Consider the following 66407-nt stretch of genomic DNA (forward strand, 5'->3'; position numbering starts at 1 on the left):
CTCGAGAGTAACCGCCAATTCAAACAAGCGATCGCTAATGTCAAAAGTACAAACTGACAACTCATCAAGTGACGTTTGTATTCGCTGTCAGCTCGGACAGCTTGTCAAAATCTTACAAGTGTTTCATACTGCTTGCAATTCTGCATGGACAGAAAACGTGTTAACTGATGGTAAAAATTATGGAAAATCGTTTTACAATTTCCGATTTGCGAAAACATGTAAGTACAATTTTTATGTTATAGCAAAACAAAAAAATGAAACGGAAAACTGTAATGAATGGGTGAAGAATTGCAAGTCGACTGAATTTGTTCAGGCCGCTTCGAAGCGCAGAACTAATTACGTATTTTATTTCAGACGGATTCAGCATCGAAACATCTCAAATCCCTTCAACGTCATCCGAACTATATTAGAGGGTTACTTATGTGTCCATGTCCGCCGGTCCGGCAGAACAAAGGGATGAAATCAGAGATCTCCACTGCTGACGGTTACCCGCCATGGCTTTTACCTGTCGCCAGGACAGGTTCTCGTCTACAGCCCGGATGTCGTTGGCTAAGCTCCGTCTCCATGAGCCTCTGGGTCTGCCTCTTCTACGCTGTCCTTGTGGATTCCAGTCGAGTGCTGCTCTGCAAACCTCGTTCGCTCCTTTCCTCAAGGTGTGTCCGATCCACTTCCACCTACGCTCACGAATTTCTGTGGCTATCGGCCGTTGATGACACCGACGATGGAGTTCCTCATTGGATATCCAATTATCAGGCCACCAGGCACGAATAATATATCGCAGGCACCGGTTAATGAATACCTGCAGTTTTTGCGTTGTCTCCGCTGAGACGCACCACGTTTCGCAGGCATACAGCAGTACGGATTTAACGTTTGAATTAAGATTCGGGTTTTCGTACGTAGAGTGATCTGGTTTGAGCACCATACGTTTCGCAGACCTGCAAAGGCACCCCTGGCCTTCCTGATCCGTGTGGCTATATCAGTCTTGGTACCACCATCGGGCGTTGTTTGGCTACCAAGATATTGAAAGACGGCTACCTGCTCAACTTGTTGTCCCGCTACTGTAAAGTTGGTGGAATTGTCAGTGTTCACTACCATAGACTTAGTTTTCGCTACATTGACTGTGAGACCTGCTGCCTGGGAGCTCTCGGAGAGGTCGTCTAACTTGCTCTGCATATCGTTTCGGCGTTGTGCGAGCAAGACAATGTCGTCGGCTAGGTCGAGGTCATTTAGCTGCGCCATCGTTAGAGGATTCCAAGGCAATCCTCGATTTGGTCTACTGTCAATTGCTCCAACTAATATCTCATCCATAACGATGAGAAACAGAAGCGGTGATAAAATGCAGCCCTGTCTCACGCCAGCAGTAACCCTTATGGGGTCGGACAAGACGCCGTCGTGCAAAACCTTGCACGAGAACGCCTCGTACTGAGCCTCGATGAGATGGACTAGCTTATCTGGAACTCCTCTACGCCTAAGTGCGCCCCAGATGTTTTCGTGATTGAGTCGGTCGAACGCCTTTTCGAAGAGGGTTTAGAGGGTTACTGAGCAACAAAAATGTGGTCATAGTAGAGTGGTAGAAGCTACAGGACCATGATCATGAAGCTGAATTATTATGCACGAATAGTTTATTTCAGGAGATACGTTCATCGTCGCTGCGGTTTAATTTAATTTTTGTAAAATCAAAGAAAAATATTCGAAGTGCTCTTACTATTCCTAATAGCAAACTGTACACCATTCCAATTATATGCTATGCATTGCTAAAAAAAAACATTTCTGTAACAAAATAAACCTGAAGTGGTATGAAAGGCTACATTAAAGACTATTTTGCCAATTCCGGTCGCAAGAAATGTTTCGAGGGGATCAAAGATAAAATATTTAATACACACATTCAAGGGTTTATCAAACGAACAAAAGCAATAAATTCCGAAATTTTCAAATCTGAAAGACATTTGTAACGTAACCGTAAAGCTGCACGGATGTGCCTGCTTCAACAATTGTATAACATCGATCAACTCTATTAAATATATAAATACTATATATCTTAGCATCATATTTCACTTAATTTTGCCAAAAAAATACCATTTGATCGTTTTAGTTATTCACTCATGCAATCGGGATTGATCAAGTTAATCTTTTTCGGTCAGATTATTACCGACCACTTGTGGCATTTCTTAAGATTCTTCTAAAATTTTAGATGAAAATAAGTTAATGTATTTAATATATTGACACACAAAATGTAACAAACGAACAACTTTCATATTCAATAACATCTATAACAGTTTGAATTTTGCAGACCTCGCATACCGCCATTCGATGTGCAAAAAGAAACACCGGAGGATAGTTGACTTAACCGGGCACTTTTTTGTCCACTGCACATTTCATTGCTCCTGTATCACCACTTCGTGTCGGCTAGCGAATCCTCTTGGCCTAAGTTAATAAAACTGGTAATGATCAGCTGAACGATACTATGCCCATGCCAGGGCTACAGCAGATAATCCGGGTTGGAACTGGATGAATTTTTTGTGTTCATTAAATATTGCCAATTGCAAAGAAAATTGTACCATCCAAAGTGCGATATCGCTCATAAAAGTGCTATTTTGCATTAAATCGTTTCGGTCTCTTCGGCGCACTTATTGCTTGGAATATAACGAAAAAGAATTATTCGCTATGAGTGTATGCTCGTCTATCCCCAGAGCAGTCTCTAATACCGACAACGACAGCGGTGTCGGATTTGGAACAAACGCTTCGTGTTATTTTTTATACCACATCCATAAAAAAAAGTCCAGCGAGCGAGCGAAGTAAAGTCGGGTCCCGAGTGTGTGTGATGTGCGATTTGTGCCGTGTTCTTTTTCCGTACAAATTTTTGCTCAAATTGCTATCCGAAAAGGCAAAAGTATAGTGCAAAGTGTCGTTAAGACTTTTATTCATCTTAGTTCAGTGTAATTCTGTTGAAAATCGGCTAGATTTTATGGTATATTCGATCGTTTAATTTTTTTTTCGATGACATACTGACTGCTGTAATTGGTTGTTTTCTCTTTCTGACTGCCGTGTATTGTTTGTGCTTTGGAGAAAACGACGAAAGGAAAGCCTATAGTTTGTGCAAGTGTGAAAGAGAAGGTTAATCGGTGGAGGAGCGGAAGCTTCAATGACGGCCAGTCTCCTATCGTAATGATTATGACGGTGATCATGATTGTGATCTAGCTGCAAATATAGCAACAGTTTTTTGATGAAGTAATGGACGAAGCTTCGTGATCACTTTGCTGCGGTGTGATAATTGTGTTAGTGGAGTTTTCTCGCTCTCGTCGGTGATTGTTAATTGCTGTTCAAAGCTGTTGGAAAAATAGCGAAAAAAAACTACAATCTGAATACAATAAGCGCATAGCGGAGGGTTCGTTTTTATTCACTGGCACTGATAAGAACCTGATCACGGTTGGTAATTGTGCTTGTATTGTTTGTCTCGAGAAAACACCGCAAGGCTAGTGGCGTAAAATGAACGAGATTGAAGCTTTAAGAGCTGAGGCAGAACAGCTGAAAAATGCTATTCGTGATGCTCGGAAGGCCGCCTGCGACACGTCCATCCTGCAGGCTACTAGCCAGCTTGAGGCTGTCGGTCGCATTCAACTTCGAACCCGGCGAACCCTTCGGGGGCATTTGGCTAAAATCTATGCTATGCACTGGGGCAGTGATTCGCGGTATTTGGTGTCTGCCTCGCAGGACGGAAAACTTATCGTGTGGGATTCACATACAACCAACAAAGTTCACGCTATTCCGTTGCGATCTTCCTGGGTAATGACCTGTGCATATGCTCCATCCGGGAATTACGTTGCTTGCGGAGGGTTGGACAACATATGCTCGATATACAATTTGAAAACGCGTGAAGGAAACGTCAGAATCGCACGGGAATTGGGTGGCCATACAGGGTACCTATCTTGTTGCAGATTTTTGGATGATAATCAGATTGTTACCAGCTCCGGAGATATGTCCTGTGCGTTGTGGGATATTGAAACCGGTCAACAGGCGACTTCATTCCAGGGCCACTCGGGAGACGTAATGGCCCTATCGCTAGCACCCCAAAGCAAAACTTTCGTTTCGGGAGCATGTGACGCAACTGCCAAATTGTGGGATATTCGTGAGGGCCAATGCAAGCAAACATTCCCGGGTCACGAAAGCGATATCAATGCGGTTGCTTTCTTCCCTAGTGGGCAGGCCTTCGCGACCGGTTCGGATGATGCCACCTGCCGGTTGTTCGACATCCGTGCCGATCAAGAGCTGGCCATGTATTCGCACGATAACATCATCTGCGGTATCACCTCGGTAGCGTTTTCGAAATCCGGCCGTTTGCTGCTGGCTGGTTATGATGACTTCAACTGCAACGTGTGGGACACCATGAAGGCGGAACGGGCCGGCATACTGGCCGGACATGACAACCGAGTCTCCTGTTTAGGTGTTACGGATAATGGAATGGCCGTTGCGACCGGATCCTGGGATTCGTTCCTGCGTGTTTGGAATTAGGTATTTATCCAATCGTTTGTCATGCTAATTATGTTGTTTGCAGCACTTAGCAAGTGAGGTGACTGGCACAGTTGCCGTGCTGTGTTATGCAATGTGGTGTTAAGTGTGTTTGTATGTGATTATTGCGACGAATTTCGAATATATTTTTTACATTATTAGGTATTACAATACATTTATAAGAATTGATTTTACAATATCTATTCGAGAAATAATTATTCAGAACATTTAGCCAGAAAGTAAATATTTTAATGCATGTCAGTTCGGTTGGGCGGTATTACAAGGTAGCTGTATTATACAAGGTGAGTCATGGTTTACAAAACCTACAAAACATCAACAGCATTATCAACGCAAATTTTCCGCCGCGAGCTGAAAAATCTTGTTTACACTGCGTCGCCTGGAAACGGGCGAATGGTGTGTATTGTTCGAGGTTAGATTCAAAGTAAGGACTATTTTTGTTCGATCCTCCGTAATCTGCTAGAATTTTGCACTATTGATTGAAAAGAGACTAATTTGATCAAATATGACTGCATTGTCTGCATTATTTATTTCATATCTTCTGGTTGTCATATTATACTCGCAGAAGGTCTAATAAAATCAAATCTGAACTGTACTAATGTGACCGAAGAAGTTGATGTTTGCTCTACCTTTTGCTATAACAATACCCAATTAGCAATGCGCTGCAGTCCAAACAATTTGAAATAAAAATAGTCAATCGATTTTAAAGGTTTGACTTTCTCATCAACCACATTAACATATCGCACGAAATAAAACGTGCTAGAGGCTAGGCTAGAGGCATTTCTGCATAAACAAAAATCTTATACCTACTGTTTGCCAAATATTAATTTCCTTACCATTCTACTACGAATTAACTCGATTCCCTTTAAGTTATAGAAAAAAATTGTATGAGAGTATTTGTAGTTATCGGACTTTTTAATGAAAGCAATATAAACATTATGGGAACGTGACAAGATGGGACCCTCTAAATTTTACAACATAGCTTGCAAAGATAAAAATATCCTTTAAATTTTATTAATTCTAATGTCATAAACGTATTTTTGGACAAAAATTTGATTATGGTATCTCGAAATACTTCAACAGGCGTCGAATACCAGTGGAATGATAAATGGCCAGATAAAGCTTGTATTCAGCCAGAAACAAGAGCCAGGGATAATCCATCATATTTTTGAAATTTAAAATGCTTGTATTCAATGACCCCTTGGGTATGAAATGGGGTAGGCAAACGAGAAAGCGTCCAACATAGCTTTCGCCAGCCCTAGCTCCTAACCTACCTAGCGGCTCTACGCGACCATACCTGATAATACTCTATTGAGTAGCTGAGATTTTAGGCAGACGGCTGAGCCGCACGGTCTTGTTATCGGGTAAGCTTAATATGTTATTTTATTTCAATTATTTGTTTCGTTTTAGTTCAACAAGCACCTATACAGTAAAAGTTTGGTCGTACTAAGTTTAAATAATGCACATGGAAAGAAGAAAAAAATAATTATTTATTGGCTATTAGACGCACTGATGGAAACTCAAATGACACGATAAGTAAGAAAATGTTATACTGACTCAATCAGCAATTTGGTAAGATCGATTCAAGTCGAATTTTTTCACATGTTACCATATGCGCCATGCGGCTCTTTTGGTAATAACATACCAAGCGAGTTAAAAGTCCGAATGTAATAGTGAAATCCATATGATTCTAGTATTACTTTCTGGCGGGGCTTGCTGACTAGAAAATGATTCCGGAATGCGCTGCAAGTACTCAGTCATTCTTCATGGGTCTTTGGATAGTCTGTAGAACTAACACCATCTATAATCCGAAACTAACATAATTGCATGGACTAACCATCACTGCAGTTACCTTTTTTCATAATATCACTGCCGGATAGTGGGAGATAGATAGGATATACACACAGACACACACATTGTATGCAATGACCCCTTGGAGCTTTGGCATTCAAGCTGTCAATATACAGCAGATTAATCTAAAAAATGGTTCACTGTTTCACTGTTTCAAGCATTACATTTCGCTAATCCCGGTAAAGATCCTAGAGTCAGTTCGTTGAGTGCGCGCAAGATTGAAACGCCTCTGCCTGCGGGCATGGGCGTGTCGGTTATGTTTGGTGTTCTGCCTGTGTTTTAGTGACTAATTGGCTGTCTCGTCAGGTAGAACTGGAGTCTAAGTTTCATTCGCTACCTACTAAGCGACCAGCTGGGATAATCAAAAAAAGGAAAAGGAAATTTCTCGACGGCGTTTTTTAATGTTTCTAACAAGGTGGGGAGGGGGAGGTCACCACTCAGAGGGGAACGTCAAAATAAGTAGAAAAGGTGGCATTTCTCTTGCATTTGGACCGATAGCAGTTGCGCAAGTGGCTGGATAACAAAAGGAGGCCGCAACAAAAACGAGAATCATCGGACCCTTGATCTGTGCTTCGTTAGTGACGAGCTGTGCGTAGACTGTACGGTTACAGAAGCTCCGGTACCACTCGTAAAGATCTGCAGGCATCATCCTCCTTTACTAACGCAATTAAAAATCAGGCCACAGCAACGCTAGCAACTTCCGAAAGCCTCTCATAGTCTCATATGAGTTTAGTAAAACCAATTTCAACGGTATGAAGGATTTTCTGGGCCACGTTGATTAGGAGGAGGTTCTCCGCGATTATGATGCTAGTCTCGCTGCATCGATCATTTCTAACATACTTGCATATGCTATCGACCAGTCCGTGCCCGTCAAGTCTAAGCGCGTACCGCCTAAACCAGCCTGGACGAACGCTGATCTCAAGTGCCTTAAAACGATTAAACGTATAGCTCTTAGACGACACAGCAAGTATCGCACTGATGCCACGAGAATAAGATACGTAGAAATAAATACTACCTATAAACAACTCAATGATCGCCTGTGTAACGCCCATCAGAACAATCTGCAACGCCGTCTCAAGGCAAACCCAAACAGTTGTTGGCGCTGCGTGGATGAGCAACGTAAAGAATGGGGATTACCCTCTACGATGTCGAATGGTCTGTTCGAAGCCGACTCCACCGCTGACATTGCCGACTTGTTCGTTCTCATTTCAATAACGTTTTCACCAATGAACATCTCGAACCGCAGGATGTAGCCGTCGCCATCGAAAATGTTCCACGACTTTCTGTACCTTTGTCGCAGTTTGCTATCTCCATTGACATGGTTACGTCAGCTGGAAAAAGACTAAAATCCTCAACGGGATAGGGCCCTGACGGTATCCCGTCAATCATTCTGAAACGCTGTATAGAGACGCTAGCGACGCCGCTTGCTGCGGTATTCAACCTATCTTTGGCTACAGGCATTTTTCCAAACCGCTGGAAACAGTCCTATATTTTTCCTGTCTTTAAAAAAGGTTGTAAACGAGTAGTCTCGAACTACCGGGGTATAGCTACATTAGGTGCCGCTTCTAAACTGTTTGAGTTGATTATTCTCCAGGAGCTTGCCCAGAGATATAAACACTACATCTCGTCGGATCAGCACGGATTTATGCCTAAACGATCTACAACAACCAACTTGACTTCCTTCACTTCGTTTGTAACACGCCAAATTGAGGATGGTCATCAAGTGGACGCGATATACACAGACTTATCTGCAGCATTTGATAAAATGAATCATCAAATTGCAATTGCCAAATTTGATCGATTTGGCATGAACGAACATTTGCTACTCTGGCTTCAACCTTACCTATGTGGTCGTAGGCATGTCTGTGAAAAATGGTGATCACATTTCTTCGCCATTTCCTGTTTGCTCTGGTGTTTCACAAGGAAGCCACCTAGGACCGTTTTTATTTCTGTTGTATATGAACGACGTTAATTCCATTTTGAAATACGTTACGCTGACGATCTAAAGCTATACAATACGATAACGCAACCACAGGATATGAGTTTTCTGCAGGAGCAGTTGGAAAACTTCGCTAAATGGTGTCAAATTAACCGATTGTCGCTGAATGTGTCCAAGTACTTGGTAATCTCATTTGGACGAAAACATTCCCTATTCCCCTATGACTATGCCTTGGCAGGCGTACGTTTACTGCGCGAATCCACAGTTAAGGATTTGGGAGTTTTATTCGATGCATAATTACGTCCAAGGATCACATTTCATACGTGGTGGCAAAAGCTTCTTCACAGTTGAGCTTTTTATTTCGTTTCGCGAAAAAATTTAAAGACAACTTCTGCCTGAAAACACTCTATTGTTCAATTGTGCGATCTGTACTGGAATACGCGTCTCCCGTCTGGTCTCCTTATTACCAGAACGAAATTCAACGCATCGAAGCTATTCAGCGAAAGTTCATCCGCTTCGCTTTACGTCATCTCAGATGGACGGATCTTCTGAACTTACCCAGCTATAAAAGCCGTTGCATGCTGATCGGCCTGGAATTACTAGAGGAAAGACGCAATGTGACAAAAGTATGCTTTATCGGCGATCTTCTGCAAGGTAACGTTGATTATTCAATACTCCTCAGCATGCTGGATATCAATATACGACGCCGCAATCTACGATATCACTCGTTTCTCAGTATTACTCCAGCTAGGACGAATTTTGGTCTACATGAACCAGTGCGCAGTATGTCTCGTCTATTCAATCAATGTTACCATGTATTTGACTCCAATGTGTCTCGAGAAACAAACAAGTGCAATTTTAGTCGTGTTTTATGTTAATAATCTAAACAGATGAGAATTGTAAATACGTTAGTTTGTTATTTCTGTCATTGGGGTGATATTTTACCTGTTGACGTTAATAAAAAATAAATAAAATGAACTCCAAAACAGCTTGACCGTTCTCCACCAAACTTGGCATACATACTCCTTAACATAAGGAAATCAAAATAGGTTGGTTGATAAAAAGGGAGGGGGTTACTAACATAAAGAGAATGTCTAAATACGAAAAAGGGCTTTGTTTGTCTTATATTATGTGAATTGCCGGATAGACAATAGATGTACAAATGACTGAGAGACAAGAGGTGGATCTAAAAAGAATCTAAAAGAGGTATTGTCTCTTTATAGGGGTGATCTAAAAGAAGAGAGATTTACAATTAGTGGAGGGACGACGGGGAGTAGCGGCATCCAAATGAAGAAAAAGGGTTTTGTTTCTTGCACTGAGAATTTTCATTAATATAACTGATGTACAAGTGGCCGAGAAGCAAAGGAAGCCGAGTAAGACCGGGCACTCAGCTAGTATTTTATATGAAAATGTAAGTAATTTTTTCTAAACAAAAGTGGGAAACATGACGTGAGGAATCTTACTTTCATTTTCATAAAAAAAAATGTTCTGTGTGTATATAAGCGACATCGTAAATAAGGGTACTAGCACTTCTGGTTCCATTGATTTTTGGTCAATTTTCATATAAACATTTTCTTAAAAGAACTTCATTAGATGTTCTTTAATGTAGAAATACAGTAGACTCTCGGAAAAGTTAACTCTCTGAAAAGTTAATTGTTCCGAAAAGTTAAGCGAAAATTAGCTTTCATGCAACGCTCTAAAAAGTTAATTTTTGGCCTAACTTTTCTGAGAGTTTAAATTTATTGGTTGTCCAAAGCGTTCATTCATACAGGTGTGTTTTCCTTCTACCTTTGTTTTTCGTTTTTCGGTTTATTATCGCCTTTCCACAATTTCATACAGAGTATCATCATAGCTGGGATTAAATTAAACTCTTGTACCGCACAGTTGTAGTAATAGTTCAATACGGGCACATAGTTGCTTCAGGATTTTCGAAAACAAACTGGAAAAGCGCGCACTCAGATTGAATTGCAAATGCAAAAGAAGGAACAGTAGGGAACAAAAAATAAGCGCGAACATTGTCAAAACGTTGTCGTAGACTACGAAAAATCAAAAGTAAACTAGAATAACCAACTATTTTAAATTTATTGAAAGGAAAGCAAGTATCATTTCAGCAGGATCTTGCTACATATTTCTTTACATTACAACTTCCAGATTACTAAAAATATGTATCCTGTATCCGGGAATATATTTTTCGCTTTTGTATTTATCATTTTCCATGACTCTTAGGACTACTCAGAAAAGTTAATATTTCGGAAAAGTTAATCGAACCATTCCCCAATCGATTAACTTTTCCGAGAGTCCACTGTATATGTATTGAATATGCGTGGACAGTACTCTGCCGGTATGTCAAGGAATGTATCATTATTTTTTTTTACAGAAGCATAGCAAATTGGGTATTAAATGACTGGATTCTCCAAAATTATCTTGATTGGATATTTAGACACATTTTGTGTCAATCTGGATACTCCTGAACATCCTTCATCGGTGCTATGAGTGAGTAAGTGACTGAGTTTTTTTGCGGTAAGGAGAAAAAAACCTTCAAAAGGCTGGCCCGTAATGGGTTGACGCTGCGTGAGATTCGCGATTTGTACTTTGTTCCTGACCACTAAAATAACTCCTTGCATTCTTCGTCCACTTCTCCACTCTCCCGGGACTTCCGGCCAATATCACCTCAGGAAAAGGGTGTGCCTTTGCACTTCATCGTTTGCTATCAAGACGTGAACTGATCCAGAAATGGCGACCAACATAACATCCATCCTTCTACGGCCACCCTCGCAGGGTTTCTGTCCAAGCCTGGTGCTGCTCCGTTATACTTGTCGCTCCGTTTCCGATGCGCTGTCGAGACGTGCTAACCAGCGTTGGTAGTTCATTGGTCATTGCTACATTTTTGTTGCAGCTGCAATATAATCTATGCTAAAACGCTATTTACGGCATCTCTGGTGCTCTCCTCTCGACACATTTCATCCGCTATGTTGTCCACACTCAGGGGTGTCATATCGCTCCGTATCGCGGTAAATCTTATCCAATCGAAGATCATGTGCTGTGGTGTATCTACGTCCCTCTGCATTCCAATATAACTAATTCTGGCTGCCGCAATGATAGCTTTCGTCGCCTTACAGGTGTGAGCGCGAGTGAGTGAGTAAGTCATTCATTCATTCAGTCAGTCAGTCAGTCAGTCAGTCAGTCAGTCAGTCAGTCAGTCAGTCAGTCAGTCAGTCAGTCAGTCAGTCAGTCAGTCAGTCAGTCAGTCAGTCAGTCAGTCAGTCAGTCAGTCAGTCAGTCAGTCAGTCAGTCAGTCAGTCAGTCAGTCAGTCAGTCAGTCAGTCAGTCAGTCAGTCAGTCAGTCAGTCAGTCAGTCAGTCAGTCAGTCAGTCAGTCAGTCAGTCAGTCAGTCAGTCAGTCAGTCAGTCAGTCAGTCAGTCAGTCAGTCAGTCAGTCAGTCAGTCAGTCAGTCAGTCAGTCAGTCAGTCAGTCAGTCAGTCAGTCAGTCAGTCAGTCAGTCAGTCAGTCAGTCAGTCAGTCAGTCAGTCAGTCAGTCAGTCAGTCAGTCAGTCAGTCAGTCAGTCAGTCAGTCAGTCAGTCAGTCAGTCAGTCAGTCAGTCAGTCAGTCAGTCAGTCAGTCAGTCAGTCAGTCAGTCAGTCAGTCAGTCAGTCAGTCAGTCAGTCAGTCAGTCAGTCAGTCAGTCAGTCAGTCAGTCAGTCAGTCAGTCAGTCAGTCAGTCAGTCAGTCAGTCAGTCAGTCAGTCAGTCAGTCAGTCAGTCAGTCAGTCAGTCAGTCAGTCAGTCAGTCAGTCAGTCAGTCAGTCAGTCAGTCAGTCAGTCAGTCAGTCAGTCAGTCAGTCAGTCAGTCAGTCAGTCAGTCAGTCAGTCAGTCAGTCAGTCAGTCAGTCAGTCAGTCAGTCAGTCAGTCAGTCAGTCAGTCAGTCAGTCAGTCAGTCAGTCAGTCAGTCAGTCAGTCAGTCAGTCAGTCAGTCAGTCAGTCAGTCAGTCAGTCAGTCAGTCAGTCAGTCAGTCAGTCAGTCAGTCAGTCAGTCAGTCAGTCAGTCAGTCAGTCAGTCAGTCAGTCAGTCAGTCAGTCAGTCAGTCAGTCAGTCAGTCAGTCAGTCAGTCAGTCAGTCAGTCAGTCAGTCAGTCAGTCAGTCAGTCAGTCAGTCAGTCAGTCAGTCAGTCAGTCAGTCAGTCAGTCAGTCAGTCAGTCAGTCAGTCAGTCAGTCAGTCAGTCAGTCAGTCAGTCAGTCAGTCAGTCAGTCAGTCAGTCAGTCAGTCAGTCAGTCAGTCAGTCAGTCAGTCAGTCAGTCAGTCAGTCAGTCAGTCAGTCAGTCAGTCAGTCAGTCAGTCAGTCAGTCAGTCAGTCAGTCAGTCAGTCAGTCAGTCAGTCAGTCAGTCAGTCAGTCAGTCAGTCAGTCAGTCAGTCAGTCAGTCAGTCAGTCAGTCAGTCAGTCAGTCAGTCAGTCAGTCAGTCAGTCAGTCAGTCAGTCAGTCAGTCAGTCAGTCAGTCAGTCAGTCAGTCAGTCAGTCAGTCAGTCAGTCAGTCAGTCAGTCAGTCAGTCAGTCAGTCAGTCAGTCAGTCAGTCAGTCAGTCAGTCAGTCAGTCAGTCAGTCAGTCAGTCAGTCAGTCAGTCAGTCAGTCAGTCAGTCAGTCAGACTTCCTACTGACGTCTTGAAACAACACGCCTTGGTAGAACTTTTCTGACGGATTTTGCATTTTATGTATCTTTTGCGATCATTCAACATTACCTGAGAAGCGAAATATAGTCCGCAAGTGGCACAAACTCTGTCCTCTTCCAAACTCTGTGCTTTAGATTATACGAAATAACCTTAAAATTAGCCTTGGACTTCGGTATGATTTTATGTTCCTCGATTAAATTCAGCACGAATATCGAAAGGAAACATTACCCTTGGTCTGCAATAGCTTCTCAGGACGCCCTTGCCCTGTTCGAGCGGAAAGCGTTGCAAACGATATTTGGCGAAGTACAAACGGAAAGCACATAAATCACGAGCTACAGGCACTGGTTACAGATTCCCACCGTAATGTGACGAAAGTTGGTAGTCTACCAGGAACAGACGGCTGTATCGTGCGAGATGGCTCATGGGCTTTGATCGTTCTTTGGGCTGGTCTTAATTATTTGCGGAAATACGGATAGTTAAACTGTGCAAAAGAATTAAATACGTAATTGTACCGCTAGTAAAAATTGTCGTTGTCGATGAAAAACCTATCGCATTTAAGCATAAGAAGTTAAACACTGTTAAACTGTTTTTGCTTAGCGTCTAATATTTGCTGCCTATTTTGTATTTTATTCTAGAAAACCACCCGATTCTCGACCAGCGACGATCGAGCACAACGAAATCGAAAGTCCCACATCGTCTAAAGAAATAAAACCAAGATGCAGTAGGAGGAGCGGTAACGGCAAGGCATCGAGCCGATGATGCACTTTTCTACGATTCCGCCAGCCAGCCAGTTCGATTCGGTACGTGGTACGAGCAAAAGTAAAACCGCATGTGCCTCCTTAGTTGCACGTACGATCGAGAGTAGAGGTAAGATCACTTGTGGGCAGCTTAAAAGCACAGCAAGCAGCTCGAACAAGCCAAACGTAACAGTAAGAAAAGTGCCTTTTCTACAGAAAATTGTTATAAAAATGCACTAGGTTTATGTGCACCAAAATACCCCAATTCCAGTCGTACAGTATCAGTACTATCAATATTCGATTACAACGAAAAACACAAAAAAGCACAAAAAATAAACGCTGCAATTGAACAGATAACTAACTAGTTTGTAAACGTACATATTTTTCATCTTGCTTATGTTTGTCATTTTACGTATACTATTATTGCTGGAGAAAAGTCTAAACTAAAGCGAACAAGGCACAAAAAGGAAATTTTATACAACTTTCACTACTACTCTAGATAGTATCTATTTCAAATAAAAAAGCATAGATTATATACAAGTCTTTAAAAGTATCCGCTGCAAAAGGATCTTCGTATTTTTATTATATAGTAAGTAATCTGTAAACAAGATGGCCTTACAGTGAACAATCAGGCTGGTAAACTCAAAATTTAAAACCTTATTTATTTTCTGTGCTTCTAAAGGATAGTAGTTTAGTAACAGATTTCGGCAGCAGATGTCTTCTGTTTAATTCCAAACGGTTGTTGATTCGACGGAACTTTAGAAGGTATGATGCATCCATTCTTGTAACCTACAATTTATAGGGCCAATTATCCAGTTTATCCCGAATAAGTAGAGCGAAGCAACAAAAAAAAATGGGAAAAAATGTTTTAATTATTTGATAAATATACATTTCTAGGATCGACGGAAGGTGCAGATTCTTAATAGAACAATAAGAAAGTGTCCATTTTCGTTCGATGTAGCTGTGAATTGGTTGGGATAAACGCTTGACAACGGTATGGAGAATCTCCGGTTTTTCCCCTAGCGCTCTTGTCTGTATTCCATGTTAAGGAGCGGCGAAAAACAGCGTCGGATTCAGAGCACGCGGCTGAATTAAGAAATATGTTTTCTCCTCGAATGCTGAGACCAGGATGGAAGCTCTATCACGAGACCAGGTAGCGTGGCTCTACGTATCAAGGTATCCGGAAAAGAGCCCGAAACTTTGCGACAGACAATACGGCAATATATGCAAGCCTAATACCGATAAGAATCGTTAAAGCGGTAAGGTTATTTTAATTTGTTTATTTCCAGATTTGCTGATGATGTGAATTAAAAAAGATGCGCTTCTGCCGTTTAAAACATCCAAATTATAATATACGGGGCAGTGTGGGATACCGGTCATTGATATCATAGTAGTCAATGAGTTTGTTGGATGACCCACGATACCGACGCCAATAAAGCAACAACGACGTTAATGCACACAGCACGACTACGACGCTAACAACACGACACATGACTATTATAGTCGACGACAACAAAGGTACCGCAGGTTGGCTTGGAAAATTGGAGCATTCAACCTCGAACAGCGAAACAGTCGACAAGCAATTTTACCAGCAGGATTGTGCGAAGACTGAAGAAGAACTGATCTTAATACAGGCAGGAACAGATTTCACAGTCAGGTTTATTTCAGACGTCAAAGCTGGCGATATAATTTTTCTGTTCGATCTCGGCCATAAACGTCTAAATATTTTGCTTCGATCAAAGCTGTTGTGAAAACCTCTTTTCTGTTATTCGCTCTAAGCAATAATGGCCGTACACCGCACCGATTCAAAAGTTAGCCGGCTTTTGAAAAAACATTTGCTTTTCCCAATCCTTTATAGCTGTACCGAATGCATCATACAACGGTGATGATCAGCAACACTTGTTAGGTTTGATTGATGTATTGAGTATTTGAAACATACAGCGAACTCGAAAAGGAAAATTGATACAGATCTTGATATAAATGAACACTTCGACAGAGCAATAGACGGATATATCATAAGAAAGCTTAACTCACGCCAAATAATTTGTTCATTTTGTATTGAGATGTATCTTTCCAAGGAATGCCCCGATATTAATTTCATCCGACCCTTTTTATATATCTTTGGGTCGAAGGATCTCACCAGAAATTAATGTAATTCTCACACGGACATAGTTAAGGGACTTACGAATGGAAACAATATTCAAAGTTAGAAGCGGTAGCCAGTCAAATCGTTCAAAACTTTGCAAACTGTGTTATATTAAATTAAGAAATAATTTCACTTTATCCACTAACCATTGTCATGAACGAACTATGCACGAATGCAAATATACGCAAACTTAGATTTCAACGATGTTATCACGGAAAAGATGGAAGCATGACAAGTGGAACATCTGAGGATGCAGTAAGTGAGTCATTGGAGTCTAAAAGCGAATTCTTTCCGCGTGCAGAAACAGGTACAGGGGCAAGTTCCGAAGAGCCAGTTGACGATGTGACAAATATGGCGCTCCCGTTGCCTTCATATCCTCACCAGAGTTACAGGTGTTAACGCGCAGTGATAGGGAGCGCGTGTTTCCAGGTAAGTACCGTGATTTTATTTTATCAGAGTTCTCAGCTTCCATGTTTTCCAGATGAATTATTGTCAGATGTAGTGTTCATGAGTCACAAAGAATTATTTATAAGGATTAATAGTTAGCAGACAAAGCAATAATCAAGATTCATCAATTATCAATTCTGGGTGATAGTCATTGGAGGACATTGGCGTCAGACCCTTCCAGTCGCTTCGAAAGATGACCGCATAGATATTGAAATATGCATGTTGAAATATGTCTTAAATTCAGTCTGTTATGGCCCAGTTTCGCGACTCTTTCTTTGGTATCAAACATGCACTGAGAAGACAATGCTGATTTCAATCAATGGCTTTTGGACATTGGCAATGTACCACAAATTGAAGATATCCCATAAGCTACGGTACAGATTCCAACAAGTAGGGTCGATCGAGGAAACTTGATTGAAACCATATAACCAGCCCTTAGAGAAGTCTTTGTAATAAAACTGGTAATTAAAACCTTACACAAGTCATTCATCAAATGTAAGATAATATCCGAATCACACAGAGGTGATGTAGTGTGCATCCCAAGAATCACCTTTTCACCGAGCGATTCTAATTATCCATTCATCCTCAAGAGTCGTCAATATCCGGTAATTCCAGCCTTCGCAATGACCATTAACAAGGCACACGGACAAACTTTTCAGCGTGCGAGGGTTTTCTTAAACAGTCCGGTGTTTTCTCAAAGGCAATAGTATGTTGCACTTTCACGGTAAAAAAAGCCAGAATTCATAAAAAATTTCATTGAGAAAACTGTAAGGCTGTAGGCTGTAATAATGTTTGGTTTACGCGAAACTTTTTGTATCATGATGTTGTTGCTAGCTAGATTTATGTATGCGAATACCTATCTTTCAATCTATTTGATATTTAATTTTTGTTTCATAAAGTCAAGACTAGTATTAATAATTACAGGCCATTTGTTTTTCCAAGAAACCCTGAAGGAAATTTTTCAATTCCCTCGATATTATTTCGAAAGCCTATGAAACACAGGCAAATTTTAGAAAAGAAATTCAAAATTTTCCACGGCTGTGGAACAACCTTGTTTGATAATTTTTGAAATATGAGTTTTTGGAGTAATATTTCAGCCATAACTCAGGAATGTTTGGAAACTTTTGAAATTCTGGGACCTTTCAGCCCAAACCAATATGATAATTTTGAAAAATACCCAGATAACGATGATTTTAATTTTGATACCTTCGCTACTCTTCATTTAGGCACTCCATTTCCATCTGTCGTCGTCAAGCATATAAGGCGTGCCAGCATTGTCATTTTTTAGTTTAAATTGGGCATTATTTACGAATGTACTCAACTGGTGTATTTTACATATTACAAAAGTTACAAATTATTGTTGATTTATTAGTTATCAGCCGATGAAATCAATTCTATTATATTAAATTTAGATATTCGTCACCAATTTTTGTTTCCGTGATAATCTCCGGCAACACTTTCGCATGCGTTCTGTTTCGTTTTTTAGAGCCAGTGGTAAAATTGATAAAAGATTTCGGCGGAGCGGATAGATCCGATTTTCCGGTGAATAATGAACGTTGATTAACAATTATCGGTGGGAAAAGCGTACAGGAAGTAGCCGGCAGTAAGCATAGGTTGCTTTCCACCAACAAGAGTACCCACCAGTGCAGTTAGGCTCGATTTTCGAAACGCCTTCCTGATTGAGAATCACTTATTTCGTGGAAAAAAAAGTGCAAAAGTCATTCGCCAATCGACCCGTCGCTGCTCTATGTGGGAAAAATAGAGGAGAGTGCGACTGCGGAGAATCGGCCAGCCAGCGTGAGAGTGTGTAGCAAGCAGCGAAAGTACATCATCAAAGGCATTTCAGAGTGCAGAGCACCTAACAGCATCGTCAGAATTGTGTGTCAAAAAAAATCGCTTCCGCTCCACCTAGGGGATAGAAAGATTTTCCTCCTATGGTGAGAGAAACGGAGAGAATAAGAGCATTTGTCGATGATTTAGTGAGCGAAAAGAGCGAGAGTGCAAAATCCGAACAGTTCAGAAGGTGGATATTGGATTTTTATATGTAAAGTAATATGGAGGATCTGAAAGATGGTGATACGTTTTAGTGAAATGCTGGGTTTATTTTAAGGGAAAAGTGCACGGAATCTGCAAATTGAATCGGAAGAAAACTGCTTGGACTAAGCGACTGAAGTTAGGACATTCGGAACAGGTGGAAGTCGCTGCGAAGAGATTGAATGGCATTGGTTTGAACTAGTGTGGATAGTGCGAAAGTCCCAACAATTGAAAACTGCAGATAATCGATAAATTGGTGTTGAATTTTTTTCCTCTCTCATGGCGATAGCGTTAAAGATCGAAAAAGTCTAAGGCGAACAAATTTGTTCAAATCAACCGGAGTGCGGGAAGTGTAATTGAAGAGGAGAGAAAATCAGCACCTTAATTTGGTCCGCTTGGTCGAGATATTTTGGCGAGCAATTCAACAAAAAGCTTTGAAAAAACCCATATTTTGTTGTAGTTAGCACGGAAGAAAAAACCGAGTGTCCAGTAGGTGCTAGAGTTTATTCTAGTTTGCTGGTGCAATAATGAATGAGCTGGAAGCACTTCGGCAGGAAGCGGAAACGCTGAAGAATGCAATCCGTGATGCTCGAAAAGCAGCCTGTGACACCTCGCTGGTTCAGGCCACGAATAATTTGGAACCCATCGGTAGGATACAAATGCGTACCAGACGTACGCTACGGGGTCATTTAGCCAAGATCTACGCTATGCACTGGGGTAGTGACTCCAGGAATCTAGTGTCTGCCTCCCAGGATGGTAAGCTGATCGTGTGGGACTCGCATACAACGAACAAAGTTCATGCGATTCCGTTGCGTTCCTCTTGGGTGATGACGTGTGCTTACGCACCATCCGGAAACTTTGTTGCCTGTGGTGGATTAGACAACATTTGCTCCATCTACAACTTGAAGACACGAGAGGGCAATGTAAGAGTATCACGTGAGCTTCCAGGCCACACTGGTTACCTGTCTTGTTGCCGCTTCTTGGACGATAATCAAATAGTGACCAGTTCCGGCGATATGTCCTGTGGATTGTGGGACATTGAAACAGGCCAGCAGTGCACATCGTTCCTTGGACACACCGGAGATGTGATGGCACTGTCTCTTTCACCTCAGTGCCGTGTTTTCGTTTCGGGAGCATGTGACGCTTCGGCTAAACTGTGGGACATACGCGAAGGACAATGCAAGCAAACTTTCCCTGGACACGAGAGTGACATCAATGCCGTAACGTTCTTCCCGAATGGACACGCATTCGCTACCGGTTCGGATGATGCTACCTGTCGTCTGTTCGACATCCGTGCCGATCAGGAATTGGCGATGTACTCGCACGACAACATCATCTGTGGTATCACCTCGGTAGCGTTCTCCAAGTCCGGCCGTCTGCTGCTGGCCGGCTACGACGACTTTAACTGCAATGTATGGGATACGATGAAGGCGGAACGAGCCGGTATTCTAGCAGGCCACGACAACCGTGTATCGTGCTTAGGGGTTACCGAGAATGGTATGGCCGTGGCGACCGGTTCCTGGGACTCGTTCCTGCGCGTCTGGAACTAGGAAGCCATACCGGTGAAGCAACGTTATCAGCAGCAACGTCTTTCCGCACTCAAACAAACGCCCGTAGCATAGAAGCAAAGAACAGCTGCACAACTAGTAGAAACAGGATATGTGCAAAGGCGCGCACATATGCTCCGCAGCAAAGTGACAATGTGTACCGCATTGAGAACACAGCAGGAGAGACAGCAAAAAACCAGTATAGTTCATTTTAATTTTGCTAATTCAGATGGATAGTGCATTTGCCAGAAAGTTTCTTGTTCGTGGTTATCGATTATTTTAAGTTAACCGGATCTGATTTTCAACTTTCGTCACAGAATGCGTTAGAAATCTCGTTGTGATAACCATGATTTTGGCACAAAAAAGTTTTATTTTACCACACATTCTTTGACCCATTTTAGTTCACTTTTTGAAAGCCAAAAATTTTAAAACTGATACACTATTTAAATTGTGCCGTAATAAATTTATTTATTTTGTGTATGTAAATTTTAGACTGTTTTAGTAGCTTTTCTAATATTAAGTTTGAACTCTCCTCTCTAGTTTATTTTCGTATTAATTTTTGCCGGCGACAAAAAAAAGAGGATGAGACCGCGCACAAGAAAAAGTCATTAAATAGACGTTTGTATTTATTTATTTTCATATGTATTACAACATTCGAATATTTGTTTAAAAAGCTGCTTTTCAGCTGTATTAGATTTTCTATTAGAAACAAAAGTGTTATTCCTCTATTTGTACACAAACATATACATATATTTACGAATATCTATTTATACACGTCTTTGTATTTATTTATTTAGTCTGTACAATCGAAGAGAATTAACAAACAAAAAAACTATGAAGCACAATAATCACTCCACTGTGCATGAGCTCTCAAGGGGTGATATCTTAATGGAAATTTTGGAAAAACAATTCATTTCACAAAACCCGTTTACAGTTCTGCAAACAAAAGGTTTCCTTAGGGTAACGAGCTTGTGCATCTGGAGCGATTTCCAGTAGGTATGCGTTAGTTTTTTGGTCCGCCGCTAGTCGGCGGCAGCTTTCATTGCATTTTTTCGGTACCAAAGGCTCTCCTCCTCATTAAAAGCCATATTAGATTACCTACTTATGATTAGATTGCTTTTAAGAATGCTGAATCGAAAATACGCAAAAGGTTCCATCTAAGCACACCCCCCAAAAATAGTTACCTAATTCGCATGGATTTAATCTTTTTTTTGTGCTAGTCGGTAGCAGATAACAAAAGTGCTCCTGTTTCGCAACGTACAATAGGCACTTGTGTTTTTGTTCTGTAGCGTAAAACGGTCAACAGGAAAATAGTCACAAGCATAAATTCAGCATGGTCATATCTCAAGAATTGTATGAAAAAAAAAGAAATAGAAATGCCTATAAACTAAAATTTAAAAATTTATACATGTAAGATCATTTAAAAAACCCTAAATAAAAAATCGCATTCATAAGAAAAAGAGACGCATTATACACTGTTTCAGTTACACTTATAAAGAAAAAAATCATTAAAACACATAGAGGTGATAAGTGTGTACAAGTTATAGTAATACAAGAACAAATGAGCAGTTACGCCAGCGTTACGAAAGTAAACACAATGCATCACAAATCAGGGTCGGTCGTGCATCGTTTTGCTTCGGAAAATATTCTGTTAAACCAAGGTACGCACATGGCGCAGTATCACCACCACACACTTGCCAGCTAGCTGTCGGGAAATAGGGCTACCGGACACAGGAAAAGACACCACTGCGTGTCGTTTCTTGCTAGCTAGTGTGTCGTATGTGCTGTGGATGCACTAGAGTGATTGGCCTGTACGAGCCTACGATCGAGCGACAGTGGCCGAAATTGCATAAACTAAACGCATTTTTCATTCCGCATAAATATCACCGTCAACCTAGTAATATCAAAAATTCACAGTATCGAATTATTCACAAAAATTTCGCCCAGTGTTGATCGATCAGGGATATTCCTGAACCAAAACCGGAATCAGACACAGATGATGCGCGTGTATACCAATAGCAACGTTTGTTGCCGAATACTGCAATGAAAGAAATTATCGTTAGCGCCACCCACTGCCTAGTCTCTTCAAAACACAAATTCTGAGAAAGATTTATGCGAAGAAAATAAGAAAACTAACAAAAGCGAATAGAGTTAGAAGCGAACAATTGAACACAATGAACAATAAAACACAGTCGTAAAGTAATTGGAAGTGACACGGAAAACATAGCAAATCACATGAAAAAGAAATACTTCTATCATTGTGTGCGTGCGCTAATGAATTATTTGAACACAGAGAAAAGAGTGCAACTGAAATTCGACAAAATCTAGAGTTAAAAAAAACTTTACGAGTTCTCTACGTTCGGAGTGCATTACCAGGAAAGTAAAATTTTTTCGCATGTTTTAGTAATTGAGCAATTCTAGCGAGCTTCGATAATTAAACTAGCACAAAAGAATGGCGAAGCTTCTATCATGGCTCGAGGTTTAAAGCTGATACAATTCCTCTATTGTCATACAGTCAGATAACACCGAATGTTGCAGTCCACAGGTTAGCTTCAGATCATTTTTTACCAAAACAAAGCTGATTGTAAAACATAAACTTGTTCTGTTTTAGCGTAAGCAAAATGGACATGAAAGCTCGAACTGATATGATTTAAATTAAAGTGCATTTGAAACGGACAGTCGTCCAATCTTCTAAAGTAAAATAGAGGAATTTCTGAGTTACGCGTAATTTACGTGTAATTTAAAAAAAAACAGCATATTTTTTGTTGCTTTCAGTATTCATAGAAGTTTAAACCTAGCTGTGCTCTACTGTTAAAAAATCTGCATTTGTAAGAAATATTGAAGAGAAGAACGAACAGAGCATAAAATAAAACTGACCAAACAAGCCAACAACCACTCGAGAAACACTCACATTGCTTAATCTTTTAATTACATATACAGATCAACAAACAAAAACACATTGATGTTTTCCTTTTTTACGGTTTTTGAGTGTTTAATTTCATACGGAAAATAACATTATAGAAAACAGAAAACCATCATCACCGTTCCATTGCAGTTGATCATACAAGTATCACTCTTTTCCTAAGACCAGTTTTTATGAACACACCCTTTTCAAATGGCAATTAAGTGCGCAGAGCCAGAACTTGCATTGAACATCTATCTATCGAAACAAGTTCAGAAAAAAAAGTGTGAACGTTTGTAATTAAATAAAAACAAAACCAATCAAACACGACAGAACTCGTGTCACGCGATGTACGAATACGAACACGTTGGATGATACCAGATATAATAGCAACAAAAAAAAGTAGAAGAATGAAAGAAACATCGCCGTAGTAGAGTAACATTCGGAACCAAACGATAATGAGCTGTACTTGAAATACATGTCTTGAATAGAGAAGGGGTCAAATTGAAAGAATAAAAAAATCAACTCTTTAAATCGATACGCCCGTCAAAAAATAAAGTCGAAATTTAATGCCGAGACGAGAGACGCTAACTGTTCGTTCGAATCGATAATATCCCATTGAGATTCTAGCCAACAGCCAACACAGCGCGGGGAATCCGATCATGTAGAGCTATCGAAGTAAGCAGATAAAAAAAAGTATGAGAAGAAAACAAGTAATCACCATTTTTACACATTTTGAGGTATCGAAAAATATTAAGAAATGAAAAAGCTTAGTTTTAAGGTAACAAAATAATAAAAGTATAGAATACAATTAACTTATTATGAAAAATAAAATAAATTAATAAGAACAAAAACAAGGTCTTCATTTTTTCACCTAAATGTAAAAGGCATGGATATGTTTTTGTTAAAATTCATTCTTAGTCACTGGTGAACATATTGCATTATTGAAATTGCATATGATCTTACTTATGTGTTCATCTCCGCCAGTTCGGGAGAACAAAGGGATGAAGTCAGGTTTCTCCACCGTGGACGGTCCCCTCTGTCATGGCCTTAACCTTAACTTGCCGCCACCAGCAGTGTGAATTTCACTGACTACTGTCTTACCCCTGAGTCTGACACATAACGAATATACATTGTATTCGCGTGAACTCGAAGTCGGTGAAACATCGTTATTAGCGATGGTTTCTCGCTCGATTATGACCGCTGAAACTAATGTAGGGTACGCGAGGGTATTCCCAGCACGCTGCTAAATTCGGCCTACCTTACCTTTTTTTTGCTGCGCTTTTCCAAATAAAAACTTTGCCGCTATATAACAATACTGAAATGAATGTAGCACTCAGGCTTTAATGTGTTATAACTATTTTCATAAAAATGTAAGTAATTTGCTAAATTTTATTCAATAAACATCAAAACCGCTGTTTTTCCAATACCACGTAATCAGGCTGAAAAAACCAGCAGCAATCGCTTACGCGTATCCGCTCATACTAAACAGCTGTGAATATGGTGTCACAGAACAATTCTACTTCTTTTTATCACGGAAGAACACAAAAATTCCCTTCTGATATGAAAATATGAATCAATTTTCATTCACTAGCACTTGCAGCATTTTGTTTTTAATTTCAGCATATGATGCTCTATTTACACTACTACCAATGTGTGAGGCAGTTACTCCTTAAACTCTTCTATCGTATTGACATAGCTAGTATTTGAGTAACAACCACTTGCTTCTGGTGCTAGTGTACATGTACGATTCAATGATACACTAGCGCCAGCAGCAAGCTGTTGTCCATCGGTCTCTCTTTTGATCTGTTTTTGAAAAGCATTTAATCTCTGTGCTGGCTATTTCGGCCGGTCGGATTTAAAAAACACAGATAATTTAGCAATTTAGCGACTTGTAATGTTGGATTTAATGCTCTCCTGAGTTACATTTTCACCTCGTATGGTAGAGTAGGGGCAGGGCAAGACTTGTCTGGATGATGTCCTATGTTTGGCAGTGTTCATTTAATTTCAGGGTCAGTATGTTCCATCTTCCGATTCGTGTCAATGTTTTCATGCTCATGATCGTTGCCAATAGTCTAGATCGATTTCAGTTTTTATCCGGTTCAGTACGTGAGGTATGCATAATTATCGCGGTGAATACTTCAAGTCACGTTACGAAATTTTGACGGAAACCTGGCAGTGCCAGTTAGCGAAAGCCGTTCTTTATAACTAGCATCGTATTGAAATTTGTACATTTTTATGAATGAACATAATGCTTTATTACAATGAATTGATTGAACAACATGATTTCCGAGGTATTGTCCAATGTCCATCGTTAGTGATTATTTTTTTCATATTGCCGACAGAAAGTGCACATCAAAGTCATGAATTAGGGTAACAAACCTATTTTGGACCCCATCAGCAGTTGTACATAATTTGGACACTTCCATTTGATTTTGCTGAGGTGTCCAAATTATGTACAGCTGCTGATGGGGTCCAAAATACGTTGGCTGCCCTATTTGTAGAAAAAACATCGTTTTCTAAGGTCAAAAACAACATCAAGTCGATATTTTATGTTTTGGATTTGTTTAGGTAATTTTCTGCGAACGATTTGTATCGATCGAAATAAAGGATGGTTGAATGGCACCTAGGCTGGTGAATATGGCGGGTGACTAAAATTTCCCAGCCGATATTTTTTCAAATCTTTTTTAACCAGTACATACTTTTACCAGCAGAGAGCCGAGGTGGCTCTTGCCGTATCAAAAATTTCTCTCCACTGTAATTGGTCCTGGCCTACACGTAGCGTCGCCAATTCGTTGAGCGTCCTTGGTGCCGGAGAGGTTCCTGAAGAGAACGATTTCACTGCGCAGTCGTCCGGCATCCTTGCGACGTGGCCAGCCGACTGTAGATTTCCAGCTTTCACCAGGGGTACGATAGGAATCTCTTCAAGTAGTGCCTGTAGCTCGTGATTCATACGCCTCCGCCACTCCGCTTGCTGTTTGTGCTCCGCCAAAAATAGTCCGCAGCACCTTTCGTTCAAATACAACGAGTGTACGTATGTCTTCCGTAAGCAACGTTATTGTCTTAAGTCCGTAGAGGACACATGTCTGATTAGCGTTTCATGATCTAACCGTTTTGCGGAGGGAAAAGTAGATTCGACTTCCAGCTTTAATGCGTCATTGGATCTCCTTACTCGTATTATTGTCGGCGGTGACCAGAGATCCCGAATATACGAACTCATCAACCACTTCCAGTTCATTGCCGTCAATAGTAACTATCCGTGGAAGGCATACGTTGTCTTCTCTGGAGCCGCCTCCTTCCATATATTGGGTTTTCGACGCATTGATTTGTAACCCAATCCTCATAGCTATTTGAAAGGACTCGAGAGTGTCTCCAAAACATGCACGTAACACGTCACTGGCTCCAGGATAGCTTTGATCAGCCGCGTCAGTCTGAAAACCGTACTCGTGCGTTATCTGGCACTCGACTGTATCGTATGCTGCCCTGAAATCCGATGCGTGAGCACGTTGTACTCCCGACGTTTCTGGAGGATTTATCGGAGAGTAAAAATTTGATCCGTAGTAGCACGATCCCCCGCAAAGCCCGTCTGGTACTGCCCTATGAATTCTCTTGTTATTGGGGATAGACGACGTAACAAAATCTGGGAGAGCACCTTCTAGATGGTATTGACCAGCGGTAATTACAGCAACTAACCGATTGCCCTTTTTGTAGATGGGACAAACCACACCTTCCATCCTCTCCTCCGGTACTTTCTTTTACTCCAGGTTCTTTAAAACTGACCAGTGATGTGTCCTGGCCAGCACTTCTTGGCTATTTTTTGTAATTCTGCCGGGAGTCGGTCCTTTCCGGTGGCTCTATTGCTCTTCAGCTGCCCGATTTCTCGCCGGATCTCTTCGAGAGCGGGAGCTGGCATGCTGTTGTCGTTTGTAGGCATTCCGATGTTAACTTTCATTGCGTCTCCTTCTGTTATATCACCATTAAGATGCTCATCGAAGAACTACTTCCATCTGTCGACCACCTCGCGCTCGTTGGTGTTAGATCCCCTCCCTCGTCCCTACACATGTCAGGGTCCGATGTGAGCCCTCACGAATTTGATTCACATTCTCGTGAAACTTGCGAGTGTCGTTAGCCCGGTATAGTTGTTCCAGCTCCTCACGAATGCTGTCCTCCTTCTGGCGCTTTTTCCTGCTCAGGATCGTGGTCAACTCATTCCGCGCTCGACGATACTTGGCTAAATTCTGTCTCGTTGATCACTCTCCAGTCCATTACGCGGTCCTGCGTTTTGCCCATCACTACGAAGCCTGTTCCCAGCTCGTTGGTCTCTCCGCTGCTCTTGTCAAATTGGGCTTTGCCGACTCCGATCATCCACACCTTCTGGTTTTTTGCGACAGACGCAAAGGAAAGCTTATGCTTAAAGATTAGCCAGCTTATAACGCCGGTTATCATTTCATGCAAAAAAGATGCATTCAAGAGTATTTGCATCATCGTGATAAACGTAAGAGCGGAGACACGAAGAAAATCTCTCATTTGTAGTTCAGTACTTGTGACTTGGGCAGCACGTTCTCCTAATTAATAACAAAAACATTCCATCAAGAAGATTGGCATCTCTTCCTCGTGCCCATACGAATGACAATTAACAGAAGCAACAGCGCACCCCTTCAGACAAAAGTTTAAGCTGTGTGTATATGTATTGGTGGGAAAAGATGTGTGCGAGCGTGGCAATGCATTGCATACGTGTTTGTACATCCATATTCTAATATACACTCACTAGTATGTGATAGTTCAAGTTTAACTCGGCAGATAGCATTGCTGCTTGACTTTAGCGTTCGAAGCAATATGTTTTTTTTTTTTTGATTCAGCTGCTCGCTCCGGGTCAGATGCTATCGTGCGTCGCTCCTGACATGGAATGCAGACGCTCAATAAACTGAGGATACGATGGCGTTGGGCGGAACTTATTAAAATGGGCCCGGACCAGTGGTCATCTGCTTGCATCAACTGATTGTCAAGATTTGGGATACGGAACGACTACCGGAGGAGTGGAAAGACGCGGTTATTTGCCCTAGCCACAAAAAGGCGATAAGCTGAATTGAGAGAACTACTGAGCGATCACTATCCTGAATGCCGCCTACAAAGTGCTGCCCCAAGTCATCATTCATCGACTATCGCCAATAGCCAATAGATTTGTGAGAAGTTACCAGGCCGGCTTTATGGAGGGTCGGTTCACCCTGCGGCAGATCCTCTAGAAGTGCCGCGAATTCCGAATCCCCACGCATCACCTATTCATCGGTTTCAAATCCGCATATGATAGCGTAAGGCGACAAGAGCTATGGAAAATTTTGAACGAAAACGGCTTTCCGGGTAAGCTAACCAGAATTATCATGGATACGATGGATGGGATCCAGTGCTGTGTGAGAATCTCGGGTGGATTGTCGAACCCATTCGAATCTCTCAGGGGACTTCGACAAGGAGATGGTCTTTTCTGCCTGCTATTCAACATTGCGTTTGAAGGTGTTATAAGACGAGCGGCGATCGAAATGCGGGGCACGATTTTTAATAAATCCAGTCAATTTATCTGCTTTGCTGACGACTTTTCTGGAAGCTGTCGGCAGAACATTTGAGGCGGAGGAGTACACCAGACTAAAACGCGGAGCAGAGAAGATTGAAGGTAAATACGTCTAAAACGAAGTATATGCTGGCGGGCGGGACCGAGCGCGACAGGGCCCGCTTGGGCAGTACCGTGGTAATCGACGGGGATGAGTTCGAAGTAGTCGACGAGTTCGTATACCTTGGCTCACTGGCAACAGAGGACAACAATACCAGCCGTGAGATTAAAAGGCATATTATCAGCGGAAGTCGGACTCACTACGGACTCCACAAACACTTGCGGTCGAACAATCTGAGTCCCCGTACAAAGTGCACATTGTATAAAACGCTAATTAGACCGGTTGTCCTCTACGGGCATGAAACGTGGTCACTGCTAGAAGCGGACCTACGAGCACTCGGAGTTTTTGAACGGCGGGTGCTAAGAACCATCTTTGGCGGAGTGCAAGAGAACGGTGTATGGAGGCGGAGAATGAACCACGAGCCCGCGCGTCTCTACGGCGAACCAAGTATTCAGAAAGTGGTTAAAGCTGGACGGATACGTTGGGCAGGACATGTTGCTAGAATGCCAGGCAACTATCCTGCAAAAATGGTTTTCGCATCGAATCCGGTAGGAACAAGACGAAGAGGGGCACAGCGAGCGAGGTGGCAAGGGGCCCTATTCGCACAGTCACTTCACCTCACCTTACTTCTCTCACGCGCCCTATTCTCACAGTCACCTCATCTCACCTAACGGCCCCCGTTTGATTGGTACAGTGCTCGATTTTTGCTATTATGTAAGTCACATGCGACACGGTTTTGTCAACTCGACTGAGTCGATCGCTACAAAGCTAGTGACTCAACTGTCAGCAAGTAACGCCTGAGCTTGTCTTGTTTTGGTTGTTCACCGAGCCGCTATAATGCCCCTTCTCCTCACATTCACCAGTGATTAAGTCGAGTCGAGTTGCTCGACGTGAGTTCCAGAATAGGGTTCTATTAATACCAAAAGTAGACCAGTCGAGCAAAGTGACACTCAACGAGACTTACAGAATGGGGTCTAGATATATTTATAGCCTTATTCTGTATTTCCGGCGGATCAGTTTGTCGAACGAAATTGGATGGTATTCTCCATTCCACCAGCAAAATCAAATGGGCGAAAAAACAAGTTCGAAATAAGTCGACTAAAATTAAAGATTTCATAAAAAAATAATTTTAGTCTAGTTCTTCTTCGCGGGGAAATGTATTTTAATTTTTTGCGATTCACGAAACTTGCATAAAACGCTGACTCAAAGCTGAAAAAAACTTGAAGATCTTTACAAGATGGGAAAGCAAGTAAAATGCATTTTTCAAACAGACAATAAATTTAACATTTTTGCCTTGTTTTAGAGATCATCAGTTTCCTTGTTGAGCCTTGTTTTAGAGACCAGTTACGCAAATACGTAAAATATAGACATTTTTCTTAAATAGAACAAGGCAAATATTTAACTTTTACGGGCGAGTTATAAACCTATATTGCTTACTAAATTTGATTCTCTCCAAGAACGGAGAAAACAAACTTCGATTGTAGGTACAAGAAAATTAATTTAACACAGGCAATTTCCACTTCACGTTAACGGAAAATTCAAGCAAATTGCACTGCGAGAAACCCGTTACCACAGGCCGTGCCCCAGACAGCTCGTTTGCACTGGGACACGGCAGACTACTCGCTCGTGGCCCGCCGGCAGCGCATGCTCGCTGCGGACAGTTTTTCCAAAAGGGTAGCGAAAAACGCTGACTCTCCCTGTGTGTTCGGAAAAATCTCGCGCTCTCATCATCCTGCTTCGCTCATACGGGCGAATGTTCTGCCTGCCGAAGGAAAGACGTGAAAATTGTTGTACCACTCGTTGGGAGGTTTTTCATCTGCGGATTGCGTTAGAAATTTTCCAATATTTGCAGCCTCTGTTGCTGGTGAAAATCGCTGGAAAGTGCTTCCGGATGTAGGGACAGTTGGCAGTGAACCGAGTAGTAGGCTCTGCGCGTTATGCAAGGTTGGTAAAGGCGTCCAAATGACCGGCGGTCCCGACACACGGGTTCACTGGAAAAATCATTGTAGTTCTGTAGTTCGTGAAGGGGGGCGGGGGGCCTATCGCCCAGACTGTGAGACGTGCGGGAGTGATTTTTGCAGATATGTGCCTCTTATGCGTCCTTCATTTGGGGTGGAGAAACTAAATTTGGATATTGCTTTTCCTTTTTTTCTGATCTTTTTTCTGTCATACTTTGCAAACTGATCCTGATCCGATTCCGATATGGTCGCCATGGATTGAACGGTGGCTCGGATGCGTATACGTATGCGTGTGTGTGCGTGCTCTAAAACAGGTGCAGAAAATTCCGAAAAGCTGAGGATCGTCACCGCCGCATCGTACGTAGAGTGGCGCTGCTGCTGAGAGGAAAACTCGTGATAGCCAGTACCAGCTAGCGTAAAACGAAACGCACGGAAGCGAGACAGCAACAGCAGGACGTCGCTTGCTGTTCCATTCAGGGTGTGGTGGTAAGGTTTTGACGCCCCTATGATGTAGAAATGCAATTTCATTTTCCGAAAATTTTAATTTGAGGAAAAATTGAGTTCCCCCCGATTATATGACGGATGCTATATTTTTTAAGATTCGTTTTTTTTCTACTCAACTATTGATTGTCTTTAGATTACAGCACAGTAAATTTATTCACAGCTTTCCCTGCTTGGTCTTGTGGAGAGGACGTGTGAGACATACATATTGGTGAAACGTAAGCAGCGATTGCGTAGCGGTGTCGCGCGCCAGGAAGAAGCGGGCCAACGTAGACGACGAGGCAAGAGAAAATCGAAATCTTAAAACGTTAGTGGTAGTGCTGATAATATAAACAGCAATCCTGCTGCAGATCTAATTGTTTGCCAAGTGCTTTTAATACTGTAAGGGCTGTGTATCGGAACGCAAAAAAAAGTGTTCATTATTTCTAACCAAAAAATTGCACTTGAGTCACACCAACCGCAGTTGATAAGAAGAGTTTAGGGTAGTTCTGTAACAGAAGGAAACACCATGAACGAGCTCGAAGCACTCAGACAGGAAGCGGAAACGCTAAAAAATGCAATACGTGATGCGCGCAAAGTAGCCTGTGATACATCGCTAGTACAGGCTACGAATAACCTGGAACCTATCGGTCGAATACAGATGCGCACAAGACGCACCCTGCGGGGTCATTTAGCGAAGATCTATGCTATGCATTGGGGCAGTGATTCACGAAATCTTGTGTCCGCTTCCCAGGACGGAAAACTGATTGTATGGGACTCCCACACGACGAACAAGGTGCACGCTATTCCGTTGCGTTCGTCTTGGGTAATGACTTGTGCGTATGCTCCATCCGGGAATTTTGTGGCCTGCGGTGGCTTGGATAATATTTGTTCCATTTATAACCTAAAAACAAGGGAAGGTAACGTCCGAGTGTCGCGTGAACTACCCGGCCACACGGGGTACCTCTCGTGCTGCCGATTTCTAGATGATAACCAAATTGTGACCAGCTCTGGTGACATGTCTTGCGGACTGTGGGATATCGAGACCGGTCAGCAGTGTACATCGTTTCTCGGACATACCGGTGACGTGATGGCATTGTCCGTTTCGCCTCAGTTCCGCGTGTTCGTTTCGGGAGCTTGCGATGCTTCCGCTAAGCTATGGGACATTCGAGAGGGTCAGTGCAAGCAAACTTTCCCGGGACACGAGAGCGATATAAACGCCGTCACATTCTTCCCGAATGGGCACGCGTTTGCGACCGGCTCCGATGACGCCACCTGTCGGCTCTTTGACATCCGAGCCGACCAGGAGCTGGCCATGTACTCTCACGATAATATCATCTGCGGCATTACCTCGGTAGCGTTTTCAAAGTCTGGCCGATTGCTCCTGGCGGGCTACGACGACTTCAACTGTAACGTTTGGGACACACTCAAAGCGGAACGGGCCGGCATTCTGGCCGGTCACGATAACCGCGTGTCCTGTTTAGGCGTCACGGAAAACGGTATGGCCGTCGCCACCGGATCGTGGGATTCTTTCCTACGAGTATGGAACTAAGCTAGTCGTGTGGGTGAGCGTTTTTAATTACCGAATATTCTACGATGTAAGAATCACATTTTTATAACAAAAAAAACACACACACACAAGCTGTAAGAAAAGGAACCACAAACTACACACACAAACAAATATTGAAAAGTTTAGAAAATTAATAACAAATTATTATTATATAAATCAAAATCTCATTATTATGAAATTGTAAAATAATACTGTAGCATTTTACTTTTCTATACTTTAAAAATATTCTGCGCTATTTCGAAGACTGGGTTGGGTGCAAATGTTACAGATTTTCGTTCGAAGCAAGTTCATACACGCGAAATATCTAGTCATTTTAGTAACATTTATCTACCTATTACATAATATAGCGAATGCTAAGAACACGTAACCAGAGAATAGGATCGAACGGAACAAAAACGGAAAGAGGCATCCTACAAAATGCACACTAAGTAGGCTGTCCCGCAACAACACTTTGTTAGGAAACCTTGTCGGAACTTGTGCTTTTCCTAATAACTCAATTAAATACAATTTTATTAGCAACTCTCGTTTTGAATTGACGGTCAACAACAAACAATCGTAAAACAAATTGTAGCTCTCAAATGTCAAATGGTTATACTCACATTTTGGTTCCACCAAGGTTCAGCAGAATTCTGTCTAGTCTCAATAGTCAAAAGAATCACAAGAGTGGTGTCGTGGGAATTTACTCCATTTCATCATAATCACAAGAATGGCCTTCTTCACCACCCAGGTTCCGTGAACAAAGAGTTATTTTGGGACAACCTAATGGCACACTCTTCCAAAAACACACCAAATTTGATTGAAACACTTCTGAAAAACGAAAAACTGTTGATTTTGCCCAGCATATGTATGACTTAGCACCGGTATAAACAATGTAGTGTATCAACTCGCGCATACTGCTACATATAGATGATTTGTGTATCATGGATTCATAAATTTATCAAATTAAGTGAGTGCATAATGCTATTGCGAAGACAAGAATACGAAGAGAGCGTAGCGAATCCTTCAAACACACACACACGCAGAAATCTAGAATTGTCTTCATTCAGTTAGGTTAGCTTACTACAATGCGTATTTTCAACTATCGATTAAGAAAAAAAAAACAAATAAGTATGTAAGTATTTGAGCGCGAAAGCCCATTAATATTTTATCTTATATATGTTCGTAGTGTATTTACCTTGAGTGCTCTAGTCAGAGAAGGTTTTGGGATTTCGGCTTGACTATGTAACGTTTGAGGGCGCACGACTGTTTGTGGCGCAATCGGTTCGTAATGTGGTGATAAATTTGTCCCTCAAATCGACTGAAAACCGGACTTTAAACGGTCCGCCGTTCAGAATCAGACGTTTTCTGTGACTGTTTTCTTGAATTTTGATAAGCGCAAAGTCGAGGAATAATAAGTTCGGATTGAGATGGCATTAAAATAGTACATGAATTAAACACAACTCATTGCATCCCATAAATTATTGGTTTCCTTCATTGAGTGCGTTATTTTCGAACTCACTCCTCTAGCTAATATTTTTCAACATGTACTCTTCCAATTTTGAACGGAACAACTTTCTATCTATCCAAACCTTAAGCCAACTGTCATAGGTTTCAAGCAAATCTATTATAATTTGTTTTCAAGCCGCGAAGCAATACAATGAAAAAATGAATCTATGAACATTCATGCTAAATATCTCGCTTCGAGGCTGGTCCTCCTTCCATTGAAGTACCATCTACTTGCGACGAAACAACTGTATCCAGTTTAAATTTTCTTAGTAGTAATCATGATAGGCATAATGAGCATGCTTTCGGTTTCTTCCCCCGTCCCACGGGCACTACTTTCAGTTTCCACAGTCCACAGAATTTCCAATCTCGGATCCCAAGCTACGTTTTTGACCAAGATATTATAACGTTATCTAAATCACTAATCTATAGGGGATAACAAAGAGAAAAACAAAATGTCCGAACAGTTTTAGACAACACGGAACAAAATTACTGTTATCGATCATTATCTATAGTCGTAAAAATGTGATGAGTGTGTAAAAACATTAGCAAGAGTAAAAATCAACAAAAAATTAAGAAAAAAAAAACCAGATGAAAAAATTGCTAATACATTAAACATAAGACAACTAAATTAGCAGGAAAAAAATTATAGCCATTAGCACAACCCAATATGTAAAACTCTAATAATTACCAACAATAAGGAAAGTAATTCGCCGGCTAGGGAAAAAACGTCAAGAAGCAGTATGAAAATAAGCACACAACTAGTAAAACGCTACATGTAATTGCCAAAGGGAATCTTACTACGAGAGCAAATAAAATTCGCATAAAATTACTAAAAATTATCACACCCGTTGTCGAAGTTGTAATGGTTCAAATTGATGATGACGACCATCGCACACAGGAACCGGCATCCTTACTTTCGCTTCATTATCACCCAATACTTCTCTATTGGACTGGGCGAATCTGCGGACAATTTGGTGGACTCAACTCTTTTGCGATGAACTGTATTTCAATGTCGTTGTACCATTGTAGCTGTAATGGCAGCTGGCTAGATCTGCCCAAAACGTAAATGGACTATCGTGGGACTTAATAAAGGGTAAAATTCTTTTATTGGGCTATTCACTTTTGCATACATCCGAATTTATAATCTTGTCCGTCAAAAACACTGGTTTTCTTTCCACAGGAACAAATCACTTGTCAAATCAAGACTTTTTTCGTACACTTATCCGCGCCAACAAACTTGAATCTGCTTTGCACGAGCAGAAGGGTGCAGAATTTGACCCCCGGGATTTGGTTCTCATAGGTTTCATCGTCGAGCAAGACCCATCCATTACATTTCGTCATCACCTGCTCGTACAGCTGGCAAGCTTTGTTTCTGGCCACTATTTTATGTTTGAGGCTTCGGTTGGGTTCTATACTTGCTCAATTTCATCAGTTTCTCATCAAGGCATAACTGATGGTGATATTAGGATTAGCATTGACTTCCCGAATGACCTTCAACCGCAGTTGAGGATCAAGGGTTCCACTCCAGCAGCGCTTGGTTTGCACTTTGTGGGCATGGTACCAGCAGAGACGCATTTGGGCAAGAAATCGTGCTTACTTCAGATTTCGGAAGACGTTCCAGTAAAACAAAAATTCGACGCACCACGAAGTTGACCAACTACAAAACATTGGTAAGACTGGTAGTTCTCTACGGCCCCAAGACAAGGGGTTCGCTCGCCGAGGTCCTTCGAATGAAGAACGAAAACGCACAATGAATAAGGCGAACAAAGCATGAATTGTAATCAGCTGCTTGGAGAACTTGGTCACGATGCAGGAACTTTGGGGGGCAGCCCAGTGAAAGTGATTCTTGACAAGCACCCGACAGAAACGTGGCGAAGAGGTGCCCGGCAGATGAATCGACCAAAAGGAGCACGCATTGACTACATAGCCTACTAAGCTGGCATCAAACAACGGCATATTTTTCAATGACTAAGGAGGCTCCTAGTATAGTCGTGATTTCTCAAGCATGTTGTGAAAATAAATGTTTTCCGGTAGAGAAGCTGTGGTGATTCCTGGTGTATGACGGCTGAGAACACGTATTTTACGTTTTATTATGAGCAAGAATAGTCTGAAGTTATAGCGGCCCACGTCTTTCATAGGGAAATCTGATTTGGCCCGTACCATGCCTACACCTGGACACCACAGGTCTAGAGGGTCTAGGACGTTTAACGTCACCTGTGTTTATATGACTACTCTGGAAATTTTGCGGAAAATTGTTACTACAAAATAACTATTCCTCTTAGAACGTATTTAACTATTGTAATACGAAGTGTAACTATTCAGCTAACATTGCCCAACTTTTACCCATTGTAGGTTGCATGAACGATTCTAGGTAGAATTTTTAGTAAAAGCTTTCACCTACAAAATTGTGTGGGATTAAACCGGAGTGCTCGTGCTGTTTCAAGCAGTCGTATGCATTCAACTCAGTCTTGGACCATCCGGCACCGGTTTCCCAGCCTTCCCAGAAATCACCCTCGAACGTTTTTCACCGCACTGTTTTACGGCATCATTATGACGTGTCTGGCCCATCATAGCTTACCAACTGTCAGCTAACGGGTGACAACTAAAATTGTGGAATTTATTTCCCAAGCTGTCAAAAAAAAAGACAAAGATATTTGAAGAAGATCTGATTTACTGAAATCAAAGATACATTGTCCATTGTAGAATAAAAATTAGTGAACATTTGAAAACCGTAATCCGTAATCGGCTGTTCGGTGAAGCTTCCGTTTGATGTCGGAACAGGAGCGTTGTACGCCCGTCATGTCAACTTCGCAAATGCATCTCTTGATTCTATGAACCATGTGTTTGCAATTCGTGACTCTCCAGTTATTATTGTATACCAAGGAGTCCAAAATCTCGAAGAAATCTTCGATTGGGCGACACCGAAGTAGATTTGTCGGGTTGTGGTTTTTGGACACAAATGGGATCGAATGGGAATTCAGGAACGATTGTGTTTCTTTTTGCAATAATGCCACGATGCTTTATCCGACCAAAACACGTATTGTCCATCTGCATGATGTTTTTGTAGAAACGGGATCAAAATTTTCTGCAAACATTCGTTCTGGTACACATCTTGATTGATAGCCAAACCAGAGGGCTTGAACCATGGCTTAGAAATACCTCCCTCGGAAATGGTAATGTACAGCATCACTTTCTGTTCAAACTTATGTTTAAACGTATATTTTATGTTCGGACATCCTTAGAACTGTCCATAGAATAGTAATAAAACATTTTCCAGAATAATTTGTCATCCACCAACGGCATTGGGATTTCAGCGTCGAAATCTATCCCTCAGTGTATTCTGGACTTCTGGTTTTTTTCGGTACTGTATTTAGATTCTTTCAATGTTTGGTAGATGTACTGGCGACTGCGAGAACAGTTGAACTTTTTTGCGGCATCTTGTTGACTCACGGAATCCTTGTTGTTCAAGGCACAAGAAAGAGAACGAAGTCCTTCTGCGTCCATAATTTTGGCTGGTCTTCCACTACCTTGCTTGCGAGTAGTTGTTGGGGATCTTAGGATATGGTAAATGATTGAATCCGCAACATTTTCGCTTTTAAAATGTTGTATCGTATACTTTTTGCCGAGATATTTATACAATACCTAGAAATGTAAAACGCGCTCGCGGAATGCTTCTCGTTTGGACGCCATTTTAAACAAAACTTAGCAGGCATAAACAAAACAAAAAATACTGGCGGAAAGAGGAGAGAAAGAGCTAACACATACACACATAAGGGCCTCGAAAAAATTCCAAAATTTTACTTGCCACCCGTTAGTTGTCACTTGGTCACGTTGTATTCATTTAATGACATTTCTGTAAAATGTGTTAGAAGGTAACCATTTGTCCATATGGTCGGTGTTAAGATTAGTTTCCGTTCTGTCTCCATCCATTATCTCGTGTTTATCTACGTCGGAGAAGTCCTTCTGGGTATCAACCTTTCCATTACGGCCAGCTTTTGACCGGTCATTTATCACTAGCGTTATCACAGACTTAAGCAAATGGTGGAACAGTGAAGTGTTGAAGGTGGTGAAGTTGTTTTTTGGGCTAGTAGTTTACATATCGCAATATCACAGTCAAATGTTAAAGAGGGCGAGCTGGACGAAGCCCCAGTCGAGGACTATTGGAATACCATCAAAACAGCCATTAGCAGTGTAGCGGAGAGCTCCATCGGGCATGTGGCATGGAATTAGCGAAACGATTGGTTTTACGATGAATATATGAGGGTGATGGTTGAGGAAAGCGCTGAGCGGGCGGTCAAGGTAGTGCCACACGTCAGAACGTGGAAAAACACAAACAGAACAAGATGCCGCGAAACCAAATTTTCCGGGAGAAAAAGCGCTACTTGGAAGAGCAGGAAAATGTAGAGTTGGAGCGGCTGCATCGTTCTTAGGAAACGCGAAAGTTCTACCAGAAACTGATCGAATCCCGCAAAGCCTTGTGCCGCGAGCCGAAATGTGTCGGGATAAGAATGGAAGTATTTTGGTAGAATGGTGACCGATAGGTGGAAGCAGCACTTCGATGCACACCTGAATGGCGCCCAGGCGGATAACCATGGCAGCGGGGAAAGTGACGGTGTAACAAACGGGTAAGAGAGTTGCCAGCCCCAACGATAGGTGAAGTTAAGGAGGCCATCACGCAGCTAAAGAACAATAAATCAGCAGGGAATTATGGCATTGGATCGGAGCTTATTAAAATAAGACCAGAAAAGCTTGCCGTTCGTATGTACCGGCTAATTGTTAGAATTTGGGGTACGGAACAGATACCGGAGGATGGGAAAGATGGGATTATCTGTCCGATCTACAAAAAGAGCGACAAGTTGGACTGTGAGAACTATCGAGCGATCACCGTTCTCAATGCCGCCTACAAAGTGCTCTCCCAAATAATTTTTCACCAACTATCACCAATTGCGACCAGATTTTTGAGAACTTATCAAGCCGGCTTCGTCGAAGCACGGTCTACAACAGATCAAATATTTACACTGCGGAAGATTCTCCAAAAGAACTGTGATACAGAGTTCCCACCCACCATTTATTCGTTGACTTCAAAGCCGCATATGATACTATCGATCGGAAAGAGCTATGGAACATCATGGACGAGACCGGCTCGTCAAACTGATTCAATCTACGATGGATGGTACACTGTGTTGTGTTCGGATTTCGAATGGATTGTCGACTTCATTCGAATCACACAGGGAGGGCTTCGTCAAGGTGATGGTCTCTCATGTCTGCCGTTCAACATAGCGCTACAAGATGTTATGAACCGAGCGGATATTATCGGCAGAACAACTGAGGCGGTGGCTAAAAAGACGGCTGCCGCAACGTTGTAAAAGCCGTATGCATTGTGTCTGCGCCTTAATGCTCGACGGCGATGAGTTTGGGGTAGCCAACGAATATATCTAGCTTGGTTTCCTGGTAACGGCGGACAATGATACCATCCATGAGATTCGGAGATGTATGATCAGCGGAAATCGTGCTTACTGTGGGCTTCACAAGCAATTGCGGGCGAGCAGACTAAGCCTCGTACAAAGTGTATCCTGTACAAGACGCGCATTATACCGGTTGTTCTCTCCGGACATGAAACATGGGCAATGCTCGAGGAAGACCTGCGAGTGCTCGGAGTTTTCGAAAGACGAGTGCTAAGAACGATCTTTGGTGGCGAACAGGAGAACGGAGTATAGAGGTGGGGGAAGAACCATGCACTCGCTCAGCTCTATGGTGAACCCAGCAGCCCAAAGTTGGGCGGATACGATGGGCAGGGCATGTTGCAAGAATGCCGGACAACTACCCTGCAAAGCGAGCAACATGGATAAACCAGATGGAGCGAGATCTGGTGGAAAGTACCGGACACCGGAGCAATTAGAGAGCGGTAGCCCACAACCGAGCAAATTGGAGAAACTTTGTTCAATAGACTTTGTCTTAGGACGGAAATGAAATTGATCATAAAATTTATCTTGAATTCTGAGCTAAAATTCAATTTAAAGTTGGAATCAAATTAGACTTAAATTGGAGTTGAAAATGGGTATAAAATTGGACACGAAGCCGGACAATCGGAGGTGAAATCGGGCATAAAGTTATACTTTAAATCGGAAGTGAAATTGAAATAGTTTTGTTTTCAGATTAGAATCAAATTAACCCCTCTAAGGTCTACATCATTTTTAGCGCCGCAAAATTCACTAAAATGGCCATAACTTTTTTATCTTTTAATATTTTTTCACCAAATTTGGGAATTTTGCCGAAAATATTTTCTATTTTCATAATATCTATAGATAATGGTCATATGTCATATGGTCCCGGAGTTATTCCGGAGTTCCTTGGGGGACCGAGATATGGCTTTTTTAGATAAAGTTGCCTAATATCTAAAATTTGTTTGAAATCTGTTGATTTTTGTAAACATATCATCGACTGTGGACATATCAGTTACTTTGCCGCAGTTATGAGCCATGGTGCGCGCCATCCGGATCCAGGGCGGCACTATGAATCCGGAACCGGTTCCCGTAACAGGACATTTCAGCATCAGTAAAGCATGTCGTGTCGCATTTCAAAAAACATCAGCATTCGATAAAATAGCGATTGACAATCATCTCATGTCTTTCAGAGGCCATATGGCCGATTCCAGGTCCCGGGCAAGTTCCTTCAAAATCCGTTCCGTGCTTGAATCAGAAAAGAAACCCTCCCCGGACCCGGAACCGGTCATACGGCCTCTGAGAGACATGAGATGATCACCAATCGCTAGTTTGTCGAATGCTGATGTTTTTTGATACGCGACACGACATGCTTTACTGATGCTGAAATGTCCTGTTACGGGAACCGGTTCTGGATTCATAGTGTCCCCCCAGATCCGGATGGCGCGCACCATGGCTCATAACTGCGGCAAAGTAACTGATATGTCCACAGTCGATGATATGTTTACAAAAATCAACAGATTTCAAACAAATTTTAGATATTAGGCAACTTTATCTAAAAAAGTCATATCTCGGTCCCCCAAGAAACTCCGGAATACCTCCGGGACCATATGACATATGGCCATTATCTATAGATATTATGAAAATAGAAAATATTTTCGGCAAATTTCCCAAATTTGGTGAAAAAATATTAAAAGATAAAAAAGTTATGGCCATTTTAGTGAATTTTGCGGTGCTAAAAATGATGAAGACCTTAGAGGGGTTAAATTCAAATTGGTCTTGAAATTGGACATGGAATCGATCATAAAATTTGAATTTGAATGAAATCTGAGTTAAAATCGCGGTTGAAATGGTCTTCAATTTCTTGAAATTAGAATGAAACAAGTCTTTAGATTGGACTAAACAGGAAATTGGGCATGAGATTGCCGCCCAGTTAGCTTCGAGGTACGATGCTGGACTATAACAAACCAGTCGTCGTTTTGCAAATATACTAGCCGAATTCAAATAATTTAAATTCACCCCGTTTCCGGGGTTCAACTTGAGCAATTATTTTGTTTAATATTAAATCTTTCTGTAATTTTGCTCTTACAAGCTCGGTACAACGTGTCATAAAACCTTTCACGAAAATATAGCTTTGTGGTTTCTCCCTATCTATGTCCTCCGGTTAGCGCTTTATCCCTTCCAAGATGATGGTAAACTCGTTTTGTGCCCAACGATATTTACGCAAAAACCATATTTATTTTTTCTGTATCGTCCAGTTGAAGCTTGGAATACGAAAAATCACCCCCGTTTTCCCCGTATTTTTATAACATCTAAAATAGTTTCGTGGTACGCTTAAATATTGCTGAATTAGTTAACAAAAATGGTTTATCGACTGGAATAAAAGAGGTCGATCACAAAAAAACTATTTTCATCAAAAACGATGAACGACTTTTAAGCTTTCGATTTTGCTATTTTTTACTGTGGAGTGAGCCAACACAGTATGCCATGCGAGAGACACGTCGTTCGGTTTTGTCATAATGATCTAAAAGATTTTTCCCGTTGCCAAAGGTAAGACAACCAGTTAGTTAATTAGTCCTTTGAACATCTAATTCCTCCTTAGCACCTTTTTCGTCAGCGGATACTCGTTTGTACTGCCTAATATGCTTGGATGTACTCAACGATCGTTGTTACTCGCCAGGCAGCATTCACTTTTCACCATAAGCACCACGAGGTCAAGATTGTTGTGGCCGGTGTACTGCATTCCGTACCAACTCTGGTCGCAGATGTCCCAGAAGACCCTCACTTCCGGAGCACAAAAATCTTCCAAAACACCATCTAAGGAGAGCTTAGAGCACCAACCAAGCCAATCTGCCACCGACGACGTCGTCAGCAAGAAACTGTTTGTGGTCACACCAGGACCGTCAAATTCGCTTTCCAGTTTGGATAAACCTTCCGTTGCGGAGACATGTTCAAACGTTACGCTTCCTCCGAAACCAATTCAGGAAAACCATAATTGCCGAAAAGATACAGAGGCTGGACAAGGAAACTTGACGAAATACTTTTACATGTTAAAAACCAAGTTGATGGGTTGGTATTGTTCACTGACGACTCGAAACTGGAAAGAGATGTTACCATCAAGATCGCTTACCGCAGGTAACATATTGTCGACGGAAAACATCAATTTGCTGCGCCAGGGAGCCGTCGCTGCCTGGAACATAACAGTTAGTACGGTGCAAAACGTTATCTATTGGATTGGCGTTTTTCGGGAGTCGCGCGAATACTTTTACTTGCGGTACTATTCGTTGCTGTTTTTGGAAAGCGTTGTTCACTATACGCGCCGTGGTTTGTTGTTGACGGTTCGAGCCATTAAGGACAAGATGAAGAAGTAAACTAATGGCAAGCGGCAAATCGACTCACCTTGTTGGAACTAATTTCAATCATTAGAGAAATATTATGAAAAATAAAAAAAAAACATGAGTAACTAAATTTCTCTTAATTAAAACCAGAAGTCTCACGTTTTCAAATATCTATATTTTTTTACATTTCATACCTTTAACGTGGGCAATCTGCTTTTTTCAAGAAAATTGCTTGCAAAGGTTTTCTTTTATTTCATTGTGTAAGTAGTGTTGTAGATGTATTTCATAGTCTAGACTTTTCCGACGCTTATATGCTAGAACAAGAATGCTTGAAAAATAATATTTATTCTAATATTTAAGGTTCTACCTCGGCACAATCTATTTTCTTCCCGAATAAATAGAAGATAATTATGTCACGACGCGCACTTAGAGAAAACTGTATCTCACTTGTAGTGATTGGTTGTTTTTCTTTCTGTTTTCTCAAATTGTTTTAGCAACCTGTGTGTTTCCTTCTACTGTAATCAAATTATTTCCAAGTCTCCTGTTACTGCTAGCCGGTTTTCCACTGCGAGCTGGGTTTCGATTTCATCTACTAAGTTATCACAACGGGTAGCGTTAGGGATGTCACTAGGTTCCAGTAAAGATTTGCATTTTCATTTGCTTCGATCTGTTACTTGGCGCAAATCTAAATGATATGAGATTTGTCACATCGTGAATTCCTTGTACCGATTTGTTTTTTTTTTTGTATTTTTGTATGCTTTGAATTTAAATACTATGATTTACTGGTTTAAACACATTTTTCAAGAAATTAAAATAATTAGAAAATAATTGTATGACTGTTTTAAAATTCTCCTCTAATTTTGAAAAGAGCAACACAAAGAAACGACTGTCCTATTTTATGAAAATTAAAAGAAAACAGCTCACAAGGTTATCATCCGAAAAGGAGAATAGAAATTGTTGTTTAATTTTTTGCCATCACACGCTTGATGCTGGCAGTCGATCCTGCTTCCGATTAATATTGACCAATAGCAGCCCACCCACACTAGACTCACTCACTCACCCCCCGCGGCTGCTGCTACGCGATTCGTTGCTAGTTATGCAATCCATTTTCGGAAAACAACAAATCCTTCGGCTTATTACTGCTGCTGTTGCTGTTGTTGCTCATCTTCGTTGGAACCGATAGCAACATTCGCGGTGCCGCTGGCCGGTGCGCCCTTCACTGCAGCCGCATAGCTGCCACCGCCCCCCGCTGGTGAGTTGGTCGGTACACCAATCGGGAGTGATTCTGAGGGTAAATTTGTAGAAAAAAACTTATTTCAACGCTTGTATTCTGGTCCCTCAAAATAAACAGGGAGGTATTTAAATATTATGAATTATTTTTGTGCGTCTTAGTAAAATTCCCGAATTTTAAAGCGACAAACTACAAAAAAGATTGGTACCCAAGCAAGTTTTGTCAACAGTGAGAGCGATGAAGGTGTTGTAAGCAGTTAAATAAGCAAAATAAGTGTACATGCAGTTATTATTTTAAATATGTTTTAATTTTTAATTAAAATATGCAGTGCGCAGAATTAGGAGCCAGGAGCCATTTTAATTGCAATGACTTTACTGCATGCAACAATATTTTTAAGGTTCGGGTTAACTTATTATAGCCTGAGACCAGGGAAGGCTCGACCACTTTGATTGAATTTTGATTCAATTTATTTGACAGTGTGCCGTTCTCAGCCAAGCAAAACTTCAAAAAGTTATATTTGGAATATTTGTAGAACTAGTAATTATCTACAATTTTGCTGAATAAAACTAGACTGTATCTTTCGTATTTACAATGCTATACGGATGCTACCCAGTTGGTAACTAAATAAACATTCACTTGATTACCGACGGAGTAGCAGCATTGTAGTACCGCGTAAACATAAAAGATACAGCAAAAATGGTAGATATTTGCTAGTTTTGCAAATGCCCTATATATAACTTTCTTAAATTTGGTTTGACTGAGACGGTACTGTCAAATGAATCAAAATGGCATCCAAGTGATCGAGCCTGAGTTTATTTTCGTTTTTTTTGCTCACTAGATCAGGGTGACAACTCAATTTGTGATTTCAAATTTTCGGTTTTTCCCGGTTTTCCTGGCCGATATTCCTGGTTTTAAAATATAACGAACGTTTTTTTTGTGTTGAATATTATGCTGGAAACTTTGTCGGGTTGTCTATTCTTTTTTTATTAATTTGCTAAATATGACAAAGTAGAGATACAAATTTACATTTTCTATACTGATAAGGCTTGAAATCACACGTATCATTTATAAGTTACCTTAACCTGTACGATTAACTCAATTAAAGAGAAATTTCTGATTATTTCATAGACCTTTGCCCAGCAAGGCTGGTTGCCAAATTTTAGCCAGTTGGCTCGATTGACAAGAGAAACTAGCCGCCTGTAGCTTCAAATACTGACACTAATCGAGGTCCAAGGGGCTCAAACTCGATGAGACTGGACTGGATGAACAATAAAAACGATGGTTGCCTGGTTCCAAGCAGGCCATAACCAGGATTGAGCGTGACTAAGACAGCAGCCTACCAACGATACTCCAAGCTGAAGAGGGTTTGTACGAAGTCGTGTAAACGGGCCAAGACAGCCAGTTGAGGAGGAAGTAATGCATACCCACTTATAGTAGAAATTTTTACCGCCTTAGTGATGTTAATGCCAGTGCGAGGATGTCGCTCAAGACAAAGCTGTTCAATTACTGATCGACTATTCAGACAAGCTTAACCGTTGAACTGACCGTTCAAACAATTCTTCAGAGCCTCAAATATAGCAGACCAACAAAATCAATAGCGTCCGACGCCCACAGTACATTGCATCGACCCTGTCAACTCCGAAGCACCGTCGTTAGTTAAAATTGAAGCATGCTCAAAAATATGAAATCTTGCAGAAAACCAGGAATAGTCTGCATTTCAGCCAAGATGCTGAAAGCCTACTTAGTATTGTCACCGCAAATGCTGCATCAGCTCGTCAGCAATACCTGGGAAACTGCGACATTTCCGGTGGACAGGATGCAAGGCATTTTGGTAAAAGTCACCAAGAAAGGGAACCTAACTGAATGTGGGAACTCTTAAAATGTACTCTAAATGGTGATCATTAATCGAATCCAGGAGACAATCGACGCTACTCACCGGTAGTAGCAAGCTGGATCTTGTGCCGGCCGATCATGTAAGAATTAGATCAGGACCGTCTTCTTCTAGTGCTTGTTGATTTCGAAAAAGTATTCGACCGGCTAAATCATGAAAATATCTGGGGCGCGCTTAAGCGTAGAGGAGTTCCTGTTAAACTAGTGTATTTCATCGACGTTCACTATGAGGCAGTTTTGTGCAAATTGCTGCACGACAGCCTATAAGGGTTACTGCAAGGATTACATACTTTCACCGCTACTATTACTCATCGTTATGGACGTTAGAACCCTGGAACCCTTTGACAATGGACCAATTAAATTATCTCGACCTGACCGACGACATTTTCTTGCTCTCCCGATGACATTATGATATGCAGAGAAAGTTTGAGAAAGTCTCTGCGACAATTCTAAGGCAGCATGTCTCGAGATCCACGTCGCCGTCGTAAAGACCAAGTTAGTGGGAGTGGATATTAACAATCCCTCCCATTTCACAGCACAGGTTGAGCAGGTGCCCGATTTTCAATATCTTGGTAGCCAGACAACCCCAGGCGGTGGAACCAAGCCTGAGATAGACACACGAATCAAGATGGCCAGTGATGTCTTGTTGGATCTTTGGAATACTTGATGCGTAAATCAGATCGCTTTATCGACCCATGAAATGCGTTTTATTGCCTGCGAGACGTGGTACGTATCAGCGGACATAACCACAGGTCTTCGTTAATCGTTAGCTGCATACATTATTCGGGCTTGGTGGCCTCAATTTAATTAATTTGGAACTCGATCGTTGATATCGCCAGCGCCAGATAGAAACCGAGATTTGGAGGAGTAGGTGAAGGGAGCGTAGGGATATTTTGAGAGAAGTGAACGAAATCTGCAGAAAGACACTCAACTGGAATTCGCAGGGACAACGCAGAAGAGGCAGAGCTAGAGGCTAATGGCCACGTAGCCTAGTCAGCTGTATTCAGACTATTGATGCGAAGCTCTTCCTGGCGGCAGTTGAAAGCCATGGCAGATGACATTCGGCAGTTTGGAAACCAGAGTTTTATGTTCTGCCGAACCAACAGATATGAACAAACAAGTAATTAAGTCATCGGCAAGCATCTGATAGGGTATCAAATCACAGGATTTTTCAACACGAGTTCTTGGATGGACTCATATGGATGTATTTTGGAGATTCCGGAAATATCCGTTGTCGGTTTTATCGGAATTTCAAATTAGTTGTTTGGACTCTTTTGTCTTCCAGCTTCGATGTACGATACTGGTCTAAGAAGGCAATTCGTCGTATTTCGGAATCACCGCCCGCTGATGCTGCTAGTTCGGTAGGATCGTTGCGCTAGCCCCATAATTGTCCTGTACTCTAAAAGCCGCCTGTGAAGTCTGTCGATAAAGAAGAATCTTTGTTTTTCCTGTATGGACTAATCACTGCGACCAGTATCGTTGATCTATTGTTATATCACCCGGGTGTTTGCTGTATAACCCGCACTGCATTTCTTTGCTATAATCGCTATTGAGTGAGCGATAGCTTTATTTGAATTTTATGCGTGCTTGTGTGTAATTTTGGGTTTTAATTTGCTTTCTCTACTTTATCCACCTCGTTCCACATGACAGCGCTGTCCCCAATTATGAGCCCTGGCGCAGCTAGCTAGCTAACCAGTGCATTTAACTTATAAGGGTCATTTTTCTGTCACTGTCAATAGGCCTTATCGGGATAATACAGAATTCTGCATGAAGGAAGCGTCGTGATGAGGGGCCTGAGAATAAACCCATGCTAAAGTCACTTTGACATCGAATGACCTACTTCTACGAAGATTCAAACCCACGACCATTCGCTTGTCAAATCAGATTCGGTAACCTTGCGGCTACAGAGCCCCCTAAAAAGGATCTTTAAAGGTGTTTAGCGCAAAACCTTGTTTTTATTCACGAATTAGCAAACGGGAGGCTATATTTCTGTATATTTGCGTTGATATGAGGAATTGCTTATTAACTTAGGTGTTGTATTTTTCGTGAGGTGCTTAGTTAGTTTCATTGTGCCATAATGTGGTTTTGGGCATGATTGGCACGCTCTCAGATTATGCTTGGCTGAGGTGTAGTAATCAAAAGAGCAAAGTCGAATCCAATACAGCGCGAAATTAAAAACCAATCTAAAGTTTTTTTTTACTTTTATGTGGTAGCTAGCTGACCTGGCAAACTTCATAATTATTGTCACAAATTAACTGTATTTTACATAAATTGTAAATCTCGGATGACCTTCGTCACGATCTGAGGTTTTTACGAGTTTCTGAGGAATTCAACGTTTGATGATTGATTTTGGCAGTTACGTAACTACGAAACCATGGGTAGTTTAATGTACAAATTTTCAATTTTTCCTCACAGTAAAGTTGAAAACCACTCCCCCAATTGCTACGCTAGATAAAATAAAGCCAATAGCATTAAAATATTTGCCGTGATTGTATAACATTTCGCCGAATACCATTTCGCGGAAAACCAACTCCCAGGTTGACCATAACGCGGAATATAGTGTTTCACGAAATACCGTTTAGCGAGAAACTTGCGGATGCGGCAAAATGGTTCATCTGTTTATCACATCAGGGACAAATCTACAAGGACGACGGCCTCGAACAAGAGTGGCTTTTGTCCTTCTTGATATTTCTAGAAAGTTTAAAGAGACGAACTTAAAAAAATTACAGGCTGTTTTATGTACAATTTTTTCGAATACACTCAAGTCGCTTCTTACGCGAAGGATACATTTCGCGTAAAAAGCGACTCCAGTGTACAGAAAGACAGTCTCTAGAATAAAAAACCTAATTATATAATGAAAAAGTATAGAATAATCTAAATTTACTCAAACTAACGTAAATTTCAATAATTTGCACAGCAGCGAAACAAAAAAAAATCTTAGGACCACTTTTTTTTACCAAATTTATATTTATTTTTCTTGCTATTTTTCAGGTAACTATTGCAATTTTTTGTTTATCATCATTGTTGTGTTGTGTTGTTAAAATTTAAATTTAAATAGTTTCTCTAATAGTGTTTTTGAATATTTAGAATAATTATTAATAAATCCTACTTATCTAAACCTAGCGTTAAAACTTTAGTCTAATGGATACCATTGCTGGATAAAGGCGTACACGGAGTGTAAGCACCACCTTCCTCCCTGTATTTTTGATTAAATGCTTCAGTCTTGTGTCTTCTCTAGGATATTCAGGTAAGTTCATCTAGCACCTCGCTTGTAAATGAAATAATAGTTTCAAGTCAAATCTGACCGCAATAAATGAAAGTCCGTTCAGTTTCCTAGGTATTTCCTAGGTGAAACGGAACTCCGCGATCAACTCCGTTCAACCATTGCCACGAAAATATTTCACTAATTCTTTTTTGTATGCCAGAATGGCACTGGGTTCAAAAAGCCACTGCGACAGTCTTGAAAATTGTCTTTTGTAGCTGTATCATAGTTTACAAATTGCTGATACTCATTGAAGGAGTTAAGCTAGATGGTTCTAAGACTATGTCCCAATTAGGTACTATACGGTTAATAAAAGCAATGGCCTTCTTGGAATTGAGTTTCCATACTGAGTATTGAATTACTGATAGCTTCCGAGAAAGCTATACCTGTAAGACGCAACGGATCTGCACAGCAGCAGAGCAAATGCGCTGAACTTTCCAAGTTCACTACTCGTTAAGGTGAAATAGTTTTTAACTACTGCAGGGTCTAGGTAGGTGAAATATCCGGCTTGTCTACAGCCCTGCACATACCAACTGGATGCTATTTTTTGCTTTTGCCAGGTCAATAATTCATTTTTGACGGCGAATATAAAGTTACTCAGAAGCGGTTCGTGCTGCTGAGCTAATCCTTGTCTTGCTAGGCTATCAGCAAGCTGAATGTTCTGGACTACTTTTCAACCAATCTCGCACTCTAGCGCCAGGATATGCGGAAACTAATTATAATCTCCAAGATGAACAAGAGGCTTCATAAGACACCTCGAGTCAACACCATTCTTATAATTAGTCTCGGCAAGAGGCATCATCGTCGGTAAAACAGAGTTTAACATAAAGGGAGGATGTTTATACGTGCGTGTGGGTTTTTTTCTTACTGCTTGCACCATCAGTATTGTTCTTAGGACCAGGAAGCGGTACAAGTTATAATGTCCCCATGGACAAGAGGCTTCATAGCGCACCTCGAGTCAGCACTACTCTGGGAAGAGGGTTGATTATTGATAAATGCCGAATTCATTACGAAGAAAGGATGTTGGCTTTCGCTGTAGTTGGAGGATGTTGGAACTGCTTCCGGTTATTGTGGCATATTACAGAAATTCAACAGAGCCCACTGTGCGACTTCGCCACATCCTAGGCAAGCTCCCAGAGTGGATAAACCGGTAACGCCTAAGCGTGGGGGTGAGATTACAATTCCACTACCCTTTAGTTTTCTTTTCTATAGGGTATCATCGGTCTGATTTTAACTGGCAGCATAAATACCAAATCAGATTTTTACTGTTAATAGCGAATTCATAAATTAACCTGGCTCAGGTCGATCAACACTCAGTTTTAATCGAAGTGCTGTCAAAGCGTTCATAAATTAACCGAGATTGCATCTTGGTTAAACTGACAGCATTTAGTTAGAAGCGCAGGTTAAAACTGATGTCTAGCATTACGGTTTACGGGTCGATCTATCAAACTGCCCGTATCGTCCAAATATTTCGGGTTCGAGTTAGCACGAAGCCAGATTAATTTATGAATTCGCTATTAGGTACCTGATTGCTTAACCGTGATGGCACTCAAAGCCAGACCAACAAAAAAAATTGTGTAAACTGTCCTTAATGTTCAGTTTACACCACCTGTTCGAATTGACGGAATTGACGGACTGTTTTTGGCTGACAACATAATTAATATGTAATCTAAAAGAATCTAATAGCGAATTCGTAAATTATAATCTGGCTCGGGTCGATTAGCACTCAGTTTCAATCGAATTACTCTCAAAGTGATCATAAAAGAATCGAGAGTTTATCTCGGTAAAAATGACAGCGTTTGTAACGAAGGTTACAACCACAATCGTCTAGCATTACGGTGCGATCTGTCAAACTGCGTGTATCATTCATAAACTTCGGGTTCGAGCAAGCACGAACCCATGTTAATTTATGAATTTGATAGTTTATTATATTAATTGTCGGACTGGTTTAGACTGCCAGCATAATTAACAGGTAGCCTAAAAAATCTAAAATATTTTGATGCCTTTAAACACTTCAGAAGTTTGAATTGTCGAACTGTCTTGACCTGACAGCATATGTAGTAGGTAGTTTTAAAGAATCTAAAGGCCTCTAACATTGCACGATTTGTAAATCATAATGGCACTCAAAGTCAGATCGACGACTATGTTCATATAAACCTGCCTTAAGGTCTAGTTTATAGTACCTTTGCGAAGCGCTGGGCGCGCCTTAGCTCTAAACATTACTAATAAATTAAATTGTCTGGACAAATCATACAGTGATCTTTAAACCATTACACTTAATGCGCGTAGGATGCCGCTATAAGTCAAATGACAAATCAGAAAGTGTAACCAAGCCTTAACTAGTGTTGTGCGATAGGATTTAAAAAGCCATCAAATAAACCGAGTAGGCAATGAATGACACCACATGTTGTTAGAAAGCATGGTTAGATAGATAGTTATCAGTTTAGATATTTAGAATGGAATTTAATTTTGATTTCTTCTTGAATTAGCTGTGGTTAACGCTGCATAATTTTTATGATAGGTGCTTTTGATTGTGAGTGCAACTGATACCGAAAATATTTCTAGGTATGAAGGTGCGTGGCAATGACGGAGAATGACGTGATCGGTTGATGCAGGTAAAGCGTGTCATGTGCATGGCTTCTTTTTTCCGAAAATTTATTAACATAATTAAACTAGGAAATAATCATTGTCCTAAGATAACATAACATAGTACATAGTACCATGAATAGATGACTAAAAGCTATTTAATTACAAACATCACATAAACACTCACCCGGTCGCCCGGTGGGGGGCTCGCTTCTTAGATCATGCTTCTTGATAAGTTGACATTCACCACCCTCTGCGAGCAGTTGATAAACGTAAAGATAGCCATCCTGTGAAGCTACCAGTAACCTAAAACGAGCAAAACAAAAAATGAAAAATGGTTCCCAAGTCCAATCTCCGGGAAACGTAATAAAACATACCTTAGCGACTTTTGAATCGTGTTGATCACACAGGAATGTCTGAGCCCAGCGACCGGAAGCACAGCGGATGCGAACGCTCTACTCTGGGTAAACACATCGGTAACCTGCGAGGGTACTGCCAGCGGCAAATAACTGGTCACTGCCTTACTAATATAGCCCATCCAGTGATCCTTGCCACTTTGATCGTCATTATTCTCCGGGGAGCTGCGCTCCAATTTGAATATGTGCACCGTTTCTGTGTTTGAGCTGCAGCACAAATATTTCGAGCATATGCTGAACGCCAACGAAGCAATCGAAACGCACCGTTTTACGCCGCGACGAAATTCGAACAGCTTCGATCCATCGTTCACGGAAAACACCCGAATCACAGTGCCTTTTTCGCTAGCAGTCGCTACTTCTGTTCCCAACTGGCTGAAGGCAATCGCCGCCAGTGGAGAATCGTGTGCCGGAATCATCGTCTTTGCATGCAGATTAACTGCATCGAATATTTGCACCTCCCCGACGGTTGCACTGCCCGGATAAGCTAAATAGCAATGATCGGAATCGGAAGCCAAAGCGCACAGCCCGGTTGTGTTCGGTGGTGTGTCACGAATTGTGTGAACCACTTTCATGTCCCGTATGTTGTGGATGTAGAGGCTTTCCTCCAGGCAAACAACCAGACGCGATCGGTTTAGCTTTACCGCCAAAATGGTGTTGGAATACGAATAGTTGCAAATTTCTGTACCTTTTTTGAAGTGACAAACCTGCATTTTTAAAATAGATATCAGTAGTGTTTTTAGTTAAAAAACATCGTATTTACTTTAAGTTTCCGAGGTGCGTTCAGAGACACAACCGCCACCAGTGAACTGCTGAAGAGGCGTTCCACCAGGCAGATATCCTCGCCATAGCTATTGTAGATCTGATCCAAAGTATTATCAACCGAATTCAACGAAAACAGACTGTATCCGCTTTTCGAACCAACGGCCAGAGAACTGAATGAGAAAGAGCTTATTAATGTTATGTTTGTAAAGCTTTATTACTGAGCACGACTTCGTTAGACTTATAATAGCTGCGGAAGACGCGTGGTTGATTAGCAAAAGCATATATCTTACGTGCAGTCCTGATTAAAGTTTACAAAGAATCCGCCAGCATCGATGTCTGCCCGCGACGAGAGACTCATCCTGCCTGGTTGTGATAATCCCAGTAAACTTCCGAAGTAGATAGCTCGATGTTTTCCTTTGACTGCGCTAACCTTTTTAAGACGTGTATTCGTACAAGAAGTCACTTTTCGAATGCTGGAGTGAGAATTAATAAACAGACTGGTAAATATCTTTCAGTGATTCCAGGCAGTAGCATAACGCCATTTTGCATGGTAGGTAGCGCATAAACATTATGTTATTATATTCGAAATAGTGGCCTAAGCGACAAGTTCTTAGGTAGTAACCCGTTTAACGCGTTTAACGTGATCGGAACCCAAAATTGAGGTCAAAATTGCTCTAGCTATATTTGGATTAGATCACGAGCTCGTTGCTTTGCGATAACATATGAGTGAGAGACGTGTTTGTTTCGTACAGATGTAGGATTTCAAATGTAAGTTACTGTAGCCTTTAACGGATACAGGTATAATAACAATCATTTTCGGGAGCAATGCTTCGAATAAACCGCACATTTGCTGTACATCAGAAACCCAATAAATTTCGAGTGCATAATTCACAGACACGCAGACCAAGCATGTATAATGGTGCGAAGAGTGTCACGTCAGCCCTCAGATTGTGATTCCGAAGAAAAAAACAAGGGAAGCTAAATAGCACACTGAAAAAATCATGGGACTTATAATCATTCAAATATGAAGAATCTTGTTCTAAACCTGCAGTTTACCTGAAAAGAAATTGCACACATTTTTGTCGTAATAAATTTTAGATGGTTATATTCGTGCAAAATAAAAGTACAATCATAAACCAAAATTATGAACTGGAAAAGTTGAAGGCACGTTGCACTAATTGCATTAGACATCCAGCAAAAATGTGTCGTTTGCGACAACAATGTAAATCTAGTAACGGGCAGACATTGTTTTGTATCGTGTTTAAAGGGAAAATTTGTACAAGCGAGCAGAACGTCATAGAGCTTCGCCTTTTTCTAATAATGTTTGTTTTTGAAGGCCAATTAGGCAAATGTACGACGAGGCAACTGAATGTAATATTTAATAATAAAGGAAAAACGGTGGTTTCATTAATTTACACTGACATTCACCAACATCTTGAGCAAAATTGTCCTGTACATACTCTGATAGCAAAATTATAGTTTGTAATAAACCCCATTTTCAAATGTACATAACCATGCAAAACCCGAAGCACAAAAATTCCATTAATTTAATATCAAATTAACTGACGATTATTGAGGCACGTTCCGCTAAAACAATAAATCTCAGACGCAAATAAACTAAATCACCTTCGGAAGATAGTACGCCAGCCAAGCAAGCAAGCGATAAACAGCTGATGAAATAAAGGTTCTTTGCTTTCCCAAAATGGACTCTCCTTCGAGTACTAAGAAAAACGCACCTACCTGCTGGACTTATATTGAACACGGACACTATTGTCTGACCCCGAAGGAACACCTCCTGCTTAATGTTTGCTATTTTTAAGAGTTTGTGTCCGTTTTCACACCAAATACAGATAAAAAACTATAACCGAGATCTTTTTGCGACGAAACGAACGGAGGAGAAAAACGGCTGACCGTTCTTTCTTCTTTTGCGATGCGATGTTTGTGTTTTCAACTTTTACATCAATTCTCTTTCTTGTTCTTTATGTGTTCACTTCGTTTTTGCTCACTTCTCTTTATGTTTGACAGCGTCGGCCAATGAGTATAGATCAGGTGTGATAATTATACAACATCCGTGATAAAGCGTGACTTGAAGCGCTACGGTGACGTCGAAACGTGAGAGCAAACTGGATTATTTATTAAAACCGTTAAAACGATAATAAAACTTACCGTATAAATATAAAAAAAAATTGTGGACAAACAATTGACGATTGTATCCAACATCCAAGCAAATTAGTTACCTATCTCGTATAAATTGTTTAGCTTATAAGTAAAACAAAGAATCTCTGACCTGTTCGGATGGGAATGTTTCATTTTTTCTGAAATCGAAGTAAATGAAGTCAAAGGTGTATATAAAATTGTCGTGCAAAAGGGAGGCAAGCAAAGCATAAATTATGCTTCCATGTCATTAATATGAATATTGAAATATGAAACATTTTACCACAGACAAACAGACGAGACACTCGCGATAATTCCATCGTCCAATCAAAAACCACTCATTTTTCAAAAAAGCATGTTTCGCAACATGGCCACACCGCGGCGCGCGAGTGTTGCTTTGAGTTTTCGATGTAAAACCATTCAAATGTATAAAACCCTACAGCATAAAACCCTGCAAATGCAAGCTACTCCGCGACATGCAAAACAGAGGGTGCTAGTGTGCAAGCGAAATGTGCAGGACGATGGTTTTTAAAAGATTTTATTCTAAGTGTCATGTCAGTTTGTCAGTGATTTTACATTTCAATTAATTTCATTTGGTTAGTAAGGCCATTGTAAATCATTTTTAAAGTTTTTGTCAACGCCGCCCCCCCCCCCCCCCAACCTTGGAAATTGGCTTGAAAAATTAGGGGGCGGAAAAATAATTTGTAGGATGAGTCAAATTTTTTTTTATAAAATCTACTGTCTCTGGGTTCTACAGTCTGAAAAACTCTAAAAATGAGTGTACAAGTTGAGTTCACGCTTCTAGTACGAAACAAAAAAGGAAATTCGAACAATGGAATTTCCGAAAATCGTCCAAAAAAATTTTCCTTCGTTTTTGTCTTTTTTTTTCGTAGAGTTTTGCATAGAAAATAATAACGTATATATTCTAAGCAAGAATAAATTCAGTTTTCACGTTTAGACTTTAAATAAAAATGCCTAAACCCAAGTTTTTTTTGCTCGATTAAAAAATTCACTTTGTTTTTTTTTCGCCCCCACCCTTCAGTGGCCGAACATCGGAAGGACAAAAACTTTATAAAATATTTGTAATGGCCTAATTGCATGTTTTTATTGTCTTTCGACTGCCAATGGAATTCCAATCAGAGATAAAAAATTTATTAATGTTTCGAATCATTTATTCCAAGTCCAACGTTACTTCCGTTTTCGTCTTCATAAAGGGCTATCCTTCTCACGTAATCGCAAATTACTCCATAGAGCCGAACTGGCTTTGACACGGCTACTCGTTGCCAATTCATTGAGCATCTCGACACACGCAAGTTAGCTTCCAGAGCCTGGTCGAGCAATCTAGCTGTTTTGAGCCCTCTATTTCTGGTGCCGGTGGGGTTCTTGAAGAGTCGTCCGGCATCCTTGTGACGTGGCCGGCCCACCGCAGCCTCTAGACTTTTGCTAGATGGACTATCCCAAGTAACAACGGTAACTGAATTGCAAGAGCAATTGCTGCTTACGGGTTGATTTAAGGTGGTCAAAGCTGCATAAAGTAGGCACTTAAATTGTGTTTGAACAAGCGATGTTTAAAATACTTTAAGTTCTTCAAACCAGCTCTCTCTCTCAAAAGCTGATAAACAAGCATAAACAACAATAGAGGATATTTCTACTAAACAATCCGCTTTTAAACAGCCATAAACATCAAGCCGTTTTACGGCTGCTTAAAGGTGGTAAAGTGTAGAGTTCGAAGCTTTCATTACTCACCACTTTCAAACTACTTTAAGGCTGCTTAAGGGTGTTAAAGTAGCTTTATAAACTACTACCAAGTTTTCATTCGGCTCACAGCACACATGGCTGGCAAAGGGTGAACATGTGCATTCCATAACCTCTGTTCATTAACTCCTATTCCTACCTCCACGAGGTGCCGGCTGGGGTACGCAACTTCGGTTGTCGTATGCTAACAGGAAAGGGGGCACAGTGGCTCCCGCCCACATTAAGATGGCAGCCCCATCAGCGGGATAAGGACCTTAGGTTAACAGCCTACTGTACCAGAACACACAAAAAGTTAATGAAAATGAAAGAAGAAATCTCTCCGGATTATTGGCAACGACCTTTAGCATGAAAACACGGACACGAATCGGAACATGGAATATACTGACCCTTGCCCAGCAGGGCAAGCTGGCTCAACTTGCAAGGGAAGCTAGCCGCCTGAAGCTTGAAATCCTGGGGCTGAGCGAGGTCCGCTGGCCGGGTACTGGCGAACACAGGACATCATCCGGGCAAGTCTTGCTCTACTCTGGCATACGAGGTGAAAATGCTACTCGTGAAAGAGGAGTTGGATTCCTACTGAGCCCAGGGGCACATGCGGCCCTGATGAAGTGGGAACCAATAAATGAGCGAATAATCGTTGCCAGATTTAGAACACGGGTTAGGAACCTTACGGCAATCCAGTGCTATGCGCCAACAGATGCTGCCGACCTGCAGGAGAAAGAGAGCTTTTACAGCCAGCTGAACAGCGTGGTTGAGAAAATCCCGAAGGGGGACATCCAAATTCACATGGGCGACTTCAACGCGAAGATTGGCTCAAACAACGCGGACCTTGAACGCGTCATGGGACGCCATGGCCTAGGAGAGATGAGCGAAAACGGGGAGCTGTTTACAGAATTCTGTGGTAATAACGACATGGTCATTGGTGGATCGCTCTTCCCCCATAGACCAGTACATAAAGTCACGTGGGTTTCCCGCGACGGCCGAACAGAAAACCAAATCGACCACATCTGCATCAGCCGGAAATGGAGAAGGAGCCTTCTTGATGTACGCAACAAACGCAGCGCTGACATTGCATCCGACCATCATCTTGTTATCGCTGAGATACGTCTGCGCGTCGCGCGTGTCCAACGACGGGAGGAGAAAGTTGGATGCCGCTACGACGTCCGCCGATTGGAGAATCCTGAGGTGAAAAGGGCCTTTGTTGAACAACTTGAATCTCGAGCCTCGGAGTTGCCATCTGGTGGAACCGTCGAAGAGCAATGGACCGGCATCAAGAACGCCTTCATCACGACCAGTGATGAAACCCTCGGCAAAGCGCGCAGTGGGCGGAGGGAGTGGATTTCGGATGAAACTTGGAGGAAGATCGACGAGCGGAGAGAGGCGAAAGCCGGCATTGAGCGAGCGCGGACCAGATCGGCTAAGACAGCTGCCCGTCAACGATACGCCGAACTGGAGAGGGCTGTTAAACGTGCTTGTAGGCGGGACAAGAGAGCCTGGACTAACTCCCTAGCCGAACAAGGAGAAACCGCCGCCGCCAATGGTGATATCCGTTTGTTGTACGATATTTCTCGCCGCCTTAGTGGTGCCAGGATGAATACAAAGATGCCGCTAAAGGACAGAGCTGGTCAGCTATTGACTGACCGTACAGAACAGCTTAAGCGATGGACTGAACATTTTGAACAACTCTTCCGAGTTTCAAATGTCAGAGACCAACAAAACCAGCAGCGTACGACGCCTACAGTTCGTCGAATAAATCGCGTGAACTCGGAGGCGCCATCGCTGGATGAAATTGTAGCAGCCATCAAGAGTATGAAATCCAATAGAGCGCCAGGGATAGATCGTATTTCAGCCGAAATGCTCAAAGCTGACCCATCTTTGTCAGCCCAGATGATGCATCAGCTTTTCAGCAATATTTGGGAAACCGCAACTTTTCCGGTGGACTGGATGCAGGGCATATTGGTCAAAGTCCCTAAGAAAGGAGACCTAACTGAATGCGGTAACTGGCGTGGCATCACGTTGCTCTGTATTACTCTCAAAGTACTCTGTAAGGTAATCCTCAACCGGATCCAGGAGAAGATCGACGCTACTCTCCGGCGGCAGCAAGCTGGATTCCGTGCTGGCCGATCATGTGTAGACCATATCACAACGCTCCGCATTATATTGGAGCAGATCAACGAATTCCAGGACTCTCTTCTGCTGGTGTTCGTTGACTTCGAAAAGGCGTTCGACCGACTCAATCACGAAAACATCTGGAGCGCACTTAGGCGTAGAGGAGTTCCAGATAAGCTAGTCCATCTCATCGAGGCTCAGTACGAGGCGTTCTCGTGCAAGGTTTTGCACGACGGCGTCTTGTCCGACCCCGTAAGGGTTACTGCTGGCGTGAGACAGGGCTGCATTTTATCACCGCTTCTGTTTCTCATCGTTATGGATGAGATATTAGTTGGAGCAATTGACAGTAGACCAAATCGAGGATTGCCTTGGAATCCTCTAACGATGGAGCAGCTAAATGACCTCGACCTAGCCGACGACATTGTCTTGCTCGCACAACGCCGAAACGATATGCAGAGCAAGTTAGACGACCTCTCCGAGAGCTCCCAGGCAGCAGGTCTCACAGTCAATGTAGCGAAAACTAAGTCTATGGTAGTGAACACTGACAATTCCACCAACTTTACAGTAGCGGGACAACAAGTTGAGCAGGTAGCCGTCTTTCAATATCTTGGTAGCCAAACAACGCCCGATGGTGGTACCAAGACTGATATAGCCACACGGATCAGGAAGGCCAGGGGTGCCTTTGCAGGTCTGCGAAACATTTGGCGCTCAAACCAGATCACTCTACGTACGAAAACCCGAATCTTTAATTCAAACGTTAAATCCGTACTGCTGTATGCCTGCGAAACGTGGTGCGTCTCAGCGGAGACAACGCAAAAACTGCAAGTATTCATTAACCGGTGCCTGCGATATATTATTCGTGCCTGGTGGCCTGATAATTGGATATCCAATGAGGAACTCCATCGTCGGTGTCATCAACGGCCGATAGCCACAGAAATTCGTGAGCGTAGGTGGAAGTGGATCGGACACACCTTGAGGAAAGGAGCGAACGAGGTTTGCAGAGCAGCACTCGACTGGAATCCACAAGGACAGCGTAGAAGAGGCAGACCCAGAGGCTCATGGCGACGGAGCTTAGCCAACGACATCCGGGCTGTAGACGAGAACCTGTCCTGGCGACAGGTAAAAGCCATGGCGGGTAACCGTCAGCAGTGGAGATCTCTGATTTCATCCCTTTGTTCTGCCGGACCGGCGGACATGGACACATAAGTAAGTAAGTAAGTCACAGCACACATACTGTAAGATCATAGAATTTTGCAATTCGGCTGGCAGCAAAAATGTTAAATGTAAAAAAAAAAATTAAATGTAAGTTACTTTCCAATATGCATAACAGAGGGTGTGTTAGTGTGCATGCAAAACGATTTGGAGATGGCTAGATGGTCACCGGAGACGCTTTACTAACGGGACAGGGTTTTAGAATCTTCGTCGAGTTACTATACCGCGAGTAGTGCGTAACGTGTTTTACATCTGGATAGTGGAAAGTTTACTAACAGGACGTCAGGTTCATCAATCGTGCTATCATACCGCTGCAACACGTGATATTTTCGGTAGGGGAATAGCGACGTGCATCACTTTACTCACGGGACTTCAAGTTCATCGACCGTGTTGCTGCCCTACTCCTGTTCCTGCTGAATCATATCGTACAGGTCGTACCAATGAAAGAACGCCATTTTAATAGTCGAAATTAAATGTAACTTACGACGTATCAGCTATGTCTATGTCTGTGTGGGCTAATCACAGCCGCCTTGTAAGGTACACTGAGCTCCTGAGTCATCGATTCTTGGATTCAGTGTAGTATTTAGGAGGGCTGTACATAATGGAGGCTTGCAGCATCCGAGAATGTATTCATCCTAGCATAAGATTCTCGCAGTGGCCTTTTAAGCCAATCCCTTCTGGCAAACAAACAAAAAAATCATCCCAGCAAGTGCTCAGTTTGCCGTTAAATTTCGTGACATTTCGTACTTCATCCGTTTCGTTCTTTCCAATTCGTGTGATAATCTAGTCACTAAGCGGCGATTTCTGAGGATACCTCCCAGGTAACCATAACCAATAAGCATTACGTAAGCAGCAAAGCAAATCAACCGCTTATCCAGCTTTTTACGAGTCATAATGGCGGACGTGTTCGTAATATTTGAACAGCGTTTTTGACATTTCCCTAATACATCGCACGTTTTCTTTCCGCGCGTTTACGGCAAAACTGAAGGAATGTACGGAAAGACAACGTGCGATGTATTAGGGAAATGTCAAAAATGCTGTTCATATATTACGAACACGTCCGCCATTATGGCTCGTAAAAAGCTGGATTGGCATATTTGGCGTTTTATACTGCACGTTGTTGTATATTAGCTTTTTGATGGCAAATTGGCATCCAAAATTCTATTCAAATTTCTCGTGTCAGTAATCAGCTGCAAATGAGCATTGTCAGCACTATAAGAAGGTTAGCAGTAAAGTAGCCGTATATTTTGCCAAAATGACATTTGAGTAGCATTTAAGATGACTTAAATGCCTATTGGCTTGCATTTGAATAGCATTGATGATGCATATTGGTTACCTGGGCGGGTCTAGCTGTAATATGCTGGCCAGCACTCGTGTATTAGGTAAATTGTTTAACACGCTAAAGCATTCCTTCAGCGGATGGTTTTGTAAGTATGTATGTATGGGGGTAGCCACCATCATCTCAAGGGTTTCTCATTGTATGCAAGTAGAATTACTGCAGAATCGAGTTTATCTACCTAGCAACTTTCATGTCAATGCTGTTCGTGAAGGACCAAAAGGGGTTGGGTGGATCTATAAGCAATGTCGCTTATATGATTCAACGGGATATAAGACACTCCTTCCAGCATAGACTTCTGGTTTCTAGATACATAACTTCGCCGTGTAAACTTGCGTGATGATTTGTGTGCTAGAAGGTCGCGTAAAAATCCTCTCCGATCTTATATGACTTGGGCTGGTTACCACATTCCTCATCCAGTCTTCGATTCATTCAATACCCTGATGCTCCTTCCTCTTGGCGATAATGATGATATATGGCAATGTAATAAAATATGTGTTATATGAATATACATTATATGAAGATATATAGACAAAAACAGAACAATCTCACCATCAGTCCTTCGAATGGAATAGAGTTGCATCATTTGAGTTTACATGAGTGCTTCCATTATTAATTTAATTTTTTCTTCTGGTATCCATGAACATTATTTAAACTTTCTTCGGCCCGAATTTTCACTGTACAGTAGGAGGTGCTTGCTTCATGAGCTAAAACAAAACAAATCATTAAATAACTTATGCTAAGCTTACCTACTAACAAGGTCGTGTGGCTCAGCCGTCATCCAAACCCGCAGTTTTGAGATCTGGCAGTCTGGAACCAGCCATCATCGCACCTCCTAGCTTGGCTACTCAATAGAGCATTACCGGGTAAGGCCACGTGGAGGCGCTAGGTAGGGGCTTGGGATGGCTGGAGCTATGTTGGACGCTTCCTCATTTGCCTTCCCCGTTTCATACCGGCATTCCTTCAGCGGATGGTTTTGTCCAAAAACAGTTCTATATGTCTTACAACATGGATTAGCAAACATTGGCGGGATCGACGAAAAGCGTCGTAGGTGCAAAGGCTCCAACGTTATCCGAAGGCATCTTTGTTCGTACGGCGGTTATCTTTGCGGGTGGAACGCCATAGTAGTCGTCGTAAAGCGAAACGAACAAAACAGCGTTTCACTCTTTCAGTGCGAAATGTGAGTTGCATGGTAAGGTGCCCAGATTTGGACATCATATTCGAGGACGCTTCGAACAAGAGAGCAATAGAGTGTCTTCAATGCGTACATGTCACGAAATTCACGTGCGTTACGCCGGCCGCCGGGTGATAAAAGCCCTGGGAAGTCGCACTAATGTGTTCGTTGAAAAAGAGTTTGCAGTTCATCGTCACTCCCAAGTCTTTATTCGATGTAACACGATCCAAACTGAAACCGTCTATGGTGTAGTCACCTGCGTCCATGCATAGTAAAACTTATTATTTTGCACTTTGTTGTGTCCATCTCCATGCCATTCAAGACACACCACCTGGCTGTGTTGTTAATATCTTGCTGTAAAACAGCGCAGTCGACCAACGAGCTAATGGTTCGGTAGGTCTTTAAGTCGTCGGCGTACATAAGGTGATGAGAGTTAATTCTGTGACTCGAGTCATTCAAACAGAATGAAAATTCAGGGACCAAGGTGCACGCCACCTTGTGGCACGCTTGGTGTAAAAAAACTGTTTGGTTCGACCGATCCTAATTTCACGACAGTTGATCTATCGAATAGATATGACTTAAACCATAAAATGAGCCAATGAGGAAAACTTGGCCTTTCAAGCTATTTGAGTGTTAATTTGTGGGGTACTATCGAACGCTTTAGTAAAATCCACGTGAACGTGAATCCAATTAACATCGCTTTTCCAGAATAGAGTTGAACGCGCTAGTGTAATGCCACAAGATTTGTTTAGCCGCAAAGCAAAGTACATTCTATCATAAATCACAAGTTCAAGTTCAGCGTTTTTGCTAGACAACAGTGGATCGAAATCGGTCGGTAATTTTTAACGACGTGAGTGCATCCGCGCAACCGCGAATAAATTCATGAGGTACTTTATCCAGTCTATGACTAGACTGGGACGACGAAAGAGTTTCACTATTGGTCTGAACTCTTATGCCAAGTCTTCCATTTTACTTGGTCCATGTTCTCAGCCTCCAAACCCGCCGGAATCATCATCTAAATTTTCCTGTTGATCTGCGTGATTCACGTAAGTAGTTTTCAGATTTATTGTATGAAGTAATGGAGTATAATTTCAACTTATTACTATAAGCAATTTTATATTATAAGTAATTACCACGACCATAGACACATATGATCCATCCAGTATGTTGAAAAATGTAAATTGTGGAGCAGAATCATTCTTAGCACTACAGATATTGTTTAATCGTCATGGACAATCTTCTTTTCGGCATCTTTTTTGCTGGATTTCTTCTTCTTCGCTGGAGTCTTTTCCGGTTTCTCTGGTTTTTCCGGAACCTCACTATCGGTCGGATGACCGCTGGCGGAGCCAACGGGTGGTACCTGCGGTGGACCACCAACTCCAGCTTGTCCGGCTGCACTTCCAGCAGCAGTCGGAGGAGGTCCACCCGGAGCAGGCCCAGGACCGTACGGAGAGTGAGGATGATGGCCATCGCCGACTGGTCCACCGTGGTGCGGGTCAGCTCCGTAGTGACCCATAGGTGCGCCATGGCTAGGACGCGGTGGACCTGGCATATATTGACCGGGTGGTGGCGGTGCGTATTGCTGGTGATATGGATAGTGACCATATTGTCCATAGGATTGGGGATGTGCTCCGTATCCGCTAGGTAGATAGTACGGTCTTGGAGGACCAGCATGTGGATAACCGGGATATCCAGAATGAGACGGCATACCTGGGTGCGGCTGCATATGCGGGGGAATGTGATGGCTCGGCGGCGGAGGTGGAGGAGCCTGGTGATGAGGGACTGTAACATTCGGTGGAGCAACATGAGATTCAGCACTGTGCGATGGATATGGAGAGGAAGGAGCAGATGTCGGTGCTGTTGTAACGTGATGGTGGGGCGGTGGAGGCGCCGATACAGGTGGCGGCGGAGTCGCTGCCACCGGGACAGTTTCTGGTTTTTGTTCGGGAACAACAGCAGGATTACGATAATGCTCTGAAAAAATTATTATTTTTTATATTTATCTACTCAAAAGATAAAAATAAATTAGAACTCACCAGGTGCAAGATTGGATGCCGGAGGTACAGGCGTGCTCGGCAACGGTTGTTCAACTGGAGGTGGTTTATGTTCCACTGTCGCTTCCTTGGGTAATTCCTCCGATGTTTTTTGAGTTGCAGCCAATTTAGAGGTTTCATCAAGCTTTAGCGGTACCTCTTCTCTTTCATCCTTTTTCTGTACGCTTTCGTGCGAAATTTTTGCTACGGGCTCCTGTTCAGCGCGGGCTTCCTCATTGAGAGGAACAGCTGAATGTCCAACCGCAAGACCATCTCCGGTGTGATCATCTGGTTTTCCGCCAACAGCATGAGCTGGCATAAGTGGTTTTTGCTGTTCCTCGACCGTCCGCATGCGTTCACGTTTCATTATCTCATATTGTCTGTCAACCATTTTTTGGAAAGTTTCATCATCCACAGCCGGTTTGCAGTGTTTCTTAAGTTCGTCCTGAAACTGTTCGCTTGATTCGACAAATTTACGTTTTCTCGTATCGAATTTTTCTTCGATCAGCTGCAACTCATGCTGGAGCTTCATTTGATGCATAGCCAGCGATTGAACCTGCCTTTTAAGGACGTGCATGCGTTGGGTGGTTACAACCGAACGAACATCCGGCACAACAGCATCAGAAAAAATTTCATTTATCAAACGATGATTCCGAGAAAACCTTGCATAAGCTACGTGCTTGAACGAATATCCATCGTCTTGGTCTTCTTCATCCTCAGCTGGTTGTATATCGATTCTTCGATCCTGCTGGCCGCCTTTCGAGCTAGATCTTGCACCATCATGACCATCGCCATCACCGCCTGGCTTGGACTTATTCTTGGCAGTCAAATATGCCAAATATGCCGGAGAATTATGGTAGGCTTTGAGATTCTTCTCATATTCCAACTTTTCGGCCTCGTACTCCGCAATGTACTCTTCCTTATCCTTCTCCGGTAGATCACGCCACTGCTGGCCGATTATTTTCCCCACTTCCCACAGTTTCAGGTCGGAATTGGAAGCCTTGATCGAGTCCCAAACCTTGCGTGAGTAGCGCATATACGGCATAAGAGGCTTCTCCGGTGCCTTCGGTGGTTTGATCATTTTAGCCTCTGCTGTCGTGGCCGATTTTCCCAGCTTTTGGGGCGTGAATGCCGGATTGCCCTGCGGGCTGTGCATGAACGGACTAGACGTGTCTGGTTTGCGGCTATCGGAGCTGGACCCGGAGGGGCGCAGCCGCTGCGTTGTCGGTGTTGAAACCGGCGAATGCTTGTAGTTCGAAGGGAGCGCCATTTTGGATTCCAGGTTGGCTAAAATAAGCGGATCAATAAAGCGCTTTTATTCACTGAAACTAGAAAATCGGTACAGTACTTACCTGGTTGAGAAAAAACACTAACGAACTGGCTGCTCTTTATTAAAAACACGGAATATATGGATTTATACAGGAAATTAAAAATTTAACTTGCGTCAGACACAGAAACAGAAACGCTTAATCAATATTCGGAATTCGGCTCAATTTGAGTATTTGACAAATCAAAATCAAGCAGTGAGATCAGCGAATTTAATTTATATGTTGAAATGTTTCAAGTTATTACGAAATGTTTCATTCTATGTTTCACTCAAAAAAAACTTCAATTCTAGATAGAATTAACAAAAGGGCGAATGTCGGAAATGTGAACAAAACGAGTGAGAGTTATGTTTTGCTGGGTCAGCATATCCAGCTTTTTACGAGCCATAATGGCGGACGTGCTCGTAATATTTTAACAGCATTTTCAACATTTTC

General features: G+C 41.9%; 5 protein-coding genes across 6 annotated transcripts; 3 read left to right on the forward strand and 2 right to left on the reverse strand.

Moving 5' to 3' along the window:
* Positions 1-2811: 2811 nt before the first annotated feature.
* On the forward strand, positions 2812-14616 carry LOC128738938 (guanine nucleotide-binding protein subunit beta-1-like). The gene is made up of 2 exons (XM_053834433.1): positions 2812-4509; positions 13618-14616. The coding sequence occupies exon 1, from the start codon at positions 3487-3489 to the stop codon at positions 4507-4509; it is 1023 nt and encodes a 340-aa protein (XP_053690408.1). The 5' UTR covers positions 2812-3486; the 3' UTR covers positions 13618-14616.
* A 3233-nt stretch (positions 14617-17849) lies between these two features.
* On the forward strand, positions 17850-23596 carry LOC128733441 (guanine nucleotide-binding protein subunit beta-1). The gene is made up of 2 exons (XM_053827021.1): positions 17850-18335; positions 18807-23596. The coding sequence occupies exon 2, from the start codon at positions 18874-18876 to the stop codon at positions 19894-19896; it is 1023 nt and encodes a 340-aa protein (XP_053682996.1). The 5' UTR covers positions 17850-18335; positions 18807-18873; the 3' UTR covers positions 19897-23596.
* Positions 23597-31425: 7829 nt separating this feature from the next.
* Positions 31426-32458, forward strand: LOC128738909 (guanine nucleotide-binding protein subunit beta-1-like). Its single transcript, XM_053834387.1, has one exon. It carries the CDS (start codon positions 31426-31428, stop codon positions 32446-32448), a length of 1023 nt encoding a protein of 340 aa, XP_053690362.1. The 3' UTR covers positions 32449-32458.
* Positions 32459-42885: 10427 nt separating this feature from the next.
* LOC128733990 (WD repeat domain phosphoinositide-interacting protein 2) lies at positions 42886-54800 on the reverse strand. Of its 2 annotated transcripts, none has more exons than XM_053827940.1 (6): positions 54618-54800; positions 53168-53350; positions 52876-53047; positions 52077-52819; positions 51887-52005; positions 42886-44015 (listed from the first exon to the last, which is right to left on the reverse strand). In XM_053827940.1, exons 2-6 carry the CDS (start codon positions 53233-53235, stop codon positions 43867-43869), a joined length of 1251 nt encoding a protein of 416 aa, XP_053683915.1. In that variant the 5' UTR covers positions 53236-53350; positions 54618-54800; the 3' UTR covers positions 42886-43866. The 2 variants fall into 2 exon arrangements, with proteins under 2 accessions (XP_053683915.1, XP_053683916.1); XM_053827941.1 differs by having other exon boundaries at positions 54614-54800.
* An 8897-nt stretch (positions 54801-63697) lies between these two features.
* Positions 63698-66103, reverse strand: LOC128736318 (SWI/SNF-related matrix-associated actin-dependent regulator of chromatin subfamily E member 1). The gene is made up of 3 exons (XM_053830792.1): positions 66000-66103; positions 64651-65934; positions 63698-64588 (listed from the first exon to the last, which is right to left on the reverse strand). Exons 2-3 carry the CDS (start codon positions 65915-65917, stop codon positions 63834-63836), a joined length of 2022 nt encoding a protein of 673 aa, XP_053686767.1. The 5' UTR covers positions 65918-65934; positions 66000-66103; the 3' UTR covers positions 63698-63833.
* Between the last annotated feature and the right edge of the window lie 304 nt (positions 66104-66407).

This window comes from Sabethes cyaneus, chromosome 2 (genome assembly GCF_943734655.1).
Source record: "Sabethes cyaneus chromosome 2, idSabCyanKW18_F2, whole genome shotgun sequence".
In the NCBI taxonomy this organism is placed as follows: Eukaryota; Metazoa; Arthropoda; class Insecta; order Diptera; family Culicidae; genus Sabethes; species Sabethes cyaneus.

What these genes read in the sequence shown, in the direction of transcription:
- LOC128738938 (XM_053834433.1), top strand. Translation starts at nt 3,487, where the DNA reads ATGAACGAGATTGAAGCTTTAAGAGCTGAGGCAGAACAGCTGAAAAAT.
- LOC128733441 (XM_053827021.1), top strand. Translation starts at nt 18,874, where the DNA reads ATGAATGAGCTGGAAGCACTTCGGCAGGAAGCGGAAACGCTGAAGAAT.
- LOC128738909 (XM_053834387.1), top strand. Translation starts at nt 31,426, where the DNA reads ATGAACGAGCTCGAAGCACTCAGACAGGAAGCGGAAACGCTAAAAAAT.
- LOC128733990 (XM_053827940.1), bottom strand. Translation starts at nt 53,235, where the DNA reads ATGAGTCTCTCGTCGCGGGCAGACATCGATGCTGGCGGATTCTTTGTA. An exon ending in AACTTTAATCAGGACTGCAC is followed by an intron (nt 53,048 to 53,167) that starts GTAAGATATATG and finishes TTTCTCATTCAG; the next exon opens with TTCTCTGGCCGTTGGTTCGA. An exon ending in ACGATTCAAAAGTCGCTAAG is followed by an intron (nt 52,006 to 52,076) that starts GTATGTTTTATT and finishes TGCTCGTTTTAG; the next exon opens with GTTACTGGTAGCTTCACAGG.
- LOC128736318 (XM_053830792.1), bottom strand. Translation starts at nt 65,917, where the DNA reads ATGGCGCTCCCTTCGAACTACAAGCATTCGCCGGTTTCAACACCGACA. An exon ending in GGCATCCAATCTTGCACCTG is followed by an intron (nt 64,589 to 64,650) that starts GTGAGTTCTAAT and finishes TAATTTTTTCAG; the next exon opens with AGCATTATCGTAATCCTGCT.